Here is a 69,540-nt window from a genome sequence, read left to right as displayed (position 1 = left end):
CTGGCTGCTGTTGAACCTGTTGCGCAACAATAAAGGCTCTGAGGCTACTGACTGCTGTTTTGCTCCAAATTGCTTGCTTGCTGGAATTTCCTTCTTTTACTGACCACATGGACCTGCGGGGGGACCTGTACCCCAACAAGCTGGGCTGTTGAGTAGTCTCTCAACCCGGAATTTTCCTTAACAGTGTGGAATCTCTAATGGAGCTGTCTCCCCCACCCCCACCTCCTTTGTTCTTGTTATTTAGTCGTTTAATCGTGTCCGACTCTTCGTGACCCCATGGACCAGAGCACACCAGGCACCTCTGTCCTCCACTACCTCCCGCAGTTTGGTCAAACTCATGCTGGTAACCTCGAAAACACTATCCAACCATCTCGTCCTCTGTCGCCCCCTTCTCCTTGTGCCCTCCATCTTTCCCAGCATCAGTGTCTTCTCCAGGGAGTCTTCTCTTCTCATGAGGTGGCCAAAGTACTGGAGCCTCAGCTTCACGATCTGTCCTTCCAGTGAGCACTCAGGGCTGATTTCCTTGAGAATGGAGACGTTTGATCTTCTTGCAGTCCATGGGACTCTCAAGAGTCTCCCAGGGACGCGGACTTATAAAAAATATTGGGGGGGCCCGGGAAAGCTCATGAATAATAAATAAGCTCATGAATATGCAAATAAAGTGGCGCCGCCTCCTCGTGAGCGAATAGGGGAGAGCGTGCTGTGCCTATTAATCAGCTCCAAAGGAAATTGGGTGGAGCTTTTGCTCGGGAGGGAGGGCAGGAGGCATGCAGCCCGCCCCTCCCTGTGCATTTTGGGCTGGGGGAGGGGCGGCGATGGCGCTCTGCTGGAGGGGCGCCGGAGATTATTGGGGGGGCGGAGCCCCCCCAAACGAATTTTTGAGGGGGCTCGGGCCCCCTCAAGCCCCATGGAGTCGGCGCCTATGGAGTCTCCTCCAGCAACATAATTCAAAAGCATCAATTCTTCGGCGATCAGCCTTCTTTATGGTCCAGCTCTCACTTCCATACATCACTACTGGGAAAACCATGGCTTTAACTATACGGACCTTTGTTGGCAAGGTGACCCCACCCCAAAATATTGTTCCTTAGACTGTCCCTGTGGCTGGCTTTTTGTTTTTTTAAGAAAAGCACATTTCACATCAAATTTAGCTGCAGATTAAGCTGGAGGAAGGGAGGGGTCACTCTTTCTCTCCTAAACCTCTCCTGTCCATCACCACCCTTTTCTGGGCACAATTATTTTAGACAGCTCACCCCTGTTTCCTTTCTATGCAGAGTTAAGGTCCAATACGCTGCTATGACTGTTATTATTGTGAGCTTTGCAATGGTCATGGGGGATAATTTGCAGGAAATGTGTGGCATACTGTGTTTCTTTTTTTAAAAAAAGATCTGTTTGCAAAAGGTATGTATAGAAAATCAATCAATCAATTACTAATAGGTCCTCAAAACACCTGGGGAGGTACTGCTGCTAGAAACTATTCCCCCTCCCCGCCCGACCCACTTCTAATTCAAACCCCCTTCCTCAATTAGGATGGGATTTCAGCTAAAAGAGAGTTGGACAACTTGGGGGTTTCAGCAGGAAATTCAAGGGAGCCCCCTGCCTGAATGAGACTGGATTCCCCTGCTAAAATAAAAAAGGGGGACTGTTTAGGAGATAGATCCAGACAAACCCATTTCTGAATCAGGAAGGGGTTTGCTAGGAATCCCGCCCAACTGAGCAGAATTTAAGCCCTGCTCATCGGCTGACGTTGAAAACCAGACATCGCCTGGCCCTGGGCAGGATGGCACACCGAGCCTCCTCACATCTGTTCAAAGGAGGCTGCAAAGCGGGGGTCATGTTTGTATCATTTCGCGGTCTTCTTTATTTCTATGCACTTTTAGATGTGGCTTCATAGCCGAGTGGGGGATTTGAGCCCCGGTGCCTCCCAGGTCCTAGTTTGGCAGTCTAACCACTAGGCCGCACTGCCTCTCTACCTTCCTGCTTGAAGCAGCCCTTAATTGGGGACCTATATTCCTGCTTAAACCAGCTTTCTTTTTAGGACTGTGAACTTTTAGGGCGACCCCACCAAGAATCCTGGGAACTGTAGTTTGTTAAAGGTGCTGGGAACTGCAGCTTTCTCAGGGTTCTGGAAACCATATTGAGCTCTTTAGAATTATCAGAGATTGGGGGGGGGGGCTGTTAACAGATGCTGCGGAAATGAATTCTTCTTGTGGTTTTCCGTGTACGAGATCCATCCCAGTATATAAGCACTACGGTTTGGGAGGAGGCCACTTGTTTGGAAAGCACAAGGACAACAGGAAAAGACACCCAGACTTTTGTGGACTGTGGCAGATGAGGTCAGAGGGAGACTGCGATTTGGGGACAATGTATCTTATTCTAAGGAAAGCTTAATTCCACAGAAACAGAAAAGATGTTTGACTTTCTAGGAAATGGCACTGCTGTTCAGATCGCAAGTTACCCAACCTCACAAATACTTAGGGTCATGCAAACAGACCGATAGCCCATTCTAGTCCAATGCACTGATGTCCCCGAAAACCGGACGGATGATTCAAGGAAGCTTCCAGGCAGGGCATGAAGGCACTTAGCTCTTCCCCCCTCCCAGAACTGATATTCCAGGACAAACCTTTTTTATATCAGAACTTTAATGCGCTATTAGAATTAAAAGAGGGGAAAACCCAGCTGGATGGGCGGGGTCTAACTAAATTATTATTACGGTATTTTTCGCTCTATAGGGCGCACCTGACCATAGGGCGCACCTAGTTTTCAGAGGGGGAAATCAAGGGGAAAAATATGACACCCCCCCATCTCTGGGAGTAGCCAAGTTACAGGGAACCAGGCAGAGGCCTTCTCAGTGGTGGCGCCTTCTTCATGGTGATCCACTACTGCTTTAAGGGAGGTCTTGGAATAAGTAGATTTGTTGCTGATCCAAAACACCCACCCACCCCACTCACACATGAAAACAAAGACCACCACAGCCAACTACAAATGAATAACCACACCCTAGGCCACCCGACCCCACCCATCTTTTCCCCCCTCCACCTCTTTCCCCTTTCCTTCCCAATGTCTCAACAAATGAAAGTGATTTGTAAAAATGTTACATGGGGGGGAAACATGAGAGAGAGAGACATTGCACACTTTTGTAAATCAACAAAATCTTTAATGAATAAATAAATACTAAAAAAAAAATCACAAAAAAGAGGCCTCCTCACCTGAAGTACATCAAAGCCCACCTGAAGTCCCAAAATCCCTGAAGTACTGATCCACACAGATCTATGTGTGTATGGAGAGATCTGCGTGGATCTGCATCTGATAGTTTACGACTCCCTGTTCTAGGGAATCACATGTATAATTGTATGTTTGGGGACATCAGGTGGCCTTTGATGTCCTTCAGGTAACCTTTGGGTGTAGGGCTTTCCTCCATCTCCACTGCGCAGGATTCCTCTGGAATGACAAGATCACTCGAACAGCTTTCCTCCATCTCAACTATGCAGGATTCCTCGGGAATGACAAGATCACTTGCACAGCTTTCCTCCATCTCAACTATGCAGGATTCCTCTGGAATGACAAGATCACTTGCACAGCTTTCCTCAATCTCAACTGTGCAGGATTCCTCTGGAATGACAAGATCACTTGCACAGCCTTCCTCCACCTCAACTGCGCCGGATTTGACAAGATCTTCCGCATGGGTTTCCTCCATCTCCACTGCGGAGGATTTCTCTTGAATTACCAGGTCTAGCAGAGAACCACACTTTGAACAAATAGTTAGACTCTCGCTTTTCACCGCACTTCCTGGGGTAATCACCACTATAGTTTCTATTTGAGATGTATCTGTTGCGGTGGTCCTGGTGCAACATCTCTCCATCCCAACAAATGCTGCACTCAGCAGCTGGAAACCTGCAGCGATATAGCCTAGATAAATAGAAGGTCCAATATGCTGCTCGCTGGGAATTTGAGGCAATTCAAAAGTTTCAGGGAAGTCAATCCCCCCATTTTGTAAGACAGCAGACATGTTCCATATCACGGAAATCAGGATGAGTATTCCTGCTGGTAAGTTCAGCAGAGCTCCAAGCCCAAAAAAGGTTGAGAGAAAATCCTTATGTTTTCTGGCCTCCAACACATTGCAGAGGGCAAATAACTGCAATCCAAGGGCCGCTGAATTCATAATGGCAGCTAAGGCCATTAGGTCCTGAGCAATAAAAATTTCCCTCGGGAGGTTTGGATGTTGTTCATGGAGCTCTTCACAATGGTAATAATAGTTTCCGTCGTTCGAAGGGTCTTTCAAAAAACAGACCTTCCAGATTCCGATCCAGATGTTTCCAGATCCAATTCCCTTTATGTTTTCTACACGCCACACTCGCCAGTTGACAATGGCTATTGAGGCAATGCACATCATCCAGGCCATAATATCCATCAGGAATGCACACAATGGGAAGCAGGGCACTAATCTCAGCCATCTGACTACCAGGGAGCCTTCTTTCACCCGCAGGGGGGGTTTGGAGAGGAGGGGAGCAGGGGAGACCTTGGAAGACATCCTGGAAACAAAAGAGAAGACAAGATGCAGTGAGAGAGGGAATAACAAGCAGGTCTAGTCATTGAAGGACATCCTTCCATGCGCAGAAAGAAGCAGCAAAAGAAAGAGTTTCCCTGTTCTCTCCCCCCCCCCCCCCGGTTAGGTATAGACATCTGATCCACACATACTTTCTTCCAGCAAACTGCTACTGATTTAATATACTCTTGCACTGTTGCTGTGAAAATGGCCAGAACCTCAGCAACCTGTTGTGAATGATGGGAGCCGCTCATGTTTCGCTGTCCTGCTATCTGCTACTGCAGCTATCCTGCTCCACCGAGCATAAACTCAGCTATGGCATAGTGAGGAATGTTTAATCCATAAACTTACGTGAAATGCCTTCCTCAGCTAGAGTCTAGCGTGCCAGGAACAGAGCAGGTATTTGCTAGGTGTCCCTGAGCCTCAAGAAGACTGAGCTGTTGGCCACTGAGCTGACGTTCGCCTGAGCAGCCGGCCAGCCACAGCAGCAACTGCTCTGCAGAATTCTTAAGTCAGTTACAGGCCAGTTAGAATCCTGACAACAACACAAATCATAACTCCAAGGTACTGGTCATTTGGAACATCAGGAAAGTGGAAAATGGGAGGGAACTCAGTTCCCTTCTTTCCCAATGCAGAGTGTCTATTCCAGGACACTGTGCAGTTAAAACACGTTCTTCCTGAAGTCAGATTCAGAGCAGTTCCAGCAGTAAAAATGGTGATGTGTGTATCTCAGTACAGATTTGTTTGATGGTCCTGAATGCATTTCATAAAGGATCTCCATGTACAAGAAAGGCTAATAGCATGAGGCCCTGAACAATAAGAATTGCCTTGGCAAAATTACTGAAGACTCCTTACAAACCTATCCTTCTTCCCCATCCCATCCTGTTTGGACATTATAGTAAGGGAGAAGATCTTAGCTCTTTTCCTTTGCACTGGGATTACATGAAATTTGTGCCATGGGACCCCATCACTCACACCAATACGGGCAACATCATTTTCAGAACCTAGGTGCCCATGATTTAAAATCGCTTTCCTAAGACACTTCAGTCAAAATATTTGTGTTGCTTCCTTCCTGTTCCTTTCTGTGTTGATGCTCCGAATGTGAGCTGCTCAGCTGCATGCAGTTTCCACTGAAGTGTGTGTGTGTGTGATTAACATTCGGCCAAGCAATGGGCCTAAATCCATCTATTTCACCTGAAATAACTTTGGGAGCCAGCCTTTAAAAATCTAAAGTAGATATCAAATTCAGAGGAATTAAAAGCTGTCATCTTTTTGACTATTTGAAACATCTTAGAACATACACAAATGTTAATGTTTGAAGGAAGGCAGCAAATGGAGCATTGGAGCCATCCATTCATTTCAGGAGTTGTGACCATTGATAAGATGAAGCACTTTCACATCGCATGGCAGTGTGCAGTGCTTTTAAAAAGGTAAAGGACCCCTGACAGTTAAGTCCAGTCACGGCTCTGGGGTTGCGCCACTCATTGGCTTTACTGGCCGAGGGAGCTGACGTTGGTCCACAGACAATTTTTCCGGGTCAATCAATCAAACCTTTATTGCATTAGCATACAGCCATAGCAGGATAAGACAAAAATGCTAGAGACAAGCAACCAAACAAAATTCAAAGCGATAATACTGGCGTGATGACATTTAAAATTACCCTAAGACAATAATGTAAAAATTTAGTTGCCAACGCCAGGAGTCTAAAATGGAGCTGTATAAAAGCATATATTGGCCCAAAATAGGCTCGGCACATTAGGTTAAAAAGTTATAAAAGAATTAAAACAGGTCCAGGTCTAGAACACACTACCCAGTCAGAGAAGCCCTGAGTTTCCAAGCCTGCACTATAAAGATTGCCACCCCACGTGTAATTTGGGGATTTGCGTCCACAAGAAGCGATTTCAAACAGTCTTCCTTAGATGTGATGGTGGACGGGATCAAGAGGAGGAGCTTAGTTCTTATTAGCTCATATATAGGGCAGTAGAAAAAGAAATGTATGAAGTCCTCTACTTCATTCATTGTGCATGGGCATAGACGCTGAGTAATAGGGGTCTTAGTGTAAATCCCCTGCAAGAAGGCCGTGGGTATAGAATGGAAACGGGCCATGGTAAACGCTCTTCTCAAATTGGGCTCCGTCAGGTCTATCAAGTAGTTGGCAAGTGAGCATATCCGTCAGGTCGTGGCGGATATGCTCCTGGAGACACCTAGCTTGGTTGTCCTGGGGGATTTTAACATCCATGCCGACACGACCTTACAAGGGGCCGCTCGGGACTTCGTGGAAAGCATGGCCTCCATGGGGCTGTCCCTGAATAAGTTTGGCCCAACTCATAGCCATGGACATGCCTTAGACTTGGTGTTCACCTCTATGGATGTTGGTGATCTGACACTAACTAAAAGCGAAACAAAAGAAGTGCCATGGTCAGATCACTTCCTGGTGCAACTGGACTTCTCCGCAACCCTTCCCCTCTGTAGGGAGGTGGGACCGATTCGGATGGTCCGCCCCCGCCACTTAATGGATCCAATTGGCTTCCAGAGAGTGGTAGGGGATGCTTTATCCCAAGTTGATGGCCTTTCAGCTGATTCCCTGGTGGCACGCTGGAATGCGGAGTTAACCAGGGCTATTGACTGTCTGGCTCCGAAGCGCCCTCTCCGATTGCATGGAGCCCGGACAGCCCTGTGGTTTTCCCCGGAGCTGAGGGTGATGAAACAATCGTTGAGACGGCTAGAGCGCCGGTGGCGGAAAACTCATTCTGAATCAGACCGGACACGGGTTAGAGCTCAATGTCGAGCCTACCAAGTGGCAATGACGACGGCGAAGAGGGCCTTCTTCGCCGCCTCCATTGCATCTGCAGAAAACAGCAGCAGGAGACTTTTTCAGGTGGTTCGCAATCTATCGGAACCACCTGTACCACCGGGGCCTGGTAGGGACCCCAAGATCTCCTGCAATGCTTTTGCAAAGTTTTTTGCAGATAAAATCGCTCAGATTCAGAAGGAGGTAGACTCCACCGTGGGAGCAGGGCCAGGGCGGGAGAGTGCTAGAGTTCTGTCTGGTCCTGTTACATGGGATCAATTCCAGTCTGTTACCTCCGAGGATGTGGACAGGCTGCTTGGAAAAGTGAAACCGACCACCTGTCTCCTTGATCCTTGCCCATCCTGGCTGATAAAAGCGAGCCGGGAAGGGCTGGGCGATGGGCTCTGCGGGGTGGTGAATGCTTCCCTCTGTGAGGGAGCCTTCCCAGACCCGCTGAAAGAGGCGGTCATTAAACCGCTTCTTAAAAAAACATCTTTAGACCCGGCCAATTTGGCCACCTATCGCCCAGTCTCAAATCTGCCATTCTTGGGCAAGGTGATTGAGCGGGTGGTTGCTGAACAACTCCAAGCACGCCTGGAGCAAACGGACCATTTGGATCCCTTCCAATCGGGATTCAGGTCTCACCATGGGATTGAAACTGCCTTGGTCGCGCTGGTTGATGATCTCCGGCGGGCTAGGGACAAAGGTGAGAGCTGTTTCCTAGTTCTGCTGGATCTCTCAGCGGCCTTTGACACCATCGACCATAACATCCTTCTGGACCGTCTAGAGGGGCTGGGAGCTGGGGGCACTGTCATACAGTGGTTCCGCTCCTTCCTCCTGGGCCGTGTCCAGAAAGTGGTGGTGGGGGATGAGTGTTCAGACCCCTGGGCTCTCACTTGTGGGGTGCCTCAGGGTTCTGTCCTCTCCCCCATGCTTTTTAATATCTATATGAAGCCGCTGGGAGAGATCATCAGGGGGTTTGGACTGGGTGTTCATCAGTATGCAGATGACACCCAGCTCTACCTCTCCTTTAAATCAGAACCAGTGAAGGCGGTGAAGGTCCTGTGTGAGTGCCTGGAGGCGGTTGGAGGATGGATGGCGGCTAACAGACTGAGGTTGAATCCTGACAAGACAGAAGTACTGTTTTGGGGGGGCAGGGAGCGGGTTGGTGTGGGGGATTCCCTGGTCTTGAATGGGGTAACTGTGCCCCTAAAGGACCAGGTGCGTAGCCTGGGAGTCATTTTGGACTCACAGCTGTCCATGGAGGCGCAGGTTAACTCTGTGTCCAGGGCAGCTGTCTACCAGCTCCACCTGGTACGCAGGCTAAGACCCTACCTGCCCGCGAACTGTCTCGCCAGAGTGGTGCATGCTCTAGTTATCTCACGCTTGGACTACTGCAACGCGCTCTACGTGGGGCTACCTTTGAAGGTGACCCGGAAACTGCAATTAATCCAGAATGCGGCAGCTAGACTGGTGACTGGGAGTGGCCGCCGGGACCATATAACACCGGTTCTGAGAGACCTGCATAGGCTCCCAGTACGTTTCCGAGCACGATTCAAAGTGTTGGTGCTGACCTTTAAAGCCCTAAACGGCCTCGGTCCTGTATACCTGAAGGAGCGTCTCCACCCCCATCATTCAGCCCGGACACTGAGATCCAGCGCCGAGGGCCTTCTGGCGGTTCCCTCATTGCGAGAAGTGAGGCTACAGGGAACCAGGCAGAGGGCCTTCTCGGTAGTGGCGCCCGCCCTGTGGAACGCCCTCCCATTAGATGTCAAAGAGATAAATAATTACCTGATATTCAGAAGACATCTTAAGGCAGCCCTGTTCAGGGAAGTTTTTAATATGTAACGCTGTACTGTTTTTAACACTGATTGGGAGCTGCCCAGAGTGGCTGGGGAAACTCAGCCAGATGGGCGGGGTATAAATAATAAATTATTATTATTATTATTATTATTATTATTATTATTATTATCTTACCACTTTCACTTTAGGGAGCCACGTGGAGAGGCGAGCTGAGGTGGACTGTGCCCGGTCCATGGCCTCGTCTCTTGTAAGAATCCAGGCCCGGATTTTATGTTGGTCCCAAGATGACAGCGTGTTAAGATCTGGGAGGGAGTAGCGTGCAGTAATAGTCTCCATGGCCTTGGACCATTTGTTGCTATAAGAACAAGTTAAAAAGGCTTGTCTGGCTAGTAGGGAACCTGGGGCTTTAATTAATTTACAAGAAAAACTAATAATTCTAATGTGGGCTCTCGCAACAATGGAGGGGAGGCCCAGTTCTGTTCTTAACTGTGCAGCAACCGAGCCCTTGGGGAGACCCAGTGACTTTCGTGCAAAAAGTTTTGTAGGATCTCGAGCCGTTGTAGTGTTTTTAAATTCCACCCCCAGATTTCAACCCCATACAGTAACATCGGGAGGACTTTACTGATAAATGCTTTTCTGATTGGTGGAACCAACTGGCTGCCTTTTGCATAGAAGAATTTCTCCAGGGCAGCCAGGATTTTTTCCAGGTCTTGTGGCCAGCAAGACTAAGCCGCTTCTGGCGAAACCAGAGCAGCGCACAGAAACGCCATTTACCGTCCCGCCGGAGTGGTACCTATTTATCTACTTGCACTTTGACGTGGTTTGGAACTGCTAGGTTGGCAGGAGCAGGGACCGAGCAACGGGAGTTCACCCCGTCAAATACGCAAGTCCAGTTCTGTATCTGCATGACATCCTCCACACCCAAATGCTCTCCCGTTCTGTTTCCCCCAATTAATCCGGATACACCATCTCCATTGAAAACTCTGCTCAGTGACACCCATCCAATAGAAAAGTGCTGACCGTCTTCCTGCAGATACACTTCCGTGCAGGGGTTTGGCCGACAAGTTCTTCCCGAGTGGGGGGATGTTTTCAGGGGCTCTTTGCTTTTCCCTGCCTCCCCTTTCATCCTCACCTGAGGAGATCTTGGCCATTCTCTTGACAGGGACCTCCCTTCTCAGGCCAGATTTCTGTTTTCCTTCATTCCTCCTTCTCCCAGTCTGGTTCCCTGAGCAAATAAGAGAGAGGAGGTTTCATGCAAGTCAAGGTGTGCAATGGATCTTCAGGGCATTGGGAAGGAAGAAAAGGTTCAGGAACAAGCGACGCAGCCGCCCCCCAAGCGGAAAAACACATTTGAACATATCGCTCATGAGATTCGCCCCCCCCCCCTTTTAGGATATATATGCAGAACATCCTGTGCTCCTATTAATATACAAAGTGGGGTATTTCATAGGATAAGAACAGAGGAAGCTGCCTTAGACGGAGCCAGACCAATTTTGGGAAAGTGCTACATGGGCCAGTCCACCAATTGGCTACCAATGAGAACATAGCAAAACACAAAATGGCTGCCATATGGTGTGGTATGAAATAAAATTGCCTGGCTGTGGGGCGTGAAGGCCGCTCCCCACAAGGCCCTTTCCACCTGGCCTAGGAGGGCGAGGCCCACTCTCACCAGCCCCACTGAAGAGGCTCCTCATGAGGCTGGAGGAACATCACCCCACTGTGAGGCGTGAAGGCCGCTCCCTGCATGTAGGTTAATTCACAAGCAAGGGCAGTGAGCTCCTTCAAGGTGTTTTGTTTTTATGTAACAGTTCAGATTTTGCAGCACTTATTCTGATTGCTAATGCTTTTGCTTGGGAAATCTCAGTCATGAAAGAAATAAGAGTGAAGACAAGCTCCTGAAGTCATTGGCGTAAGCCAAAAGCAGGAGGGAAAAAGTGATAAGTTTTCAATCACGATTGGCAGGCCAATTCTGAGAGGAAGGGACTGTGGTCAGTGTTTTGCAGGAGCGATTCAGTTGCGTGCTGACTATGTCACTTTGCCCAATTAAAGCAGAATTAAAGCACTCTGGTGCAACAAATCCACTTTTTAAAGGACTTATTTGCAGTTAGAGGAGTGACAGGGCAATGCACTAAAAAGTATAGTGTAAATTACTGATGGTGGAACCCAGAAGCAAATCAGGATGAATGCTAAATAGAATTGGCATCATCTAAACTCCACATAAATTTTGTGCAAGCAAATCAGGTTGAGTGTTTAATTTATTTTATTTTAATTTTTTTAAGGTTCTGCACGAGCCCCTTTACTGACTTGTGAATTCTACCTTCACATACAATGGTCATTACGCTTTCACCCAGTTTCCAGTAGATGGCGCCATCTACTGGAAGATAGCAATAAAAAGCCTTTACAATGTTAACTGTATGAGCTGCTACTTAAAAGTAGGTTTACAGTTCATTTCTTCGTACTTCAATTTTGTAAGTGATGATTTAAAAACACCTGGAATGTGCTTCAAAAGTCAGATCAGTTTTAGGGATGGAATGGGTTGTGCTCGTATACATGTCAGTGATAAATGACATGTTTAGAAAGGGGAATATGCTGGTTGGAAGTAATTTCTAACTCTGTCCCTATTGCTCAGGAATTGAAAAAGCTGCTAAATCCAACCTAATAACTGTATCTTGAGCGAAACTGACTTCACTGTTTTCTCCTAACACATCTTGTTTACCTCCCCTCGATGTCCTGCTGTCACTCTTGTCCTCTGAAACGTACCATAGAGTTTGTTATGTTTCCTGGCAGTACGCAAGTTGCTGATCGCATTTTGTGTTTTGCTGTTCAATTGTGTTGACTGCACTAATAAATTGCCTTTTTCCTGACTCCTTTACAAGCTTCCTTCCGACTCAGGTGTGTTGCACCCTGCATGAAAACTTTGCAAAGCTGCTTGGTTCCTTTTTTGCATTAACCTCTCAGAAAGCTGCTTGGTTCCTTAGTAATGTACTCAGGTATGACATGGGCGTAGAAAAATGCATGACTGCTGCCATGTCACAGCCAGCCAGCTCTTGTTTATCACCACTTCCTTCCTTAACCCACAAGACACTGTAAGGGATTCAGAGCTATTTTAAATGGGGGTGAGAGATGGGCAGCCCGGGAGGTACCCCTTTATCACGGCAAATCCAGTTTTAACCCATGCATACTATTTTGTATGCACGGGACACGGGTGGCGCTGGGACACAGGTGGCGCTGTGGGTTAAACCACAGAGCCTAGGACTTGCCGATCAGAAGGTTAGCGGTTCGAATCCCCGCAACAGGGTGAGCTGCCATTGCTCAGTCCCTGCTCCCGCCAACCTAGCAGTTCAGAAGCACATCAAAGTGCAAGTAGATAAATAGGTATAGCTCCGGCGGGAACGTAAACGGCGTTTCCCTGTGCTGCTCTGGTTCACCAGAAGCGGCTTAGTCCTGCTGGCCACATGACCCGGAAGCTGTATGCCGGCTCCCTCGGCCAATAAAGCGAGAAGAGCGCCGCAACCCCAGAGTCGGCCATGACTGGACCTAATGGTCAGGGGTCCCTTTACCATTACCTTAGCATAAACTGACAGCTTGTAGCATAAGCTGACAACTTGGTTTGTGGGGAGAAATGTTACTTGGCTTTTAATCGACAATCAACCCCAGGTAATTGCTGTTAAAAGCAAGGAAACCCTTATTTAAAGCAAAGGAACCTATGAAGCTGCCTTAAACTGAGTAAGACAGTACTGGGTTATTTTACCCAGTGTAGTCACCACTGACTGAAAGCATCTCTCCAGGATCATAGAATTGTAGAGTTGGAAGGGACCCCAAGGGTCATCTAGACCAACCCCCTGCAATGCAGGATATCAGTAGTGTTTGCCAACCGAACCTGGAGATGCTGGAGAACCTGGGTCCTTTTGCACGAACCTTGTCCGGCCATTGAGCCACAGCCCAGAGGAATTATATGGGGAGAGAGCAAAAATAGCTAGTATAGATTTACTCTGTAAGCTAAGCAATTGTAAGAAGAAAAGTCGGGCGAGAAGCAGTGGTCACCCCTGATGTTGACAAGGCGACAGCTTCCATTTTGAACCCTGTGGATGCAGAAGGAGGGGGTTGCTGGGAAAGTTGGATCCCCCAAATCTGGTATAAGGGGTTGGGAAGGATTTTTAACCCTTGCCGAGTTTTGACCATTGGGTTATATCGTGTTCACACAGGTGTGCCTGCAAACTCTGGGAAGTAGTGGACAAATGATCTTGTTTTGATATGAGCAACTATGGGGTTTGTAGCAGGTGCTTGGAATGTGTTAGGTAGGTAGATGGAGAATGGTGAAACTAAGCCATCTGCCGAGGCTTAAAAAACTGGGAGGCCCTGGAAGAGACTTTCTTCCCCAGTAGGTTTGCCAGAACTGACCTCTACGGAAAGGGAACAACAGCTCCTGCCAAACTCAAGCCAACTTCTTCAACACAGTTTTAGTTATTAGCTGCCATGCCTGTTGACATGTTGCCCGGTTTGCGTTACTTTAGCACGTTAATGCCAAATGGATTCTAGCTAAACAAAACCATTGCTTTCTGCTATAAGGGTTTGATCTGTTTTTCTGCCACAGCTGCCTTTGGGTTCTGTCAATTAAACTGCTGACAAAGACTAGCTGCGGTCAAGGTTAAAAAGAAGAAAGTGTCAGTGGGTACCTTGATCATTTGAAACAATGTGTGTGAAACAGGTTTTCTCTCTTCCCTTATGTATATATATTTCCCTTTATATCTGGTACAGCCTAAATTTGTTTTCTGCCATTTCAATGGAAAAGGTAATTTTCATTCTTTCCCTGCTTAGAAACTGGGTCTGTCTCTCCCTGGATGTGTGAAATAATAGTGGGTTAAGATGAATACATTCTTAGAAGATCCTTGCTGTAGCTCCTAACAGCTCTACTTTCCCATCTCTTAGCAAATGGATACCTTATCATGATTTCTCAAATTGAGGCCATATGCAGCCACCTGGGAGCTTAGTACAGGCATAAAAGCATGGAGACAGAATTGAGGACAGAGTAGAAAATAAGGCAGAGGTGAGGCCACAGGACCAATGGATGTAGCCACCCGGTGCCTTTTAGTTTCTCACGAGGAAGCTGGTGTGGAACTTGAGGCTTCTGAACGATGTCTTGGCAGTTCTGCCTTTTAACTTCATGCTTTTGGGTTTTCAGATGATCAGGAATTGGTATCTCGACTCCAGAAGTACATACAAATGATACCTCTCTTCTTTTGCATCCAGTACCTTCCAAGTGACAGCATGGGAATGGGGGAAGGCCTCCCCCAAATAAAAAAGTCCTGCCTTATGACTCCTACAAATATTCAGTTGAAAGCTACAAGCTGCTGTGCCTGAGTTTAGTGTTGCGATCAAGCACTGCAGAGAGACTGTGCCTGTTGCCTTCCTACAACTGCCATCACCCTGACCATTGGCCACGTGGGCTGGGTGGGGTTGGGAACACAGCAACATCTGCGCTGTTAGGTGCTCCCAACTATTTAAAGGGCACCCCTATAAATAAATAAATAAATCGGTTTTTTCCCTCTTGGCCAACACATGAGAAGTGTCGTAGCAACAAGGCTGGAGATGCAGCTGTGTTTGGATTCTCTGATGCTGCTCTCAGTGCCATGGAGTTCACGAAACATTGCCTGGACCACCCAGTCCTGTCCTTGAGCCCTGCCTGATCATTGGAAGCAGCTATCCCAGAACTGGGGAAAAATCAAGTATTTCAATTGGGGGGGAGGGGGCTGATGGGAGAACACTTGTGATGTATCATGCAACTTAACACATCGGATTAGGCCTAATTCACAGTCTTTCAACCCTCCAGTAAGCGTAGCATGAGGAAGGTTCAGTAGTGCAATGTACGCTTTTGAAGACCAAAAAAAAAAAAAAAAAAAAGCTTTAATAATCAGCGTTTGTGTAATGCTTTCTAAAAGGTTCCAAAATGTTTCAGGTGCGCCCTTGATAGCACTTGAGATTCACTCTTAACTCTTGTAGGCTATGAGTAAATCTTTAGTAGCATATCCATCCTTCTGAAAATGGCTCTACAGTGGTACCTCGGGTTACATACGCTTCAGGTTACAGACTCTGCTAACCCAGAAATAATACCTCGGGTTAAGAACTTTGCTTCAGGATGAGAACAGAAATCGGCAGCAGCAGGAGACCCCATTAGCTAAAGTGGTACCTCAGGTTAAGAACAGTTTCAGGTTAAGAACGGACCTCCGGAACGAATTAAGTACTTAACCCGAGGTACCACTGTACTTGTTTGTATATTTTTCATCATAAAAAACTTACATGAATAGGAAGGACTCATGAGGCCAGGGATGTGACAACTTCAGTTGTTATGTACTGCTGCCCTCTACTGGGAATACTGTTAAGTACACCTCAATTTTTATTTAAAACATTTCAAAGGCACTTGTTGATAAAAAGTCCCAAGGAGCAACTAACAAAATACCATATTTTTCAGTGATCAAATCTAAAGAGTGGATTACACAATAGCCTGAACCATTAGAAAGCATGAGAATCCTCCACAGGGGTGTAAGCAATAAGACATTATACATTAAACAACAACAACCAGAAAATTACACATAAAAATTCTTTTCCTTTCCGTGGAAATGACACACTGTCAAACATATTCCAACATTCCTACATAAATAACACTTAATACACGACAAACTAATTAGACATCAGTTGCATATCTTGAGGCAATTGTGATCTTCTTGTCAATCCTGGAGCACAGTCTTGAGGTTCAAAAGTGACAAAAATGCCCTTACAATTCAACTCCTCCCCCCTTCGTTAGCCCCACTCCATCTCAGTCATTATCCTTTGAAAGGAAAGAGTTGTGGCCAGGCTCCTGTGTCTTTGTTGTTGCTGCTGCTGCTGCTGTAGGTAATAAATAGTCTCGTAGTCAGGAGGAGTTGGGCTTAGGGTTCTCCATCATTGCGTCTGCAACAACATCTATAGAAGTGTTATGCTGTAGGGGGCAGGGCCTTTTAGGGACTTAAAAGACAGAATTAGAAAAGAAGGAAGGGGTAAAAAGCCCCTCCCTAAAAAATCTCCTGGAGTTATCTTGGTTAGCTGCAAATAATAAAATTGTAGCCTGTTAAGCATGCTAATCATTTTAACATTATTATCACATTTCCACATACCGTATTTTTCACCCTATAGGACGCACCTTTTCCCCTCCAAAAATGAAGGGGAAATGTGTGTGCGTCCTATGGGGCGAATGCAGGCTTTCGCTGAAGCCTGGAGAGCGAGAGGCATCGGTGCGCACCGACCCCTCTCGCTCTCCAGGCTTCAGGAGAGCTGCAGCGCCAGCCCCACAATGTCGGGGGGCAGCGGGGAGGCGGAACGGCGCCATCCCGCTGTCCCCGGACCTGGTCTGCAGGCGGGCGGCGGGGAGGAGAGCGCTTCTCCCCGCTGCCGGCCCCACAAGCGCCTGGGGGGAAAATAATTTTTTTCTTTATTTCCCCCCCAAAAAACTTGGTGCGTCCTATGGGCCGGTGCGTCCTATGGGGCGAAAAATACTGTAATTATTGTAATTATCTTCTAATTTTGTTTGATTTCCTTCAGTTAGTTACTCCACATGTACAGGAAGACCAGGGTTATAATATAAACAACAAAAATAAAGAAATTAGATTTCCAGTTAAAAATTACATTTTCAGATGAAAACGGACTTGACACAAAGACATCATATTTTGAAAAGAATTATTATTAAAGAATACAAAAATATTATCAAAGCCACACATATTCCCAAAATGAACGGAACTTGATCTATGAGGAACCAAACATAAATAAATGTTTAAAAACACAGTCTTTAAGTAACCTGAAGCTTCTCTGTTTTGGCATTCTAACAATAAACATCCTAAATGAAAATCAAAGAATGTTTCTTGATGTAATAGCAAAATATGGAAAAACGAATTCATACCAAGAAAAAAATGAATGACAATTCAAAGTTGTGGTGCAGGTACCTTGAACTAGGCACAATAACAAAATTAATAAGAAGTAAAGTAAAAAAGGTAAACAAATACCACTCCCCAAACAATGTTGGTTGTGCCGCGATCCATTTCATAAACAACATGGAAAAACTGATTAGTAAATGAAAACAGAATATTTATAACTTAGGATAAGTGTAAAAAACACACACAAAAAACCCACCTGTGAAAAGCACTTGGTATGTTAGAAAAGAACTTGGCAATGAGCAAAGGATACATAAAGCTGATCTCCCTCAATGGTTTCGAATTGTACACAATCCCTGCAGTCCACTCTCTCCAAACCTCCTTTCTCCCCCCTTTTCTCTTTTTGTTTTTAAGCTGACATAGCCTCTGTGCATGTGCAGAGTTCACGTTTCAGCAGACATTTTATACCATTGAAAGTGTTGCATATTTTGGCTAAGTTACCGTTAGTGAAAGGAAGGGTAAGGAGTAGATTTGAAAAATAAGGTTAGATTCAAAACACAAAGAGAAACTCAGCAATTCAAGTTCTCACCAACGCCACTACACCCCTAATCCGCTGCCTTTCATCCTGGAAACTGTTTCTTCCAATCTCCCCGCCTTCCCCTTCCAAGCTATCCTCCCCTACTCCCAGCCAGCTTTGCCCTCGCTGGTGTGCTTCTGCCTGAAGTTCCCACCTACGGCATTTCCCCATGTCTCCCTTAGCCTCTCCACTCTGCCATCCTGCCAGTCTGGCTCCACAATATCATCCAGACACTTCCCCCTCAGTCTTTGATCCTCATGGTCTTGGAAACCCTCCTTCGTCATCCTGACATTCCAGCCTCGTGCTCTCCATAGCTGCCTCTGCTCATCTTGTGTAACCCTCCCCTTTTGTGACATGTTAGTGATGTAGCAAGGATGTATTGATGATGCTGTGCAAACTGTATTCTGACATATGGTGGGAAAGTTTTCAAAGTCAATGTGGCCCCATGCTCTGGGTTCACTGGCTGCTGTTGAACCTGTTGCGCAACAATAAAGGCTCTGAGGCTACTGACTGCTGTTTTGCTCCAAATTGCTTGCTTGCTGGAATTTCCTTCTTTTACTGACCACATGGACTGGGGGGGGGGGGGACCTGTACCCCGACAAGCTGGGCTGTTGAGTAGTCTCTCAACCCGGAAATTTCCTTACCAGTGTGGAACCTCTAATGCAGCTATCGCCCCACCCCCCAAAATATTGTTCCTTAGACTGTCCCTGTGGCTGGCTTTTTGGTTTTTTAAGAAAAGCACATTTTACATCAAATGTAAGCTGCAGATTAAGCTGGAGGAAGGGAGGGGTCACTCTTTCTCTCCTAAACCTCTCCTGTCCACCACCACCCTTTTCTGGGCACATTTATTTTAGACAGCCCGCCCCTGTTTCCTTCCTATGCAGAGTTAAGGTCCAATACGCTGCTATTGGGGGACTCGGGTGGCGCTGTGGGTAAAAACCTCAGCGCTTAGGGCTTGCCGATCAAAAGGTCGGCGGTTCGAATCCCCGCGGCGGGGTGCGCTCCAGTTGCTCGGTCCCAGCGCCTGCCAACCTAGCAGTTCGAAAGCACCCCCGGGTGCAAGTAGATAAATAGGGACCGCTTACTAGCGGGAAGGTAAACGGCGTTTCCGTGTGTGGCTCTGGCTCGCCAGAGCAGTGATGTCATGCTGGCCACGTGACCCAGAAGTGTCTGCGGACAGCGCTGGCCCCCGGCCTATAGAGTGAGATGGGCGCACAACCCTAGAGTCTGTCAAGACTGGCCCGTACGGGCAGGGGTACCTTTACCTTTTACCTTTACGCTGCTATTACTGTTATTATTGTGAGCTTTGCAATGGTCATGGGGGATAATTTGCAGGAAATGTGTGGCATACCGTGTTTCTTTTTTAAAAAAAGATCTGTTTGCAAAAGGTATGTATAGAAAATCAATCAATCAATTACTAATAGGTCCTCAAAACACCTGGGGAGGTACTGCTGCTAGAAACTATTCCCCCTCCCCTCCCGTCCCACTTCTAATGCAAACCTCCTTCCTCAATGAGGATGGGATTTCAGCTAAAAGAGAGTTGGACAACTTGGGGGTTTCAGCAGGAAATTCAAGGCAGCCCCCTGCCTGAATGAGACTGGATTCCCCTGCTAAAACAAAAAAGGGGGACTGTTTAGGAGATAGAGCCAGACAAACCTGTTTCTGAATCAGGAAGGGGTTTGCTTGGAATCCCGCCCAACTGAGCAGAATTTAAGCCCCGCTCATCGGCTGACGTTGAAAACCAGATATCGCCTGGCCCTGGGCAGGATGGTACACCGAGCCTCCTCACATCTGTTCAAAGGAGGCTGCAAAGCGGGGGTCATGTTTGTATCATTTCACGGTCTTCTTTATTTCTATGCTATTTTAGATGTGGCTTCATAGCCGAGTGGGGGGTTTGAGTCCCGGTGCCTCCCAGGTCCTATTTTGGCAGTCTAACCACTAGGCCGCACTGCCTCTCCACCTTCCTGCTTGAAGCAGCCCTTAATTGGGGACCTATATTCCTGCTTAAACCAGCTTTCTTTTTAGGACTGTGAACTTTGCTTTGCAACACTGGTAGCTGCACTGTACATTTAAGGCGCCCCCACCAAGAATCTGGGAACTGTAGTTTGTTAAAGGTGCTGGGAACTGCAGCTTTCTCAGGGTTCTGGAAACCATATTGAGCTCTTTAGAATTATCAGAGATTGGGGGGAGGCCGTTAACAGATGCTGTGGAAATGAATTCTTCTTGTGGTTTTCCGTGTACGAGATCCATCCCAGTATATAAGCACTACGGTTTGGGAGGAGGCCAATTGTTTGGAAAGCACAAGGACAACAGGAAAAGACACCCAGTCTTTTGTGGACTGTGGCAGATGAGGACAGAGGGAGACGGCGATTTGGGGAGAATGTATCTTATTCTAAGTAAAGCTTAATTCCACAGAAACAGAAAAGATGTTTGACTTTCTAGGAAATGGCACTGCTGTTCAGATCGCAAGTTACCCAACCTCACAATTACTTAGGGTCTTGCAAACAGACCGATCGCCCATTCTAGTCCAATGCACTGATGTCCCCAAAAACCGGACGGGTGATTAAGGAAGCTTCCAGGCAGGGCATGAAGGCACTTAGCTCTTCCCCCCTCCCAGAACTGATATTCCAGGACAAACCTTTTTTATATCAGAACTCTAATGCGCTATTAGAATTAAAAGAGGGGAAAACCCAGCTGGACGGGGTCTAACTAAATTACTATTACGGTGTTTTTCACTCTATAGGGCTCACCTGACCATAGGGCGCACCTAGTTTTCAGAGGGGGAAATCAAGGGAAAAAATATGACACCCCGCCCCCCCATCTCTGGGAGCAGCCAAGTTACAAGGAACCAGGCAGAGGCCTTCTCAGTGGTGGCGCCTTCTTCATGGTGATCCACTACTGCTTTAAGGGAGGTCTTGGAATAAGTAGATTTGTTGCTGATCTAAAACACCCACCCACCCCACTCACACATGAAAACAAAGACCACCACAGCCAACTACAAATGAATAACCACACCCTAGGCCACCCGACCCCACCCATCTTCCCCCCCCTCCACCTCTTTCCCCTTTCCTTCCCAATGTCTCAACAAATGAAAGTGATTTGTAAAAATGTTACATGGGGGGGGGGGGGGAAACATGAGAGAGAGAGACATTGCACACTTTTGTAAATCAACAAAATCTTTAATGAATAAATAAATACTAAAAAAAAAGATCATAAAAAAGAGGCCTCCTCACCTGAAGGACATCAAAGCCCACCTGAAGTCCCAAAATCACTGAAGTCCTGATCCACGCAGATCTATGTGTGTATGGAGAGATCTGCGTGGATCTGCATCTGATAGTTTACGACTCCCTGTTCTAGGGAATCACATGTATAATTGTATGTTTGGGGACATCAGGTGGCCTTTGATGTCCTTCAGGTAACCTTTGGGTGTAGGGCTTTCCTCCATCTCCACTGCACAGGATTCCTCTGGAATGACAAGATCACTCGAACAGCTTTCCTCCATCTCCACTGCGCAGGATTCCTCTGGAATGACAAGATCACTCGAACAGCTTTCCTCCATCTCAACTATGCAGGATTCCTCGGGAATGACAAGATCACTTGCACAGCTTTCCTCCATCTCAACTATGCAGGATTCCTCTGGAATGACAAGATCACTTGCACAGCTTTCCTCAATCTCAACTATGCAGGATTCCTTTCGAATGACAAGATCACTTGCACAGCCTTCCTCCACCTCAACTGCGCCGGATTTGACAAGATCTTCCGCATGGGTTTCCTCCATCTCCACTGCGGAGGATTTCTCTTGAATTACCAGGTCTAGCAGAGAACCACACTTTGAACAAGTACTAAGACTCTTGCTTTTCACCGCACTTCCTGGGGTAATCACCACTACAGTTTCTATTTGAGATGTATCTGTTGCGGTGGTCCTGATGCAACATCTCTCCATCCCAACAAATGCTGCACTCAGCAGCTGGAAACCTGCAGCAATATAGCCTAGATAAATAGAAGGTCCAATATGCTGCTCGCTGGGAATTTGAGGCAATTCAAAAGTTTCAGGGAAGTCAATTCCCCCATTTTGTAAGACAGCAGACATGTTCCATATCACGGAAATCAGGATGAGTATCCCTGCTGGTAAGTTCAGCAGAGCTCCAAGCCCAAAAAAGGTTGAGAGAAAATCCTTATGTTTTCTGGCCTCCAACACATTGCAGAGGGCAAATGACTGTATTCCAAGGGCCGCTGAATTCATAATGGCAGCTAAGGCCATTAGGTCCTGAGCAATAAAAATTTCCCTCGGGAGGTTTGGATGTTGTTCATGGAGCTCTTCACAATGGTAATAATAGTTTCCGTCGTTCGAAGGGTCTTTCAAAAAACAGACCTTCCAGATTCCGATCCAGATGTTTCCAGATCCAATTCCCTTTGTGTTTTCTACATGCCACACTCGCCAGTTGACAATGGCTATTGAGGCAATGCACATCATCCAGGCCATAATATCCATCAGGAATGCACACAATTGGAAGCAGGACACTAATCTCAGCCACCTGACTACCAGGGAGCCTTCTTTCACCCGCAGGGGGGGTTTGGAGAGGAGGGGAGCAGGGGAGACCTTGGAAGACATCCTGGAAACAAAAGAGAAGACAAGATGCAGTGAGAGAGGGAATAACAAGCAGGTCTAGTCATTGAAGGACATCCTTCCATGCACAGAAAGAAGCAGCAAAAGAAAGAGTTCCCCTGCTCTCCCCCCCCCCCCCCCCCCGGTTAGGTATAGACATCTGATCCACACATACTTTCTTCCAGCAAACTGCTACTGATTTAATATACTCTTGCACTGTTGCTGTGAAAATGGCCAGAACCTCAGCAACCTGTTGTGAATGATGGGAGCTGCTCATGTTTCGCTGTCCTGCTATCTGCTACTGCAGCTATCCTGTTCCACCGAGCATAAACTCAGCTATGGCATAGTGAGGAATGTTTATTCCATAAACTTACGTGAAATGCCTTCCTCAGCTAGAGTCTAGCGTGCCAGGAACAGGGCAGGTATTTGCTAGGTGCTCCTGAGCCTCAAGAAGACTGAGCTGTTGGCCACTGAGCTGACGTTCGCCTGAGCAGCCGGCCAGCCACAGCAGCAACTGCTCTGCAGAATTCTCAGGTCAGTTACAGGCCAGTTAGAATCCTGACAACAACACAAATCATAACTCCAAGGTACTGGTCATTTGGAACATCAGGAAAGTGGAAAATGGGAGGGAACTCAGTTCCCTTCTTTCCCAATGCAGAGTGTCTATTCCAGGACACTGTGCAGTTAAAACACGTTCTTCCTGAAGTCAGATTCAGAGCAGTTCCAGCAGTAAAAATGGTGATGTGTGTATCTCAGTACAGATTTGTTTGATGGTCCTGAATGCATTTCATAAAGGATCTCCATATACAAGAAAGGCTAATAGCATGAGGCCCTGAAACATAAGAATTGCCTTGGCAAAATTATTGAAGACTCCTTACAAACCTATCCTTCTTCCCCATCCCATCCTGTTTGGACATTATAGTAAGGGAGAAGATCTTAGCTCTTTTCCTTTGCACTGGGATTACATGAAATTTGTGCCACGGGACCCCATCACTCACACCAATACGGGCAACACCATTTTCAGAACCTAGGTGCCCATGATTTAAAATCGCTTTCCTAAGACACTTCAGTCAAAATATTTGTGTTGCTTCCTTCCTGTTCCTTTCTGTGTTGATGCTCCGAATGTGAGCTGCTCAGCTGCATGCAGTTTCCACTGAAGTGTGTGTGTGTGTGTGTGAATAACATTCGGCCAAGCAATGGGCCTAAATCCATCTGTTTCACCTGAAATAACTTTGGGAGCCAGCCTTTAAAAATCTAAAGTAGATATCAAATTCAGAGGAATTAAAAGCTGTCATCTTTTTGACTATTTGAAACATCTTAGAACATACACCAATGTTAATGTTTGAAGGAAGGCAGCAAATGGAGCATTGGAGCCATCCATTCATTTCAGGAGTTGTGACCATTGATAAGATGAAGCACTTTCACATCGCATGGCAGTGTGAAGTGCTTTTGAAAAGGTAAAGGTAAAGGACCCCTGAGGGACGCGGGTGGCGCTGTGGGTAAAAGCCTCAGTGCCTAGGGCTTGCCGATCGAAAGGTCGGCGGTTCGAATCCCCGCGGCGGGGTGCGCTCCCGTCGCTCGGTCCCAGCACCTGCCAACCTAGCAGTTTGAAAGCACCCCCGGGTGCAAGTAGATAAATAGGGACCGCTTACTGGCGGGAAGGTAAACGGCGTTCCGTGTGCTGCACTGGCTCGCCAGATACAGCTTTATCACGCTGGCCACGTGACACGGAAGTGTCTCCGGACAGCGCTGGCCCTCGGCCTCTTGAGTGAGATGGGCGCACAACCCTAGAGTCTGTCAAGACTGGCCCATACGGGCAGGGGTACCTTTACCTTTACCTTTAAAGGACCCCTGACAGTTAAGTCCAGTCACGGCCAGCGGCGTAGCGTGGGTTGTCAGCATCCGGGGCAAGGCAAATAATTTGCGCCCCCTAACCCGTGGATTTGCGCCCCCTAACCTGTGGATTTGCGCCCCCTAACCCATGGATTTCCCCTAACCCCAGATGTTGCGGCCGGTACGGCCGGCCCCCCCTGCACCCCCACGCTACGCCACTGGTCACGGCTCTGGGGTTGCGCCACTCATTGGCTTTACTGGCCGAGGGAGCTGACGTTGGTCCACAGACAATTTTTCCGGGTCATGTGGCCAGCAAGACTAAGCCGCTTCTGGCGAAAGCAGAGCAGCGCACAGAAACGCCGTTTACCGTCCCGCCGGAGTGGTACCTATTTATCTACTTGCACTTTGACGTGGTTTGGAACTGCTAGGTTGGCAGGAGCAGGGACCGAGCAACGGGAGTTCACCCCGTCAAATACGCAAGTCCAGTTCTGTATCTGCATGACATCCTCCACACCCAAATGCTCTCCCGTTCTGTTTCCCCCACTTAATCCGGATACACCATCTCCATTGAAAACTCTGCTCAGTGACACCCATCCAATAGAAAAGTGCTGACCGTCTTCCTGCAGATAAACTTCCATGCAGGGGTTTGGCCGACAAGTTCTTCCCGAGTGGGGGGATGTTTTCAGGGGCTCTTTGCTTTTCCCTGCCTCCCCTTTCATCCTCACCTGAGGAGATCTTGGCCATTCTCTTGACAGGGACCTCCCTTCTCAGGCCGGATTTCTGTTTTCCTTCATTCCTCCTTCTCCCCGCCTGGTTCACTGAGCAAATAAGAGAGAGGAGGTTTCATGCAAGTCAAGGTGTGCAATGGATCTTCAGGGCATTGGGAAGGAAGAAAAGGTTCAGGAACAAGCGACGCAGCAGCCCCCCAAGCGGAAAAACACATTTGACATATCGCTCATGAGATTCGCCCCCCCCCCTTTAGGATATATATGCAGAACATCCCGTGCTCCTATTAATATACAAAGTGGGGTATTTCATAGGATAAGAACAGAGGAAGCTGCCTTAGACGGAGCCAGACCAATTTTGGGAAAGTGCTACATGGGCCAGTCCACCAATTGGCTACCAATGAGAACCTAGCAAAACACAAAATGGCTGCCGTATGGTGTGGTATGAAATAAAATTGCCTGGCTGTGGGCGTGAAGGCCGCACCCTGCTAGACCCTTTCCACGTGGCCTAGGCCCCGACTCGCTAGCCCCACAAAAGAGGCTCCTCCTGAGGCCAGAGGAACATGGCCTGGCTGTGGGGCATGATTCGAAACATCCAGTCCCAGTCCAGTGCTCTAACCACTAAACCACACTGCCCCCCATTGCAGTCTATAACATGCCCCATATTCTCTGGCTCTGAGATTGGCCAAAGTTTCCTTTCTCTCCCTTGTTGTGCAAAAAGAAAAATGCCCATGAGAAAATGTGACCTTTTTGGTTCTTTGGAGACAGATCTGCTTCTCTCTCTCTCTCTCTCTCTCTCTCTCTCTCTCTCTCTCTCTCTCTCTCTCTCCATTTAAAGGAGCCTCATCCCTTTTCCCACCCAACTTCCTCCTGCACCCAGCTTCAAGATTTCCATGAAGAACTAACTAACCAATCACCCATAATTGGAATTTACGAGATTAAGCAGATAATTTATTTTTATATAATGAAAATAGATGGGAGGATAAGTTAATTGCGCAAGTCAAGAATATATAGGATGGCAAAAATCAAAAGAAACAAAGATTATGAGTTGGTTTCTTAAAATAACAACAACACGTGTCTCCTCAGTGGATTTCAGAACAAATATGTCTCTGTCTTTTTTTTAAAAAAAAAGTTTTTCCGCAACTTCAGACGTCGAGGGCTAATTCTGTTTCCGAGGAGAGAAACCCTTCTGGTTCCGCCGAAAAACCTTTCAGGGGAGCATTTGCAACAGTTTGACACCATTTTTTAGTGAATTGCAGAAAGTCAGATTTTTGCTGAAATTGTGACCACGCGGCTTAGGGATTTTTTCAAAAAAAAGTTGTTCAGACGTCGAGGGTAATTCTGTTTCCGATGATAAAAACCCATCTGTTTCCACCAAAAAACCTTTCAGGGGATCCTTTGCAAGAGTTTGGCACCATTTTTGAGTGAATTGCAGAACGTCAGATTTTTGCTGAAATTGTGACCGCGCGGCTTAGGAAAATTTTCAAAAAAAAGTTTTTCCGCAAGTTCAGACGTCGACGGCTAATTCTTTTCCCGATGATAGAAACACTTCTGTTTCCACCGAAAGACCTTTCAGGGGAGCATTTGCAACAGTTTGACACCATTTTTTAGTAAATTGCAGAATGTCAGATTTTTCCTGAAATTGTGACTGCGCGGCTTAGGGATTTTTTTAAAAAGATGTTTTTCCGCAGGTTCAGACGTCGACGGCTAATTCTGTTTCCGATGATAAAAACCCACCTGTTTCCACCGAAAAAGCTTTCAGGGGAGCAATTGCAACATTTTGGCACCATTTTTGAGTGAATTGCAAAAAGTCAGATTTTTGCTGAAATTGTGACCGCACGGCTTAGGGATTTCTTTTTTAAAAAGTTGTTCAGACCTCGAGGGCTAATTCTGTTTTAATGATAAAAATCCATCTGTTTCCACCGAAACACCTGTCAGGGGATCGTGTGCAACACTTTGGCACCATTTTTGAGTGAATTGCAGAACGTCAGATTTTTGCTGAAATTGTGACCGCGCGGCTTAGGGGTTTTTTCCAAAAAAAGTTGTTCAGACGTCGAGGGCTAATTTTGTTTCAATGATAAAAACCAATCTGTTTCCACCGAAAAACCTTTCAGGGGATCGTTTGCAACACTTTGGCACCATTTTTGAGTGAATTGCAGAATGTCACATTTTTGCTGAAATCGTGACCGTTTGTTCAGACAAAAAAAGTTGTTCAGACCTCGAGGGCTAATTCTGTTTGAATGATAAAAACCCATCTGTTTCCACCGAAAAACCTTTCAGGGGATCGTTTGCAACAGTTTGGCACCATTTTTGAGTGAATTGCAGAACGTCAGATTTTTGCTGGAATTCTGACCGCGCGTGTAATGCGTATGGGGTTGCTCGTGCGTAAGCTGCCGCCTCTCCAGGCTAAATTGCCTTGTTAAACCTTTCTGACTGGACAGCCCTTCTCACCAAGGCTGCCTCAGTCGCTAGCAGAGCATTTGCAACCGTTTGGAACCATTTTTGAGTGAATTGCTGAAAGTCAATTTTTTTCTGAAACGGGGCTTGGGGGTTTTTTCAAAAAAATATTTTTCCGCCGGTTAAGGTGTCGAGGTCTGATTTCTCGTCCTGTGATAAAAAGCCTTCTGTTCCGACCGCCAAACCTTTCAGGGGAGCATTTGCATCCGTTGGGCACCATTTCTCAGTGAATTGCCAAAAGTCAGATTTTTTCTGAAATTGTGACCCCGTGGCTTAGGGATTTTTCCAAAAAAATATTTTTCCGCCGGTTAAGTTGTCGAGGGCTGATTTCTTGTCCTGTGATAAAAAGCCTTCTGTTTCGACCGCCAAACCTTTCAGGGGAGCATTTGCATCCGTTGGGCACCATTTTTGAGTGAATTGCCGAAAGTCAGATTTTTTCGAAATTGTTACCCCTTTCAATCCTTAAAAATGTTCAAACGTCCTGTGATAAAAATTCATCTGTTTCGACCGCCAAACCTTTCAGGGGAGCATCTGCAACCGTTGGGCACCATTTTTGAGTGAAATGCCGAAAGTCAGATTTTTTTGAAATTGTTACCCCTTTCAATCCTTAAAAATGTTCAAAAGTACCTACACTCAATCCCACAGATAATTCCCATCACCACCCACCACCCCTCATCCCACCTTTGTGTTAGACTTCCAATCTAAGGTAAAGGTAAAGGTACCCCTGCCCGTACGGGCCAGTCTTGACAGACTCTAGGGTTGTGCGCCCATCTCACTTAAGAGGCCGGGGGCCAGCGCTGTCCGGAGACACTTCCGGGTCACGTGGCCAGCGTGACAAAGCTGCATCTGGCAAGCCAGCGCAGCACACGGAACGCCGTTTACCTTCCCGCTAGTAAGCGGTCCCTATTTATCTACTTGCACCTGGGGGTGCTTTCAAACTGCTAGGTTGGCAGGCGCTGGGACTGAGCAACAGGAGCGCACCCCGCCGCGGGGATTCGAACCGCCGACCTTTCGATTGGCAAGCCCTAGGCGCTGAGGCTTTTACCCACAGCGCCACCCGCGTCCAATCTACTCAATTGCAATTTCTTTCCACTTCTATTACTTTCTTTCACACACCTTTAACCTAATTTCATGCTCCTTTTTCTATTATACATTGTTATCCATCTTATTTAGTATTTCAGTATTTAAAACAGAACTTGTTTATTCTAATAGGAGTTCTGATTTTTCAATATGGTCTCAAAAGTGAAGATAGAAAGGCACTGGAAGGTGTTGAAAGGATACTTGCAAAACCATATCAATTTCAGTTTCCATTCTGGACCTGAGCATGTGCCCCTTCCCCTCCTGTGGTTTCCAGCAACTGAGATTCAGAAGCATTCCTGCCGCCTCCAACCGTGGAGGCAGAACGCAACCATCAAAACTAGTAGCAGTTGAGACTATAGCCTTCCTCTCCATCAATTTGCCCAAGTCTCTTTGAAAGCCATCCAAGTTGGTGGCCGTCGCTGCCTCCTGCAGGAGAGACTTTGGTAGTGCACTGAAGTCGTTTCTTTTGTCTGTTCTGAATCTTTCAACATTCAGGTTCCTAGGATGTCGGTGAATTCTAGAGAGAGGGGGGGAGAAGCTTCTCTCCATCCACTTTCTCCAGGCCACGCGTAGTTGTAGCACAAGGGAATTTGCAGGGTGCCTTCCGGACTCCTGCTACTTTGCAAGAGGGATTCCTGTGCATCCTTGAAAAGTTTTGCACATTGAAAGTGATTTAAAAATGCTATTTTGCCCTAGGACCACAAATCTCCTCCTCCTTTTTTTAAAAAGAAAAAAATTGACTTTTGGTAGTTTGGAAAGTGATGGAGGAAAGCATGGAATGAATGAATGGTTAAAGGGAAATTGTAAAAACAACCCAAAAGCAAACCAGAGAATGCTCCTTGTCATATAGCAAAAGTAAAGGGACCCCTGACCATTACTTCCAGTCGTGACCGACTCTGGGGTTGCAGCGCTCATCTCGCTTTATTGGCCGAGGGAGCCGGCGTACAGCTTCTGGGTCATGTGGCCAGCATGACTAAGCCGCTTCTGGTAAACCAGAGCAGCGCACGGAAACACCGTTTACCTTCCTGCCGGAGTGGTACCTATTTATCTACTTGCAGTTTGATGTGCTCTTGAACTGCTAGGTTGGCAGGAGCAGGGACCAAGCAACGGGAGCTCACCCCGTTGAGGGGATTCGAACCGCCAACCTTCTGATCGGCAAGTCCTAGGCTCTGTGGTTTAACCCACAGCGCCACCCACGTCCCCCTTATCATATAACCACCCCGTAAATATATCTGAAAGAATGTTAAATATAGACTGATTGTATGCTGTAGTCTAATCTCTGCATAAACTGGCTATGTTCTCTTTAGGCTCAGTGTTGAACTCAGCAGGGGGGGGGAGGAAAATGGGGACAAAGCTAGAACTCATTGGTTTTACTCACCATTGGCTCTAGCGCCTCCAGCCGTTCGCTCTGGCGCCCCCTACTGTTGGCCTCCCTGACCTCTGCCATATCAGTTCCAGCGGGCACCAGCCTCCACTGCTGGAAGAGGCAGTGTGTACAGACTGGGGGTGGGGGGCGCTAAGAACCTTCCAAATGCTGCTGAGCCGACATGGGTGGTCTGTGGCACTAGTAAGCCAGTCGTCTCCTTCCACACAGCCTTGGTGAAGCTAAGGGGCTGGGACAACGTGGAGGATGAAATCGAAGAGCTCCACGAGGAGGACCTCTCTGAGGAATTGGGAAAGGATATGGACATCTTTACGATGTATCACTTCGATGACATATGGAACCACCTCGTCTCTGCCGTCGTCTTGATGGGCGGGCAGCAGCTCACGGGCATTAACGCGGTAGGGCAATCTCCCCGAGGAGAACGGGCCTTTTCGGTGGTGGCTCCTGCGTGTGGGATGCTTTCCGCAGGGAAGCCTGCCTGGTGCCCTCGCTGGCTGATTTGAGGTGCCAGGCAAAAATGTTTTCAGCCAGGCGTTTGGCCTTTAGCCTGGAGAACTGTAGATATTGTGGCCTCCTCTAGTGGGTGGGATATTGAGCAGTGAAAAATCCCCCTCCTCACTGGCTCTCTGTGGAGAACCGAAATTTAGACTGAAAAAACGACAGAAACTGAAATGGACAGATTTGTCTGTATCCTGATAGGGGGTCATCATTCAGCTAAGAATGTCTGTTTCTCCTTTCAGGCCAGCTATTATATGGAGATACTCTACATGGCTATGGGGTTAGAAAAGAAAATTGTCGGGTATATCAGCATAACGATATACATTTTGCTTATGTTCATAACTCTCCTGGTGGTAAGATTCTCTCCCATTTCTACATCAACGCCGACGTGATGAGCTCCAGATGTTGTGGCCTACAACTCCATAATCCCTAATCATTGGTCACACAGGCTGGGGCTGATGGGAATTGTAGTCCAAAAATGTCTAGAAGGCATCACGTTCGTCTCCCCTGATATGAATGTTTAGCTCCTCCTTGTAATGCTTCTACCCTTGGCCTACTCCAAAGGCCAGCACTTTGATAGTGTGTGTCTGTGTTAAACTGGCTGAGTTGTTCCAGTTTCCTACAGACAAACTACAAGTCCAGGTTCAGATGGCATGCAAAGACAAACCAAAGTTTCGAAAAATTTATTGGATTTGCCATAGCTCACCATCGCCATCTAGTGTCACATTTGTATAATGCACTTTGCAACCCAGTTTAAACGTTTTATTTGCAGCTGTATAGCTGAGTGCCTGGTTTGGCTTAGGGTTAAGTAAAAACAGAGCTTCCACCTCTGGGCCCATCCAGGCTGTTGCTAATTTCAGGTGGGATTCAGATGGGCTCAATCCCCAGTTGCATCTCCAGGTAGGGATGGGAATGTACTCTGCCAGAAACTCTGGAGAGCTGCTGCCAGCCAGTGTAGTCAATACTGAGTTCGATTGGCTAATGGGCTTCACTCAATATAAGGTAGTTTTTTATATTCCTACGTCTGTAGGGCTATAGTTCAATGGTAGAACATCTGCTTTGCAGTTAGAAGGTCCTAGGTTCAATCCTCAGTATCTCAAGGCTAGGGAAGACACCCTGGCTGAAACCCTGCAAAACTACTGCCAGTCAGTGCAGACATTGCTGAGCTAGAGGGATGCAATGGTCTGACTTGGCACAAGGGAGCTTCTTAGGTTCCTAATCACATACTAGCCAATAAGCGGCGAGAGCTGATTGGGAGGTTTAGCGCAACAAACCCTCTTCCCAAAAATGCGGGAAGCAACAAGGAAATGCACTGGAATGATCTAATCTCCCTGTAAGGTAATGAATATGGTCACCCATTAAATAGCTGACATCTCCCTGCAAATAAATCAGAATGTATGCTCAATAGGCAGGCCATCTTGAAGCACCCTTCCTCTCTCTTTCTAACTTCCCTGTTTTTTGTATCCGTTAGATCCGTTTTGCTGATTCTTCGGGGCACAGAAATCTCCTACTCAGTGGCTTGGGGATCAGTAGCATCACCTGCGTCCTCTTAGCCATGGCGATTGAATTACAGGTCTGTATTGCAAGTCCGCAAACTCTTGATGTCTGACGCTAAGCACCCACCAATGCTGCACCCTCAGTTCTTGGGATAATGATAAATAATAATTTATCTGTTGCATTTGTTAGTCTTTTTTGTTTGCAGAAAGTAAAGTCCCCAAGGGACTTGCAATGTAAGACAAGAATGAAAACCAAAACTGAAATAAAATAAAAGCTGAAAGCATTCTTATGCATAAAACAAAGGAGGCCACAATATCCCAAACTCCCCGAGCCTGGCTGAAAAGAAACATGTTTGCCTGGTGCCCCCAAGTAGTTAGTGATGGTGAACCTCCCTGGGAAGAGAGCATTTCATAAGCAGGTGCCACCACTGAAAAGACCGTTCTCCTGTTGCCACTCTATGGAGATGGCACATGGAGAAGAGCATCACATGATGAATGATGCTGATTTTGTGTAGTGGATGCTGCTTTAATGGAAATTATGGGTTGCAGTCAACTGAATCCTACTCAGAGGGAACCCATCATAATTATGTGGTGTGGTGGTCAGCTGGTGTGGTGCAGTGATTAGATCAGGGGTCCGCAAACTTTTTCAGCAGGGGGCTGGTCCACTGTTCCTCAGACCTTGTGGGGGACCGGACTATATTTTTTTTTTGGGGGGGGGAATGAACAAATTCCTATGCCCCACAAATAACCCAGAGATGCATTTAAAATAAAAGGACACATTCTACTCATGTAAAAACACGCTGATTCCTGGACCATCCGCGGGCTGGATTTAGAAGGTGATTCGGCCGGATCTGGGCCCCCAGGCCTTAGTTTGCCTACCCATAGATTAAATTGTCGGATTAGGGTGTGGGGAGAACAAGGTTCGAATCCCCACTTGGGTCAAAAAGCTCACTGGGTGTGACCTTGAGGCCAGCCCCTGCCTCTCCGCCTAACCTACCTCACAGGGTTATTTTGGGAGAGGGAGAATCACGTGTGTGCCACCTGGACATTCTCAGAGCAAAAGGTGGGATAGAAATGCAATAGATAATTAAATAATAAATGAAGAAATCCATTAACTTCAGTGCTGCATACCAGCCGAGATGAGCTAAAGTCCATTAACTTCAGCGAGTCTGCCCTGAGTTGGACTGGCATTGGATAAAACCCTATAATTTTATTTATTTGTTCATTTATTTCTACAGTCACGGAACATGAACATTTACACATTGACAGGGTTCAGCCAGCCTGCTTATATAGAGCTCCACTAGAATTCAACAGTAACCATTTTCTGTAACCATCCAATCACTGAACGTCACTTTCAATCCCTTATTTGCATATGTGGACCTGAGTGAAAACTATCTACAGTATCCCCCGGCTGGCCCAGGGTGAGAACTTCAGTACATAACAAAGGGTGCTTCAGAGAGCAGTTTGCCAAACCGCTCTGAGAAGTGCCTCCGATCTCTGCCCCGCTAAACAGCTTGCATGGGCTGCCTGCTTGCTCGCTTGCCTGCCATTATGATGGAGTTGGTGTGGCTGCTACTATCTGTAGCTTGATGACATTCTCTTACACACATTCCATTTCGTGCTCCTTCTCTCTATCCTTTTCTCTCTTTTCTCTCTCCAGATAGCCTTACAGCTTTCTCCTCTTTTGGCCTCTCTGCGTAGCCATCTTAATTTATGCCTTCAAGCAGATCCCGGAAACCAGCGGCCAGAACTTCCTGGATATCAGGAGGACCGAGGCAATCCGAATGACCGGGACCCTCCTGCTCATGCAAATCTCAGAGGACTAGAAACTTGGGAGACAGTCCATGCAGATATTCTGTTCGGTTGGCCCATTGGTGATCGCAGCAATTTCCCTTCTGGTCTGACTGAACAGCCTGGACTTTATTCCTTCTTTTTCCTACACTGGACTCCAACTGCCACCACCTCTCACTATTGGCTTATGTACCTACCTGAAGGGTCATAGGCTACCCATCCGTGCTTTAATCAGCCTTAATAAAAGCTGGATCAGCCACTCATGCAGAGACACAGCAGGGAACTTCATTTCTGGATGATGCGTCCAGCTCTCAGGCACCTATAATCCACATATGGGGGACCAGATGTCTCCAGATGTTGCTGAACTGTGACTCCCATCACTACTGGCCATGGTGGCTGGGGCTTATAGGGGTTGGACTCCCACATCAGGAGTCCCCCATCCCTCCCACAACATCACAAGTTCCCCATCCCTCATCTAGAGTTATGCCCAATGGCCATCCTACTCAGAGTAGACCCATTGAAACTAATGAACTTGGCTTCCTCAATATCTTTTTTTTTAAAGAAAAAACTGTCTAACAGGCTATTTTTCTATTGGTGCTTATTGCTCAGCCTTCATTATCATTATTACATTTTTGTTGAAAATAGCACATGCTGTATAAACTGAAGTATAATAATAATAAATCCACGTGTGATGTATATCCCTGTCTCCAGGAAGTCTGTGTGTTTCTTTTCATAGAATCATAGAAATGTAGAGTTGGAAGGGAGCCTGAGGATCATCTAGTCCACCCCCCTGCAATGCAGGAATATGCAGCTGTCGCAGACAGGGATCAAACTCGCAACCTTGGTGTTATCAGCACCACACTCTAACCAAGTGAGCTATCCAGGCTCTAACAACCACAAAATTACAATCCTGCCTGTTTCTCCAAGGAGCTGAAGGCAGCATCCATGGTTCTCTCCTCCATTTTGCCCTCACGCCAACCCTGTGAAGTAGGTTAGGCTGGGAGATGGTCCCAAGGCCATCCCAATGAGCTCTCAGATACTCTTTGCTGTGAGAAGCCACACTGACGCCTTTGCCTCAAAGGCCTGAGGTAAAAGTGTCCCTAAGGTTTCTTAAACTCAGTCATCAGGCCCGTGGAGGAGATGCCATGGAGGCGACAGGTGGATTCCAACGAGATGGGGGCAGCAAAGATGGAGGTGGAGTTAGATGGCCCAGGAGAAGGCCTGTGTGAGGTGAGGGAGGCGGAATTGGGGCGTCAGGGAATGTTGGAGCTTGCGGAAGTGACCAGGGACCAAAAGGCTCAGGAGCTGGATTCTGGGGTGGGTTGTCAGTGAGCTTGCCGATCAGAAGGTTGGCGGTTCGAATCCCCGCAACAGAGTGAGCTCCTGTTGCTCTGTCCCAGCTCCCGCCAACCTAGCAGTTCGAAAGCACACCAGTGCAAGTAGATAAATAGGCATCGCTGTGGTGGGATGGTAAACGGCGTTTCCATGTGCTCTGGTCTCTGTCACGGTGTTATGTTGCGCCAGAAGCGGTTTAGTCATGCTGGCCACATGACCCGGAGAGCTGTCTGTGGACAAACGCCCGCTCCCTTGGCCTGAAAGTGAGATGAGCGCCGCAACCCCAGAGTCGCCTTTGACTGGGATTAACCGTCCAGGGGTCCTTTACCTTTTTACCTTGCTAACAGCAACCTGCTAGATCAGGCCAATGGCCCCTCTAGTTCAGCATCCTGTTCCCCAAAATTCCTTTGAGAAACCGGAAAGTAGGACCCAAGCACAAGAGCACCCTTCTGTGGCATCACAGCCTCCAACTATGGAAGGACAGTACAACCATCTTGGCTAGTAGGCATTGATAGCCTTGTCGTCCATGAATTTGCCTAGACCTCTTATAAAGCCATCCAGTTTTGTGGCCATCACTGCCTTTAGTGGGAGGGAGTTCCACAGGTTAACTGCACACTGCATGAAGCAGTCCTTTCTTTTCTCTGTTCTGAATCTTCCAACACTCAGCTTTGTTGGGTGGACCTGGGTTCTAGTGTTATGTGAGGGGGAGGGGGAAGAAAACCTTTTCTATATCCTCTTTCTCCATAGCACAATGCGTAATTCTATACATCTCTTGTCAGGTCACCTCTTTTTTTATTCTCTAAAGTAAACCCACAAATGTAATGTTTCCTCCCATAGGCGCTACATGAATGCTGAACACTTGAAAGCCCCATACTAATTATTATATTAACCTTTAAAATCCTCTGGGATTTAATGTGAACTTGGGAAATTCTAGCAAAAGAAGAGGAGCTCCAGGCAATGAAAGCAGCGCCGTTCCATCCCTACCGGGATGAACTTCTTATATCTTCAACCATCATGTAAAGTAGATCAATATATTTAATATTGTATTTAATTGTTGTGGGGCGAAGGTCATGTTGTTGTTGTATAAATATTTCAAGCTCCTGATTTGCAATTTGGAGGGGAGGAGGTGCTAAACTGAGAGTGTGTGGCTTTCCTAAGGCCTTTTAGTGTGCTTGTGTTAAAGGTGGTTTTAAGTCAGGATTTGCTGATGGTCCCTTAGCCTGGTTTCTTCCAGAGAGGATACACAATCCTGTTAATACTCTGCAGGCAACCTCTGAGCAGCTATGCTACACCAGCTGTATTACTCAGATCTGATACGCTCCAACATGGACGTCCTTTATTGGGCCTTCCAACTGTCAACAGCTTCCCCTGGAATCTTCCAGCCACCATCCCCTGATTGGCTCTTGCAACGCTGTGAACCTTCCGAATGACTTGTTTCAATGGGAAATAGAGCCTGGCTGCCTGTTCCGCCATTCGCCAGTTCCGAAAGCTTGGGCTAGTCCAGGGGTCTGCAACCTTTAAGACAAAAAGAGCCACTTGGACCCGTTTCCGAAGAAAAAAAAAAACTGGGAGCCGCAAAACCATTGCGGCATTTAAAACAAATATAACACTGCATATATTGTTTCTTACCTTAATGCTATATATACAGGATCGTAATGCACACACCGCCCCCATGCGACGTCACAGCCAGTACAGCGCCTGCCACAGTGGGGAGTGTCGGGGTGCACAATGCGCCTCCTCCCCTCGCCAGTATCCGCCCCGGAGCCGCGGCAAAGGTGTAAAAGAGCCACATGTGGCTCCGGAGCCGCAGGTTGCAGACCCCTGTCCTAGTCCAACTTCCCAACCACTACGCCACGCTGGCTCTTTCGATGGGTCTACTCTGAGTAGGGCTCGGCTAGCGACAACCCAATAATAACAATCTTGCATGTGGCTGAGTTAAGGCCGCCTGGCATGCTCACTGCTCAGCTGCTCAGCCACGATGGGATCCTGGTATACCTAATTCAATCACCTGGCCTTCCAACTGCCAACAGCTCCCCCAAATGGAATCTTTCAGCATCCTTCCTCTGATTGGCTCTTGCAATACTGCCTGCCCTTTGATGTCTTTCTTTCAAGAGAAAACAGGGCGGGGCTGATTTCACCCCTCTACTTCCAAGAACAGAAAGCTGCGGTAAGTTTCTGTGCCTTGCATAGCTGTCAACCTTCCCTTTTTGGGCGGGAAATTCCCTTATTCCAGCGCCATTTCCCGCTGCTTCCCGCTGCTTTCCCGGATTGTGAGATATCCTGTAGACTGTCCCCAGGATAGGTGAGGCTGCTGATCCCTTATTTTCAAGGCTGCTGATCCCTTATTTTCAAAATTGAAAGTTGACAGCTATGGTGCTATGAGGGGGTGGGTTGGCTCCCTACAGACAGACTTCACCGCTACCCACTTCTGGGACTGTTGACCCAATGGATTACCTTGGAGGACAACTGCTTCGGTTTTCCCTCCATCGTTTCTGACTTGGTTTAAATCTGGGAGTAGGAAACTTGTTGCCCCCCCCCCCAGGTGTGGTTGGACCACGACTCCCACCCCTGCTTCCTGTTGGCCATGCTGGCTGGGCCTGATGGGAGTTGAAGTCCAAGAACAGATGGAGCCCACGGGCTCCCTATCCCTGCCTTAATCAGTTGTAATAACAAGCCAGAACAGGCACTCATGCAGAGACTGAGCAGGAAGCCTCCTTGTCTGGGTGGTGCTCCCAGCTCTCAGGAGTCTGCCTCTCTGTCTTCCTAACTTCTTTAAACATTCAGGAGGCAAGTCACAGGCTTTAAGTATGTCCCTGCCACAAGCATTCACTACCACAAGACGTGCTTTTTAGACTTTTTTTGTTTCCCACCCTGGGACTGAAAATATTCAGTGAAAGGTGAGCTATAAACACCACTAGTAAGTAAGTAAGTAAGTAAGTAAGTAAGTAAGTAAGTAAATGCATTTTGCAGGAGGGTTTCCAGCACATAGCAGAAATTTAGGTTTGTGCAATTGAAGTGGATTAAAAGGCAATATCACCCCAGCGCAATAAGCACATTTTTGAAAAGAAAAAAAGGAACAGACTTTTTGCAGTTTGGAAAATGACGTGGAAATGCCTAGAAAAGTGTAGAAGGAAGGAATGCCTGACAAGCAAATCAGGCTGAGTGCTGAGCTCAGCGTCATATAATCACCCTGCGAACAATGTGGTATAGTGGTTAGAGTGTCGGACTAAGACCCAGATGGCTAGGATTCAAATGCCTACTTGGCTATGAAGCTCACTAGGTGACCTTGGGCTGGTCACTGTCCTCTCAGCCTAACCTGCCTCCCAGGGCTGTCATGGGGAGGTGGAGAAACATATATGTCACTTTGAGCTCCTTGGAGATAAAGGGGGGATGTAGACTGGATAACTTGCTGTATTTTTTGCTCTATAAGACTCACTTTTTGCCTCCTAAAAAGTAAGGGGAAATGTGTGTGTGCGTCTTATGGAGCGAATGCAGGCTGCGCAGCTATCCCAGAAGCCAGAACACAAGCAAGAGGGATTGCTGGTTTCACTGCACAGCAATCCCTCTTACTGTTCTGGCTTCTGAGATTCAGAATATTTTTTCCCTTGTTTTCCTCCTCCAAAAAATAGGTGCGTCTTGTGGTCTGGTGCGTCTTATAGAGCGAAAAATACGGTATTTAAAAAATAATAAGTGAGGAGGGTGGTGAAATTAAGTTTAAAAAGTTTGAAGAACTGCCAAGTATGTTAATAAACTGGTTGCAATATTATCATCTAAATGAATTGTTTAAAACAGATAAAAAGTTAGGTTTTGGGAACCAATCATTCCAGTTGGAGAGAGACCTGCTGGATATTAGTCATATTAAGGTAATTTGGAGAGAGACCTGCTAGATATTAGTAATATTAAGGTAATTTCAGAAACGTATAAGATATGCAAACAAAAGATGAGCAAGTGAAATCTTCTATGATACACTGGGCAATGGATAGCAAAAATGTATAAATCTGAATCGAATATTTGCTGGAAGTGCAAAGAAAAAGAAGGTACCTTTTTCCATATGTAGTGGGAAATAATATACAATGAGCTGAAAAAAAATGTTTAAGGCAACTTTTTATAAGAAACCGTCTTTTAGAGATTAGAGATACCTAAACAATATAAAAACTTGTTTATATATGTGACCACAGCTGCTCGTATGATATTTGTCCAAAGATTGAAAGAAGACAACGTCCCAACCAAAGAAGAATGGCAGCAAAAAACTATTGGAATATATAGAAATGGCAAAACTCACCGGAAGAATAAGAATTCAATACGACAGTGTCTTTGATTTAGAGTGGAAAACGTTTATTGAATATTTTATAAACTATTGCAAACAGATACAATCATTAGCAGGTTTAACTTAAAGACGTGCAGCGTGATAAAACTAATTTTGAATATATGGGTTAACTAATAATTAGGCTTAAACTGGGAGCTGCAGTAAAGATACTATAAATATAAGAAACCGCAGAAAGGGAGGAGGGAGGCAGAAACGGGGTTTTGAAATTTGATGTAAAATAATATCTTTTTTGTTTGATGGAAACTGGAAAATGAAACACACACACACACACACAAATATATATATATATATATATATATATATATATATATATATATATATATGAGAAAGGTGGTATATAAATGCAATATAAAAAAATCGATAAATCAAAGTGAACTCTCAGCAAAGACTGGTGATTGGCATACATTTAAAGGGGACTGTAGCTTGTAAAGGGTTCAGGGAACTGTAGGTCCATAAGGGGCAAACTATAGTTCCCATTATCCTTTGGTGGAAGCCATAGGGTTTAAATGCGTGCGTGTACATAGCCATAATCAAACCTCTGCAAAAACAAATCAGGAGGGGTGCCCAATAAACAGGCTGTCAGGAGGAGCTGTCCATGGACCATTTAGTCAGGCATAGGCAAACTCCGGCCCTCCAGATGTCCCTAGCTAACAGGACCAGTGGTCAGGGATGATGGGAATTGTAGTCTCAAAACATCTGGAGGGCTGGAGTTTGCCTATGCCAGGTTTAGCTATTCTTATGTTCTTAAAGAAGTTGCAAGAGACAATAACCGCCTGACAAAATGTCCCTCTTCTTCCCCCCACAGCTGAGACTCAATTATGAAAACTACCGGAAGAAGCATTGATAGCAAGGCAGTGCCGGAACCAAAGCCCATAGTTCACAAATGGGTGAGTTTGGACATGGCCAACTCCCTGCAATGCAGGAATATGCAGCTGTCCCACATGGGGATTGAACTTGCAACCTTGGCATTATCCCCACCATGCACTAACCGTCCAATTTGACCTAAGAGGCCATTTTTAAAATTCAACCCTCCCACATCAAACAAGTGACATCACACAACCAGAATACTGGGGAGCGTTCTGCTGTTGCACTCAGGCCCTGCTACGTTCTTTTCTAAAGGATGCTGCTGGCTCCCAGAAGCCTTTGGTCCAGAAATAGGGGGAACTGTGGGTCTTCTAGATACTGCTGAACCGCAGCTCCCACTAGCCCTGACTACTGACCATGCTGGCTTGGGGCTGATGGGAAATGGAGTCCAGCAATACCTGGAGGGCCACAGGTTATATCACCTTGCACCATAAACACTCCTCCTATGAGCAGAACTCTGCCCACACTGCCTTAAGATCCAAGCCATTTGTCTTTCATTAATTATGTCCTATGCATTGATGGGGACACGGGTGGTGCTGTGGGTTAAACCACAGAGTCTAGGGCTTGCTGATCAGAAGGTGGGTGGTTCGAATCCCCGTGACGGGGTGAGCTCCCGTTGCTCGGTCCCTGCTCCTGCCAACTTAGCAGTTCGAAAGCACGTCAAAGTCCAAGTAGATAAATAGGTACCACTCCGGCGGGAAGCTAAACAGCATTTCCGTGCACTGCTCTTGTTCGTCAGAAGCAGCTTAGTCATGCTGGCCACATAACCCGGAAGCTGTACGCCGGCTCCCTCGGCCAGTAAAATGGGCTGAGCGTTGCAACCCCAGAGTCGGTCACAACTGGACCTAATGGTCAGGGGTCCCTTTACCTTTACCTTATGCACTGATGAACGCTTTGCCTGACAGCTGCTCTTATCTGCTGCTTTGATTTCCTGTAGGAGGTGACAAATTCGCTTCTCCGAACAGTGCTGGTCACCAGCTTGGGATCTATCCAATATGGTTACATCCTCTGGGTAGTCTATTCCCCAGTGCTGGTAAGAGGACCCTGCGGCACAGGCGGTTTCTTACAACAGGGGCTTCTGACTAAGCTTCTGGGAGTTAGCAAATCACGGAACAGTAGAGTAGGAAGAGACCCCCAGCGGTCATCTAGTTCAGTGTTTCCCAACCTTGTGCCTCCAGCTGTTTTTGAACTACAACTCCCATCATCCCTGACTAGCAAGACCAGTGGCAAGGGATGATGGGAATTGTAGTCCAAAAACAGCTGGAGGCACAAGGTTGGGAAACACTGATAGTTGAAACCCTTGCGATCCAGGAATCACAGCTAAAGTCATCAGAGATATTTTCAGGTTGTATCTAGGGGTGGAGAGAAATTTGAAATAGTTTGTGTTTTAAGGGCACAACTACCTAAAATACACTTTCCAAAACAAGTTGCCAACTGGAACACCCTTCAAAATTCACACTTCTCAGAATTTTGTGGTGCAGTGTTTCAGCTAGTGTATACAAAAAATAAAATGTGTATATTATTAGTGCAGATAAATGCATGTATATTAGTTAAAATAAGATAGGCTTCCCACCAAGTTTTACTCAGCGTAGTGCCATAGGGGTCTCCTAACAACTCTCAGCACCCTTAACAAATGAAATAATTTGGTGACGATGGAGCCTTGGTCTCTTGCAGCAAAAACTCGAAAGTGTCTAGTGGGACTTTAAAACAGGTGTAGAGGATCTTTCTTCAGCCCAAGGCTCACATTCTCTTCTGAGCAACCATTGGTAGATGCTGTTGGTGGACAAGGCTGGAGGAAGAACCATTTACAGAAAGAAGAAAACAATGAAATGCTTAGGGTTTTATTTTACAAAGTTGAAATCAACTATTTAAAACCTTTTTAAAAAATGAAAATTAAAATCAAGGGTAAGCCGAAAACCGGATTCAAACAGACACCAACGCTCTATGTGTCTGTATAGGCTTTCTCAAAAGAAAACGTTTTTAGCAGTCACCGAAAAGAATACAGTGAAGGCGCCTGCTTGATATCAAGAGGCAGGGAGTTCCAAAGTGCAAATGCTGCCACTCTAATAGAGAGAAGTTCTACATATGAGTATTATGTGGCACCTGCAAGGGTGCCAGTTCCTTCTGATTAGGATGTGTTGTGGATACACTAACCCTGCCCATGATATGATTTCCTCTCTTAGCTCATGGAAGACATGGGTGATGCTGCGAAGACTCCAGGAGAGCAGCAGTATCTGTCCTTCATGCTAGGCCTTGCCATCAGTTTGTTCCCTATTGGAGGCCTTACTGGAGCACTCATCGCAGGAGTCATGGTGGATGAATATGGAAGGTATATATAGATGACCTGGTGATTAGTGAACTTCCAGTCCTAACTTTGGACGTGGGGCAGGTGGGCAGGGGAGTGGGGCTTCTGCTGAGCCCTGTCTCCCCAGCCGAGGCTCGATGTAACTTCTGGCTGAGGAGGTTCACCCTGTAAAAAGGCATCCTGGATTTTAACAAGAGATATTCAGCCAGCCGAAGTAATGCTCTCGTTTGGGTGGCATTCGACAAAGCAGACCCATTCAAATGAATGAGCCAGCCTGAGCGAGCCCCCCCCCCCTCTATTTCATTGTGGACTTTCTCCATGCTAATAGGGCTGCGTACATACCATGTATTCGAAGCACAAGGCTTTCCCCAAAGAAACCCGAAGGCTCCAGTGTACCTTTCACAGTGCTACACTTCCTGGCACCCTTAACAAGCTACCATTCCCAGGATTCTTTGGATTACAGGAACCACTGATTAGAAAGTGCCCAAGTTTTTATGTTGATTTTCCTATTCCCTCCATACCCCTTTTCCTTCCGTGACTTTTGTTGTTGTTGTGGGAGGGGTCTTTTTAGATTGTAAGCCTGCAGATAGGGACTGGCTGCCTTGCTTTGGTTTTACTAAGCCTCCCTGGGATCCCTTTTGGTATAAAATTAAGCTAAACATATGACCAGAATTAAATAAGTCTTGAAAATAAGTAGCCGGGTTGCCAGGTTATACGGCTTTATGATCCCAACTAATTCCCCTTCCCTCTCTGGTCCTGCGCCCACCATGTCCTTGGATGAACAAGTTACGCAGGTGTATCTTTGACTGAGCCGGGATTAGAGATTTAATGCCGGCAAAGCCAGAAATCAGCCCGCTGAGGCGCATGACCTCCCAAACTGCTCCTCCTGGCAGATCTTGCTTCCCCCAAAGGATGCGGGGGAACTCTTCCAATCATTCCACATGTTCATTGGCCCAGTCATTCCCTTCCTTTCCCCACTCTTTCCAGGAAAGGTGCCTTACTGATCAATTGCTTCTCCTCCATGGTGTCCTCTATGTTGATGGTTTGCGCCACTGTGGTGCAAGCCTTCCTGTTCACGATGCTTTCACGCTTCATCGTTGGAATAACCATAGGTGAGTTGGGCTACTTCCTGGATTTAGTGAGGGTGTGGGGTTAAGAGAAAATTCCCTGTTCTGAAATCTGAGTTGGGAAGGAACCAGTGCTTGCAATTCAAAGACGTATCAAAAGAAGAACCTCCCCACCACCACCACCTCCATACACTGCTTCGGGGAGCCTCCAGCTCATGGGCCAAACCTGGCCCACCAGCAGGGATGTAGCTAACAATAATGATAGCAATTATAAATATTTTTAAAAAGACCGCTTAGCAACAGCACACACATCGGCCAGATTTGGATCCAAGACAGATACCAGCTGCTGAAATAGCAGGTGCCAAAAAGGCAATAGAGAAGGTGCCTGCCTGATACGCAGTGGGAGGGAGTTCCAGAGGCTACGTGCCACCAAACTAAAGGCCTGATTCTGGCCATCATGTGGAATGGACCTCCTGGTAGGATGGCATCTGCAGGATGCCCTCTCTTGCAGAACACAATGACTAGTTGGGTAAGTGGGAGATGTTTGTATGCTTCTATGGCTGTCACATGCCTACTGTGAATAATGCCTTGATTTATCCCCTAACCAGGCATCTTCTCCATCGTGGTCCCATTGTACCTCATAGAGATCTCCCCACTGAACATGAGGGGAGCCATTGGCATGCTGCCTCACTTCTTTCTAGCTGTAGGTGTCCTCCTGGCTCAGACACTCTCTTTTCCTGAAATGCTGGGGAACGAAGAAGGTAAATCAGAGAGGAGCACCTCTTAGCCCAAAGGTCATGGTAGAATTGTAGAGATGGAAGGTATTGCCAGGGGTCATTTAGTCCAACATGCTGCAATGCTGGAAAGAGTCCCCAACAGATGACTCAACTCCCAATGAAGAAGAGCTCGCCACCTTCTGAGGGAGACAGTTCCACGACCCCTCCAGTTCCATGTGGTGCTCACAAGCACCAGTGAACCCCCACCAGTACCACCTATGGTGCCCACAAAAAGTCTTACCCAGGATCGGACAGCCAGCGACCCATCAGTTCTGAACAGAGGAGAAGTACAGTGGTAGCTTGGTTCTCAAACTTAATCTATTCCGGAAGTGCGTTCCAAAACCAAAGCGTTCCAAAACCAAGGCGTGCTTTCCCATAGAAAGTAATGCAAAACGAATTGATCCGTTCCAGACTTTTAAAAACAACCCCTAAAACAGCAATTTAACATGAATTTTACTATCTAACGAGACCATTGATCCATAAAACGAAAGCAATAAACAATGTACTGCAGGCACACAGTCAATCAGTAGCTGAACTGGGTTCCACACAGTCACAAAAACAAAAAAGGAGCCACAAAAACGCAAAATAAATAGCAAAAACAAACAGACCTCAGCGTACCACTCAGAACGGAAGTGTGGCACTCAAACCAGTGTAAGACTTAAAACAGAGGACATTCGGCTTCCGAAAAGAGTTCGCCAACTGGAACACTTACTTCTGGGTTTGCAGTGTTTGGGTTCTAAGTTGTTTTGAGTACCAAGGCGTTTGAGAACCAAGGTACCACTGTACAGAGACCTTCACTCTGTGAGCAAGCATAGTGATGGCTGATCTAGGTGCCTCCCCCTGCCTGTTGATGTGGGGCACACCCATGGTTATGTCTCTTTTCTTTGCTTCCCCCCCTTTTAAACGTGGCCACCATAACACCATGCCCCCACAACAGCCATTTCCCCACATCCCCGCGGCAGCCATTTTGTATTATACCCCCATGGCAGCCATTTTGTGTCATGCCACACTTTCCCTCATGACAGCCAATGGCTAGCACCAATGGCACTTCCCCAAAGGTGCCCCCTGACCCAGGAAGGCCATTGATTCCCTCCCTTAGCGTTGGGCAATTCTGTTGTGCCATCTGAGTTGATACCTTTCAAGAGCCAGGGTGGCGTGGTAGTTAGATTGTTGGGCTAGGACCTGGGAGGCCAGGGTTCGAATCCTGACTCAGACCTTGAGCCATTCCCAGTCTCTCAGCCTAACCCCCCTCACAGGGTTGTTGTGAGGATAAGATGGGGAGGAAGAGAACCACGTACGCCTCCTTGGACGAAAGGTGGGGTGTAAATGTAATAAATCAAATTAATTGCTCCTTCTTGCGCAGATTGGCCAATACTGACAAGTGTCCCTGGAATACTGGCATTATTTCAGACCGTTGTCGTTCCTTCCTTCCCCGAAAGCCCCAGGTATCTCCTGATTCAGAAAAATGATGAAGAAAAGGCCAGGCTAGGTAACCACATCCATGAACCACTTACATCTTGGAGGGTGAGGGATTCAAAGTCTGATTAGCGTTTACCTGAGAAGACAGTCTTAATACAACTGATAGCGCCTAACGCTTTTTCTGAATGAAACATGGTGTTGTATGTTTGGTGGGGTTGAGTCTGGATGGCCTCTTAGGCAATACTCCAAAGACGTCATTCTTGGTTCTCAGAGAGAGAACAGCTGAAATCATTATACCGAATCAAACCATTGGTCCATCTAGCTCAGTAATGCTTACACTGACTGGCAGCAGCTCTCTGGGGTTTCAGACCGGGATCTCGCCTAACCCTTCCCGGCCAGCCTTTTCAGTGGTGGCTCCCCTCTTGTGGAGGGCTCCCGTTTCTTCTTTCGAGGTGACCTCAGTTGTGTTTGTGGGATGTAATCCATTGGTGCAGTCAAATGCAACATTCCTGGTTTCCCTAGAGTGGCACAGGCAGGGGACACCCAGTGTCACTTCCTGTTCCACTGCTCTGGAGCATGTGACCTGGGAGATGGGCGTGGCTCTGGCGGACTCCATAAAAGAGCCGAGTCATGCAGCTCTTTTCTCAGTCTGAATTACTTGCTTCACTTGCTCTCTTGCTGCCATGCTGCTCTCCTGCAGCCATTTTGTTCTCTTATTAATGTATCGTGTTTTTCCGCCTATAAGACGCCCCCATGTATTTTGGGGGACTCTGATTTAAGAAAATGGGAAAGATCTATCCGTGTATAAGACACCCCCAAATTTTGGACATTATTTTTTAGGGAAGAAACCTAGTCTTATACACGGAAAAATACGGTAATTTTTGCTGTCTACTGGCACTCAGCCAGCTCTGAACAACAACAAGCAACACCTTGGCTAATAATATACTGACAATATTTTTTATAACACTATAAACAGAAGACATACAATATGTGCATGGAGTCACAAACTAATAAGAATCGGATAAATGTTCCATAACCAGGAATGGTAGGATTGGTAAGTCACTGTCAAGGATCACTGACAGTGGCAGAATGCCTTTCCACATCAATATCCTATCCAAAATATAGTTGGAAGTGAGTTGGTGCACGGTGGTGCTACGGGCACAACACTACAAACGTGAGGTGGTGGGTGCTCCAAATGTCGCAATAGGGTGCTCCGAGCACAGCAGCAGACAGAACAGTTCTTCCAGGATAATGAACTGTTTCAATGATGGATCTTCACCAGCAAATTAATAATCCCCAAAGGTACATCAAATGGCCGTGGATCAGCTATCACTCAAAAGTAAGCTCTCAGCCAGCAGCACACGAGTTCAGTCTCCATATGAGATGAACTCACAGTTTGTTGTGTAACCGCTAAGTAAAGCTGCCTTTCTGGGATCAAATTGTGAACTGAAATGTGAGTAAACTTTTTGTTACTTTACTCAGAAAGACCCTTGTGTCTTTATTCTTTGAAGAGGGACAAAAGGGGACACCAGGAATAAACTTAACTAAGAGATTCAAATGAATCTGCAAACTAGCTTCCAGCTATATTGAGGGGAATTTGCTCTGCTACATCACTTCACTAGCCTGAGTGAAGGAAGGATAATATTTATTCAATATATCCTTTCCTACTATCTTTAACATTCCCACAGTGTTTCTGTGAAGCTTCATTGAATGTAGCAGAACACCCATCAATCAATCGATTGATTGACAGGTAATAGAACTAGAACACCATTCTCTTGAAACGGAAGCAGCTTATGTTTGCAGTGCTCCCAAACGCTTAGCTTTGGCGCATGCAGAACAGCTCCTCCTTGGTGTCTTTCTCCAGAGTGACCCTAGGAGCCAGTCCTCAGTGGCCGACTCACCTGTCTTCACTTAGATTGGCTCCAGGCATCACAACGGGTGAGGCGGAACATCTTCTCAGTGGCCAAAAAGCTGGCTGGGTGTCTCTGGGATGCTGGAGACCAGGAACCCGCTGCAGAATTTGTAACTGGTCTTTGCCCCCCTTCCACTACACCTCTTGTGTTTGGTACTGCAAGAAACTCTCCCCACCAGCCTCCGTCCCCTGCTATTCAAAGGCTTTTTCCATTGCTGCTTCTTTCCAGCCTTGCAGAAGCTGAGGCACAATGAGGACGTGCAGGAGGAGATAGAAGAGCTGCAGCAGGAGAAGATGGCTGAGAAGACGGAGAAGAGCATGAACTCACTTAAGCTGCTGTGCTTCCCAAGCCTGCGGTGGCAAGTCATCTCAGTCATTATCTTGATGGGTGGCCAACAGCTCTCTGGAGTCAACGCAGTAAGGAAGGCAATATCCACAAGCGGTTAGAACAAGGGAGGGGAAGTGGGACCTTTGGCCATCCAGGTGTGGCTGGACTACAACTCCCATCAACCCCAGCAAGGACGGCCAATGGCTGCGGGTGTTGAGAGTTGGCGTTCCAGGGCACTTCCAATGAAGCTGAGCGTTGGAAGATTCAGGGCGGAGGAAAGGAAGGACTTCTTCATAGTTAAACTATGGAACTATGGCCCCACACAGGAGGCCGCGATGGCCACCAGCTCAGGTGGCTTTAAAAGAGGACTGGGCAAATTCGTGGCACAGGCAGCGCTGCATTTAGGGTCACAAGCAGTATGGGTGGAGCTTGTTTTGCACCCAAGCTCCGTCAGCCTTTTGGGGGCCCAGTGGCCATGTTTGGAATGTTGAGGGAGTGCCGTGGGCACCAGTCACAAAATGGCTGCTGGGTGGGGAGGAGACATGAAACAAAATGGCTGCCACATCCAAAAGAGCAGATGGTGTGCGGATGCTGTTACAACAGCTGCCCCACCAACGGCGAGGAAGGCACCTACATCAGCAGCTCTCTCCGAGAGAGACAGAAGCTCTTTGATGCTTGTGCTTGGCTTGTGGGTTTCCTGTAGGCATCTGGATGGCCACTGTGGGAACAGGGGTGTTTTTATGAGCACAAAGAGCAAACAATCTCAAGCAGATTGTAGATTTTTGAGACGATATTTACCAAGAGCGTTCACAGGCACCACAAGGGGTACTGGTAGGTACACCCACCCCTTGTGGGCACGACTGCAGTGACCTTTGATTCCCATATAGCCAGAGATTCAGAGGATTGCCTGCCTATGTATGTTGGCAACTGCAAACAGTTCTTGTCTGTGCAGAAGAAATGTGAAGAGCTGGATTTAAGGCTGGAAAAGAAACAAAAACGGACCAATTTTCCCATCCCTAGTTTGGAGTTGGAGAGAAAGGATCTTAGGCTTCATTTTGTAGACAGTGCCTCCAAACCCTGAGTCAGCCACAGGACCATCGCCCAGTAAGCTAAAAGTCTCAGTTGTTTTGGTCTCATTTCAGGTATACTTTTATACAGAGAGACTCTACCTGTCTACAGGAACTGACCTAAATAATCTCCCATACATCCGTTTAGCATCAAGCGTTGCCATCATCATTTCAGTCTTTGTCGGGGTAAGCCTGCCTTACTTTCGCCTTTTTTCCTGCCCCTTAAAGTCTCAAAGCTCAGTCTGCTCCAAAGGATGTTCCTGCACTGCAAACTTTAGCAGCAGTTTTGTGCCGGCACTTAGGAATACAGTGTACCTCGGGTTACATACGCTTCAGGTTACAGACTCCGCTAACCCAGAAATAGTGCTTCAGGTTAAGAACTTTGCTTCAGGATGAGAACAGAAATTGTGCTCCAGTGGCACAGCAGCAGCAGGAGGCCCCATTAGCTAAAGTGGTGCTTCAGGAACGAATTAAGTACTTAACCCGAGGTACCACTGCACAGGAAGGCACCTTATACCAAGTCAGATCCTTTGTACATCTAACTTTGTATTGTCCACACTGACTGGCAGCAGCTCTCCAGGCTTTCAGCCTTTCCTGGCCCTACCTGGCCTGAGCCTTGGAGGGAGGGGCTCACAGCATTGACACTCCAACAGATCTTGCCTCCTCGTGAGGTTCCCGGGGAGATCACCAAGGCTAGTATAGAGCAGTATGTTCTTCTGTATGTCCAGCTTCCAGCACCAGCCAAAGTTCATACATACGCTCACTACACACAGCCCCACTTGGCTCCCTGTTCTCTATCAAGGTGAGGTGGTAAAAGACCCACCTGTTTGTTTCTGAGCCCTCTCTCTCACCCCCATTTTAAACTTACTAAGAACCCTGCAAGGTTGGTTAAGCTGAGACCGAGTGCTGCGTCCTTCCTTTTTCACATGCTTTCTTTCCCTTGCTGTTACATTCTCTAGATAGTTTACATTGACTCAATGGGGCGAAAGTTCCTGTTGCTCCTTGGCTTTGGCATGTGCACCATCCTCTGCGTCGTATTAACCATGAACCTTGAACTTCAGGTTGGTTGGTTTTTTCTGAACTCTTCAAGCACCAATGTCCCCGAAAGCCAAGCGTTACTCCGTCGGTTGCTCCTTGGCTATGTGCACGCTAGCAACTGAAAGAGCATCACTCCTTTGGGTGGCTCTCTCGCTGTGTACGCATTAACCCTTTGAAATGCAGCGACGTCGCTTCTCTTCTGCTGCGTTTCAAGTTGTGTTTTCACATTGCTGTGCACACCAGAAAGGAGGCACCTGGTGCATATTGCATGTTGGGTTTCCCCACCTCTGCAATCCATCTGCCCCCAGACAGATGAAGCTGTCATCTGCGTATTTATTTCACAAAATTTATATACCACTTGTTCATTAAATTAAAAAAGCCCTCCGAGTTACACAATAGGAATAAAACAATGAAATTATTTAAAACAGTTTATAACCACTACAGTCGTACCTTGCATCCCGGACACCCTGGAACTTGAACGTTTTGGCTCCTGAATGCCACAAACCTGGAAGTGAGTGTTCCGGTTTGCGAACATTCTTTTGGAACCTGAACGTCTGATGGGGCTTCCACCAGTGGCGTAGCGTGGGGGCTGCAGGGAGGGCCGGCCGCACCGGGCGCAACATCTGGGGTTAGGGCAAATCCACGGGTTAGGGGGCGCAAATCCACAGGTTAGGGGGCGCAAATCCATGGGTTAGGGGGCGCAAATTACTTGCCTTGCCCCGGGTGCTGACAGCCCACACTACGCCGCTGGCTTCCACGGCTTCTGTTTGACTGCAGGAGATTCCTGCAGCCAATCAGAAGCTGCAATTTGGTTTTCGACTTCCAAGGTACGACTGCATCTTTAAACCTTTATTTAAAAAATTAAATATGTGCTGGCATTCTACATGTCACCTAAACAGTTGAGCTAAGTCTGGGACCTTTTGCAGACCAAGAACTGCAGTGGTGGGTGGGGCTGGAAGCAAAAGTAGGCTGAGCAATGAACTCACATCATTTGCCTTGGTAGAGTAGGCTGGTTTCTGCATGCACCTTCCCAAACCCCTTCTCTCACCTACGTCCAGGCATGCAAGAGGCATGATCAGAGTTCAAAGAGCACATTTCCAGCTGGGCTAAAACACAGTGAAGGAGGGTGTGTGGAGCAAGGCTGATATGGCCTTGGAATAGGTCGCAGCTCTCTATAAATGAGTGTGAGTGATCGAGCCTCGAATTAGCATCGCTCCTATTTACACAGTTGATACGTGGGGACCATACCTTATCAAAATGGTCATATTTGGTTTGGATAATAATAATAATAATAATAATAATAATAATAATAATAATAATTTATACCCCACCCATCTGGCTGAGTTTCCCCAGCCACTCTGGGCGGCTCCCAATCAAGTGTTAAAAACAGAACAGCATTAAATATTAAAAACTTCCCTGAACAGGGCTGCCTTCAGATGTCTTTTAAAGATAGGATAGCTGCTTATTTCCTTCACATCTGAAGGGAGGGTGTTCCACAGGGTGGGCGCCACTACCAAGAAGGCCCTCTGTCTGGTTCCCTGTAACCTCACTTCTTGCAATGAGGGAACCGCCCGAAGGCCCTCGGTGCTGGATCTCAGTGTCCGGGCTAAACGATGGGGGTGGAGATGCTCCTTCGGGTATACAGGACCTTCAGGTATACAGGACCGAAGATTCTAACAACCCTTCTGTGCAGCACAAGGTGCTTTAAAAAGGACCAGATCTTTCCCTTGCTATCCCATCAGAGATGCTCCTCTGGCACTGGCACATTTTCAAGAAGGGGGCCAGGCCTCCCCCAAACCCTGCAGCAATCCTCAAGAGGACGCGCCAGGACGAAGATGCTTGGCTGTCCCGCGTCCTTTTGAGAATCGCCAGGAATGTGGCAGGGTGAAGCATGTTCGCAGGCCAAGTTGACCTGGCCACTTTGGGGCGGGGGGCATCGTGCGTGTGACATCATGCACATGCGGTGCCCCCGCCCCAATTTTGGACGCAACTCAGTGTCGCTGTCCTCTGGAGTCTTCCCAATGGGAAGTGATCTCTCCTGAGTAAACAGTGTCTGTTTGACCAATAATATCAGCGATTACGGCAGATGAAGATGATGGATTTTTCGGAGCTAGCTGACCTGACTGGGAGAATCCGCAATCAGAAAGAAGAGGAGTTTCAAGAGGACTGGAGGAAATTTAAGGACTATTTGAACAAATATTGTAATATAAAAAATTAGAAATTACTTGAAAGAAACAAATAGGCCTAGGATTAAACTAAGTTATAATTAAATAAATGGGATTTAGAATATTAAGAAAAGTGAATAAGACGGACTAGAATTGGAAATTGTTTTAGGTTAATAATGATATTGGAAAGCTGTTACTTTTAACTACAAGGAAACTCAGAAGGGAGGGACTAGAGGAAGTCAACCAAGATGTTTAAAAGGTTGGATTTGTAAAGAATTAAGTTTGATGTTATTGTTTATCTGTTTATTGTTCTTTTTTTCTTCTTTCGTTCATTGATGTATTTTTCTTCCCCCCCCCCCCTGTTTTTGTGTGTCATTCTGCTTTGTGGTTTTTGTTATGATTGTGGAAAATCTAATAATTTTTTTATAATAATAATAATATCAGTGATTACATCAAAAGCGCTTTGCCCAAACCTAGCAAGCTTGACACGCTCTCACAACTCTCTCCAACAGGGAGATGCCTTGTGGATGTCTTACGTCGATGCGCTCCTCATCAATATTTTCCTCATGGTACATGCCGTCGGACCCAGTAAGTGCTCAGGTGATACGCAGAGTTCCTTGGAGGAGGTGCAGGATGTGAAGAGCAAAAGGTTTCAAGGGTCGAGGGTGGTCAGGCATCCAAAGCCTTTATTTATCCTCAGCCCCTTCCACTACAGTGTGTCAGGAGCCAGAGTCAGGTGTAGATCAGCAATATAAAAAACGCAGCGCCAGCAAAAACTCTTCCAAAACAGAGCAGCCCTAATGATCCCAGCAACTCTTCCCTTTCCAGTGAGGTCAGGCCGACTCTCTCCTTGTCCTTCCACTGGCAAGTGACGACTGTTTTATTCTGGCAGGCCTTTGGGAACTGACTGTTTTGTTGTTTTTAAGGAAAGGGTCGTCGTGTTTTTCGTGTTTTTATTATCTGCATTTTAACAGATTTTGGGCTTGTTTGTTTTTTCACTGTTTTAATCCCATTACAGTTTAATGCAGAAGTCAGCAAACTTTTTCAGCAGGGGGCCGATCCACTGTCCCTCAGACCTAGTGGGGGGCCGGACTATATTTTGAAAAATATGTATGAACTAATTCCTATGCCCCACAAATAACCCAGAGATGCATTTTAAATAAAAGCACACATTCTACTCATGTAAAAACATGCTGATTCCCGGACCGTCCGCGGGCCAAATTTAGAAGGCGATTGGGCCGGATCCAGCCCCCGAGCCTTAGTTTGCCTACCCATGGTTTAACGTAATGGGATTAAATATGAGATTACAGTTCGTAAGATCCCTTGAGTCCCAGGTTCTGTAGAAAGAGCAGGGTACAAAAGAATAATGAAAATAATAGTAGATGGGTTTCCAAGACTGAAGAACACTGATCTACTGGGCTTTGTAGTGAACCGCAGAAGTCCCACGATCCTGTTTTCTGTTGATGTTTGTTAATGGTATGTTCAGAAAATCTCCAAATAAAAGTAGTTTGTAGCACTTTACATGCAAAACCCATTTAAAAAATGGAATGCCATTTTGAGGCCAATTGTTTTATAGTATTAAAGACTGTTTGAAAGGTTTCTAATCTGCTTTTCAAGGGGGGAGACTTCACAAAGTGGTGTAGAAAATAAGCATCAAAGTATGGCCCAACTTTACAAGGGACGCGGGTGGCGCTGTGCGTTAAACCGCAGAGCCTAGGACTTGCCAATCAGAAGGTCGGCGGTTCAAATTCCCGCAACGGGGTGAGCTCCCGTTGCTCGGTCCCTGCTCCTGCCAACCTAACAGTTCAAAAGCACCTCAAAGTGCAAGTAGATAAATAGATACCGCTCCGGCGGGAAGGTAAATGGTGTTTCCGTGCGCTGCTCTGGTTCGCCAGAAGCGGCTTAGTCATGTTGGCCACATGACCCGGAAAAACTGTCTGTGGATAAACATCGGCTCCCTCGGCCAATAAAGCAAGATGAGCGCCGCAACCCCAGAGTCGGTCACGACTGGACCTAATGGTCAGGGGTCCCTTTACCTTTATGGCCCAACTTTAAAACTTTTAAAAAATCTTCTTTGTGGTTAAAAATATATATATAACAACAAATGGCCCCAACAAAATACCTCAATGCATGGCATGTGTGTGTGTGTTATTTTGTTGTTTTTGTTTTAACTATTTACTTGCGTTTTTACCTTGTATTTTATCCTGTGAACCGCCCTGAGATCTTGTCATGAAGGGCAGTATATAAAGCCAATAAATAATGACAACAATGAGAAAATAAAGTATATAAACAGTTAAGCAGTTACTAAACAGAGGCAAGATTAAACCACTTTAAAAATAGTTCTCTTTTTTAAAAATAAAAATAAAAAAATCTCCTCCCAACGAGCAGTGAACTCTTTTCTCTACACAGGTGCTCTTCCCAACCTGATAATAGCAGAGCTTTTCCTTCAGTCCTCGCGGTCCTCAGCCTATGTGGTCGGGGGATTTGTGCATTGGTTCCTAAACTTCTTCAGCATTGTGACCTTCCTCAATATCCAAGTGAGTGATTCTGGTGGTGTTCTGAACCTTCTACAGCGAAGGGCTGTAGCTCACCATTAGAGCATCTGCTTGGCATGCAGACGGATGTTGAGGACCTAGGAAGCTGCCTTGTCCCTCACTAGTCCATCTAGCTAAGCACTGTCTACACTGACTACCAGAGGCTCTCTAGGGTTTCAGACAGGGAGTCTTTCTCAGTCCTGCTTGGAGCCGTCGGGGGTTGAACTGAGCATCTTCTACATGCAAGGCAGATGCTCTGACACTGAGCTATGGTATTTCCTGTAAAAAAAAACAAACAAAACGTAAGATTCTAGTCCTCCTAATTCTAGGTAAAGGGTTGAATAAGGGTTGAATACAAACATAAGAAGCTGCCTTATATCAAGGCAGTAGTGTCTACACGGACTGGCAGTGGGTCTCCAAGGTTTCAGAGAAGGGGCCGCTCCCAGTTTCACCTGGACTTGCCAGGGATTGAATTTGAGGCCTCCTATCCCTGAGCCACGAAAGGGACGCGGGTGGCGCTGTGGGTAAAAGCCTCAGCGCCTAGGGCTTGCCGATCAAAAGGTCGGCGGTTTGAATCCCCGCGGCGGGGTGCGCTCCCGTTGCTCGGTCCCAGCGCCTGCCAACCTAGCAGTTCGAAAGCACCTCCGGGTGCAAGTAGATAAATAGGGACCGCTTACTAGCGGGAAGGCAAACAGCGTTTCCGTGTGCGGCTCTGGCTCGCCAGAGCAGCGATGTCACGCTGGCCACGTGACCCAGAAGTGTCTCCGGACAGCGCTCGCCCCCGGCCTCTTGAGTGAGATGGGCGCACAACCCTAGAGTCTGTCAAGACTGGCCCGTACGGGCAGGGGTACCTTTACCTTTTTATCCCTGAGCCACAGCCATGGGCATAGCCGGGGGGGGGGGGCAGCTCTCCTCCCCTCCCCCCAAAATCAAGTAATTAAATAAAAATACTTAAGTAAAAGTATAAATTGTAGAAAGATATTGGCAGATTTTTTTCCCCGAGCACTTGGGGTCAAAAGAAAGGAATTTAAAACAACTGCTGTTGAGACATTTCATTCTGAATCTGCTAGACAGAGCCAGACAGAGGATGATGACAGGTAGGTGTTCTCCCTGCCCCCTAAATCCTGGCTACGCCTATGGCCATAGACCTTTCCCACCTTAGGTAGGATGGAGAAAGCACATTCCACGCCTACCCTCACCTGGTCCCAAAACTTCCCTTCTGGGGTGTTACTAGAGAGAGAGATGGAAACCAAGCCTTATGAGCAACAGTTGAAGGAGTTGGGTATGTTTCGCCTGGATAAAAGAAGACAGAGCACTGATAGAGAATTGTAGAGTTGGACTCAAGTGTCATCTGGTAGCTATCTTCAAATATCTGAAGGGCTGCCACATAGAATACAGAGCAAGCTCTCCCCCCCCCCCCCCATTGCTCCAGAGGGCAGGGCCCAAACTAATGTATTCAAATGGCAAGAAAGAATTTCCCAGGTAAACATCAGGCAGAACTGTCAACAGTGGAACCAACTATCTCAGAGGATTCTCTGGCTGTGACTTCTGCATTGTAGGAGGGGGTGAGACCAGAACACCCTTGCCAGGGGGTCTCTTCCAACTTTACAATTCTATGATTCTACGAGATAACCCAGCCTTGAGTTCCTTGAAGGAAAAAAGCACTGGGAAATATAATGCGCTAAATTAATAAGCTTATGCCTTTCTGTGGGTGGATCTACACACAGGGGGAAACCCCCCACTATAGATAAGTCATAAAAATTAAATCTTTATAACAAAAGAAAAAAAACCTCTATGTAAAAATGTAAAATCGCATAGAAAAGTTTCGTGCTCTACATCGCCATCTGTTGTTGCAAGTTTATAACACATTTAAAACTCAGTTTTTTGACTCATGTTGCTGAGCCCTGTTTCTCTCTCTGTGTGTGTTGCTGCTCCTGTTCCTTTCCAGAAATACATCGGATTCTTCAGCTTCCTCATCTGCTGTCCGATATGTGCTGCCACCTTCTTTTTCATCTTAAAGATGATCCCAGAAACCACGAACCAGACTTTTCTGGAAATCAGGAAGCAACTGCCCATCTACGTGGCTCAAAGGCAGATCACGAAGATGGAGCGAATGCCGAGGAGAAACACCAGGCGGGCGTTGGGGGAGGGGCAAAACCCCGTGTAAAATTTGATTATAAACATTTATAATCGAGCCATGATCCCAAGGGAATCTCTACGGTTGTCCTTCAACTGTCTCAGCACCGTTGACACGCCAGTATTGAGGTTTTGCCTCGATTCATTCATTGCCCACCCTCCACCCTAAAGTGTGGGCTCCAAACTTAGGTGGGGTCCGAGAAGTAGTCACCTCAAGGGTCAAAAGCCCAAGTAGAGAGCTGCGTCTTCCACATTTGATAGAAACTTCATAATGCCAAGCACACCACTGTGGGGAGGGAATTTCACATCTTGCAGATCACACACCAAAAAGGGGCATAGCGTGGGGTGGGTGGGGGGCCATGGATCCCGGCACAGATTTCTGGGGGGACATGAGGTGAGGCAACCAGGTGCGTCCACAACAGATATTGCGAATATACAAGCATACAAACATGGATTTTCTATGCTTTTGTATGGATTTTTTTCAAAAAAATCTTTTTCCGCCGGTTAAGTTGTCGAGGTCTGATTTCTTGTCCTGTGATAAAAAGCCTTCTGTTTCGACCGCCAAACCTTTCAGGGGAGCATTTGCAACCGTTTGGAACCATTTCTGAGTGAATTGCTGAAAGTCAAATTTTTTCTTAAATTGTGACCCCAGGATTTAGGGATTTTTTCAAAAAAATATTTTTCCGCCGGTTAAGGTGTCGAGGTGTCGAGGTCTGATTTCTTGTCCTGTGATAAAAAGCCTTCTGTTTCGACCGCCAAACCTTTCAGGGGAGCATTTGCATCCGTTGGGCACCATTTCTGAGTGAATTGCCGAACGTCAGATTTTTTCCCTGCCCCCTAAATCCTGGCTACGCCTATGGCCATAGAACTTTCCCACCTTAGGTAGGATGGAGAAAGCACATTTCACGCCTACCCTCTCCTGGTCCCAAAACTTCCCTTCTGGGGTGTTACTAGAGAAAGAGATGGAAACCAAGCCTTATGAGCAACAGTTGAAGGAGTTGGGTATGTTTAGCCTGGATAAAAGAAGACAGAGCACTGATAGAGAATTGTAGAGTTGGACTCAAGTGTCATCTAGTAGCTATCTTCAAATATCTGAAGGGCTGCCACATAGAATACAGAGCAAGCTCTCTCCCCCCCCCCCCATTGCTCCAGAGGGCAGGGCCCAAACTAATGTATTCAAATGGCAAGAAAGAATTTCCCAGGTAAACATCAGGCAGAACTGTCAACAGTGGAACCAACTATCTCAGAGGATTCTCTGGCTGTGACTTCTGCATTGAGACCAGAACACCCTTGCCAGGGGGTCTCTTCCAACTTTACAATTCTATGATTCTACGAGATAACCCAGCCTTGAGTTCCTTGAAGGAAAAAAGCACTGGGAAATATAATGCGCTAAATTAATAAGCTTATGCCTTTCTGTGGGTGGATCTACACACAGGGGGAAACCCCCCACTATAGATAAGTCATAAAAATTAAATCTTTATAACAAAAGGAAAAAAACCTCTATGTAAAATCGCATAGAAAGTTTCCTGCTCTACAGCGCCATCTGGTGTTGCAACACATTTATAACACATTTAAAACTCAGTTTTTGGACTCATGTTGCTGAGCCCTGTTTCTCTCTCTGTGTGTGTTGCTGCTCCTGTTCCTTTCCAGAAATACATCGGATTCTTCAGCTTCCTCATCTGCTGTCCAATATGTGCTGCCACCTTCTTTTTCATCTTAAAGATGATCCCAGAAACCACGAACCAGACTTTTCTGGAAATCAGGAAGCAACTGCCCATCTACGTGGCCCAAAGGCAGATCACCAAGATGGAGCGAATGCCGAGGAGAAACACCAGGCGGGCGTTGGGGGAGGGGCAAACCCCGTGTAAAATTTGATTATAAACATTTATAATCGAGCCATGATCCCAAGGGAATCTCTACGGTTGTCCTTCAACTGTCTCAGCACCGTTGACACGCCAGTATTGAGGTTTTGCCTCGATTCATTCATTGCCCACCCTCCACCCTAAAGTGTGGGCTCCAAACTTAGGTGGGGTCCGAGAAATACTCACCTCAAGGGTCAAAAGCCCAAGTAGAGAGGTGCGTCTTCCACATTTGATAGAAACTGCATAATGCCAAGCACAAGCACTGTGGGGAGGGAATTTCACATCTTAGCAGATCACACACCAAAAAGGGGCATAGCGTGGGGTGGGTGGGGGGCCATGGGTCCCGGCACAGATTTCTGGGGGGACATGAGGTGAGGCAACCAGGTGCGTCCACAACAGATATTGCGAATATACAAGCATACAAACATGGATTTTCTATGCTTTTGTATGGATTTTTTCAAAAAAATCTTTTTCCGCCGGTTAAGTTGTCGAGGTCTGATTTCTTGTCCTGTGATAAAAAGCCTTCTGTTTCGACCGCCAAACCTTTCAGGGGAGCATTTGCAACCGTTGGGTACCATTTTTGAGTGAATTTTTGAAAGGCAATTTTTTTCTGAAATTGTGACCCCGGGACTTTGGGATTTTTTTCAAAAAAATATTTTTCCGCCGGTTAAGTTGTCAAGGGCTGATTTCTTGTCCTGTGATAAAAAGCCTTCTGTTTCGACCGCCAAACCTTTCAGGGGAGCATTTGCAACCGTTGGGCACCATTTTTTAGTGAATTTTTGAAAGTCATTTTTTTTCTGAAATTGCGACCCCGGGGCTTAGGGATTTTTTAAAAAAAATATTTTTCCGTCCGTTAAGTTGTCGAGGTCTGATTACTTGTCCTGTGATAAAAAGCCTTCTGTTTCGACCGCCAAACCTTTCAGGGGAGCATTTGCAACCGTTGGGCACCATTTTTGAGTGAATTGCCGAAAGTCACATTTTTTCTGAAATTGTGATCCCGGAGCTTAGGGGTTTTTTCAAAAAAATATTTTTCCGACGCTTAAATTGTCGAGGGCTGATTTCTTATCCTGAGATAAAAAGCCTTCATTTTCGACCGCCAAACCTTTCAGGGGAGCATTTGCAACCGTTGGGCACCATTTTTGAGTGAATTGCAGAACGTCAGATTTATGCTGAAATTGTGACCCCGGGGCTTAGGGATTTTTTCAAAAAAAAAACTTGTTCAGACCTTGAGGGCTATTTCTGTTTCAATGATAAAAAGCCATCTGTTTCCACTGAAAAACGTTTCAGGGGATCGTTTGCAACAGTTTGGCACCATTTTTGAGTGAATTGCAGAACGTCAGATTTTTGCTGAAATTATGTCCGCGCGTCTTAGGGATGTTTTTTTAAAAAGTTGTTCAGACGTCGAGGGCTAACTCTGTTTCCGATAATAAAAACCCATCTGCTTCCACCGAAAAGCCTTTCAGGGGATCGTTTGCAACAGTTTGGCACCATTTTTGAGTGAATTGCAGAACGTCAGATTTTTGCTGAAATTGTGACCGCGCGGCTTAGCGATTTTTTTTTTTTTTAAAAAAAAACTTATTCAGACCTTGTGGGCTAATTCTGTTTCAATAAGAAAAACCCATCCGTTTCCACCGAAAAACTTTCAGGGGGTCGTTTGCAAAAGATTGGCACCATTTTTGAGTGAATTGCAGAACGTCAGATTTTTGCTGAAATTGTGACCGCGCGGCTTAGGGATTTTTTTAAAAAAAAAAGTTGTTCAGACCTTGCGGGCTAATTCTGTTTCAATGATAAAAACCAATCTGTTTCCACCGAAAAACCTGTCAGGGGATCGTTTGCAACAGTTTGGCACCATTTTTGAGTGAATTGCAGAAACTCAGATTTTTGCTGAAATTGTGACCGCGGGGCTTGGGGATTTTTACAAAAAAAAGTTTTTCAGATCTTGCGGGCTAATTCTGTTTCAATGATAAAAACCCATCTGTTTACACCGAAAAACCTGTCAGGGGGTCGTTTGCAACAGTTTGGCATCATTTTTGAGTGAGATTTTTGCTGAAATTCTTAGGCTTAGGGATTTTTTCCCAAAAAAGTTGTTCAGACCTCAAGGGCTAATTCTGTTTCAATGTTAAAGACCCATCTGTTTCCACCGAAAAACCTGTCAGGGGGTCGTTTGCAACACTTTGGCACCCTTTTTGAGTGAATTGCAGAAACTCAGATTTTTGCTGAAATTGTGACCGAGCGGCTTAGGGATTTTTTTCCAAAAAAAGTTGTTCAGACGTCGAGGGCTAACTCTGTTTCCGATAAAAAAAAACCATCTGCTTCCACCAAAAAACATTTCAGGGGATTGTTTGTAACAGTTTGGCACCATTTTTGAGTGAATTGCAGAACGTCAGATTTTTGCTGAAATTATGTCCGCGCGTCTTAGGGATGTTTTTTTAAAAAGTTGTTCAGACGTCGAGGGCTAACTCTGTTTCCGAAAATAAAAACCCATCTGCTTCCACCGAAAAACCTTTCAGGGGATCGTTTGCAACAGTTTGGCACCATTTTTGAGTGAATTGCAGAACGTCAGATTTTTGCTGAAATTGTGACCGCGCGGCTTAGGGATTTTCCCCCAAAAAAGTTGTTCAGACCTCAAGCGCTAATTCTGTTTCAATTATAAAAACCCATCTGTTTCCACCGAAAAACCTGTCAGGGGATCGTTTGCAACAGTTTGGCACCATTTTTGAGTGAATTGCAGAACGTCAGATTTTTGCTGAAATTGTGACCGCGCGGCTTAGGGATTTTTACAAAAAAAAGTTGTTCAGAACTCAAGGGCTAATTCTGTTTCAATGATAAAAACCCATCTGTTTCCACCGAAAAACCTGTCAGGGGATCGTTTGCAACAGTTTGGCACCATTTTTGAGTGAATTGCAAAAGGTCAGATTTTTGCTGAAATTGTGACCGCGCGGCTTAGGGATTTTTTCAAAAAAAAGTTGTTCAGACCTTGCGGGCTAATTTTGTTTCAATGATAAAAACCCATCTGTTTCCACTGATAAACCTGTCAGGGAATCGTTTGCAACAGTTTGGCACCATTTTTGAGTGAATTGCAGAACGTCAGATTTTTGCTGAAATTGTGACCGCGCGGCTTAGGGATTTTTACAAAAAAAAGTTTTTCAGATCTTGCGGGCTAATTCTGTTTCAATGATAAAAACCCATCTGTTTACACCGAAAAACCTGTCAGGGGATCGTTTGCAACAGTTTGGCACCATTTTTGAGTGAGATTTTTGCTGAAATTCTTAGGCTTAGGGATTTTTTCCAAAAAAAGTTGTTCAGACCTCAAGGGCTAATTCTGTTTCAATGATAAAAACCCATCTGTTTCCACCGAAAACCTGCCAGGGGATCGTTTGCAACAGTTTGGCACCATTTTTGGGTGAATTGCAGAAACTCAGATTTTTGCTGAAATTGTGACCGCGCGGCTTAGGGATTTTTACAAAAAAAAGTTGTTCAGACCTCAAGGGCTAATTCTGTTTCAATGATAAAAACCCATCTGTTTCCACCGAGAAACCTGTCAGGGGATCGTTTGCAACAGTTTGGCACCATTTTTGAGTGAATTGCAGAACGTCAGATTTCTGCTGAAATTGTGACCGCGCGGCTTAGGGATTTTTTCAAAAAAAAGTTGTTCAGACCTTGCGGGCTAATTCTGTTTCAATGAGAAAAACCCATCTGTTTCCACCGAAAAACCTGTCGGGGGATCGTTTGCAACAGTTTGGCACCATTTTTGAGTGAATTGCAGAACGTCAGATTTTTGCTGAAATTGTGACCGCGCGGCTTAGGGATTTTTACAAAAAAAAGTTTTTCAGATCTTGCGGGCTAATTCTGTTTCAATGATAAAAACCCATCTGTTTACACCGAAAAACCTGTCAGTGGATCGTTTGCAACAGTTTGGCACCATTTTTGAGTGAGATTTTTGCTGAAATTCTTAGGCTTAGGGATTTTTTCCAAAAAAAGTTTTTCAGACCTCAAGGGCTAATTCTGTTTCAATGATAAAAACCCATCTGTTTCCACCGAAAACCTGCCAGGGGATCGTTTGCAACAGTTTGGCACCATTTTTGGGTGAATTGCAGAAACTCAGATTTTTGCTGAAATTGTGACCGCGCGGCTTAGGGATTTTTACAAAAAAAAGTTGTTCAGACCTCAAGGGCTAATTCTGTTTCAATGATAAAAACCCATCTGTTTCCACCGAGAAACCTGTCAGGGGATCGTTTGCAACAGTTTGGCACCATTTTTGAGTGAATTGCAGAACGTCAGATTTTTGCTGAAATTGTGACCGCGCGGCTTAGGGATTTTTTCAAAAAAAAGTTGTTCAGACCTTGCGGGCTAATTCTGTTTCAATGATAAAAACCCATCTGTTTCCACCGAAAAACCTGTCAGGGGATCGTTTGCAACAGTTTGGCACCATTTTTGAGTGAATTGCAGAACGTCAGATTTTTGCTGAAATTGTGACCGCGCGGCTTAGGGATTTTTTTTTTAAAAAAAATTCCGCCGGTTAAGGTGTCGAGGTCTGATCTACTGTCCTGTGATAAAAAGCCTTCTGTTTCGACCGCCAAACCTTTCAGGGGAGCATTTGCAACCGTTGGGCACCATTTTTTAGTGAATTTTTGAAAGTCATTTTTTTTCTGAAATTGTGACCCCGGGGCTTAGGGATTTTTTCAAAAAAATATTTTTCCGTCCGTTAAGTTGTCGAGGTCTGATTACTTGTCCTGTGATAAAAAGCCTTCTGTTTCGACTGCCAAAGCTTTCAGGGGAGCATTTGCAACCGTTGGGCACCATTTTTGAGTGAATTGCCGAAAGTCACATTTTTTCTGAAATTGTGATCCCGGAGCTTAGGGGTTTTTTCAAAAAAATATTTTTCCGACGCTTAAATTGTCGAGGGCTGATTTCTCATCCTGAGATAAAAAGCCTTCATTTTCGACCGCCAAACCTTTCAGGGGAGCATTTGCAACCGTTGGGCACCATTTTTGAGTGAATTGCAGAACGTCAGATTTTTGCTGAAATTGTGACTCCAGGGCTTAGGGATTTTTTCAAAAAAAAAAACTTGTTCAGACCTTGAGGGCTATTTCTGTTTCAATGATAAAAAGCCATCTGTTTCCACTGAAAAACCTGTCAGGGGATCGTTTGCAACAGTTTGGCACCATTTTTGAGTGAATTGCAGAACCTCAGATTTTTGCTGAAATTGTGACCGCGCGAGTTAGGGATTTTTTTAAAAAAAAGTTCTTCAGACTTCGAGGGCTAATTCTGTTTCCGATAATAAAAACCCATCTGTTTCCACCGAAAAACCTGTCAGGGGATCGTTTGCAACAGTTTGGCACCATTTTTGAGTGAATTGCAGAAACTCAGATTTTTGCTGAAATTGTGACCGCGCGGCTTAGGGATTTTTTCCAAAAAAAGTTGTTCAGACCTTGCGGGCTAATTCTGTTTCAATGATAAAAACCCATCTGTTTCCACCGAAAAAGCTGTCAGGGGATCGTTTGCAACAGTTTGGCACCATTTTTGAGTGAATTGCAGAACGTCAGATTTTTGCTGAAATTGTGACCGCGCGGCTTAGGGATTTTCCCCAAAAAAAGTTGTTCAGACCTCAAGGGCTAATTCTTTTTCAATGATAAAAACCCATCTGTTTCCACCGAAAAACCTGTCAGGGGATCGTTTGCAACAGTTTGGCACCATTTTTGAGTGAATTGCAGAAACTCAGATTTTTGCTGAAATTGTGACCGCGCGGCTTAGGGATTTTTTCCAAAAAAAGTTGTTCAGACCTTGCGGGCTAATTGTGCTGGTCCCGGGGGTAAGGTACCTTGGGTGTAGCAGAGTCCACACGAAGAGGGGCGAGGTCCGAGGCAGAGGGCCGGGCGGGGAACAGGAACGCTGGAACAAGAGGCTGTGCAGGGAACAGGAACACCGGATGGTCGGGAACAGGAGGCCGAGCAGGGAACAGGAGTACCGGATAGTCAGGAACAGGAAGCCGAGCAGGGAACAGGAGTACCGGATAGTCAGGAACAGGAGGCCGAGCAGGGATCAGGAACACAGGAAGGTCCGAAGCCAACAACGACGTTGCTCCCGCAACCTGGGGCCGGGCTGACTGGGCTTTTATCCTCTTCTAAGGCCAGGGGCGGTCCCGGCCCCCAGGAGCCCCGCCTCCTCTGGCCTTAAGGTGAGCACTCCTCCTGGGGGCAACCAGTTCCCTTCGCCTCTCTGCTCTAAGCCTCTGCAGATCAGGAGAGGCCGAAGGGTTACTGGGCCCTGGAGGAGGCTCACCTGTGGTCACTGAGTCGTCAAGCCTCTCTGGGGCCAGAAGGGCTTCACCTGGAGCCAGCTCCTGATGCACTGCCACAGGTGCAGGCTCTTCAGCATCTAGGCCTTGCCCCAGTTCAGCCGGCCCTGGAGGCGGGGACTCCTGTGCAGGCTGGGATTCCTCTGTTTCATCCTCCGAATCGGAATCCCAGGCCATCACACCATCCCCCCTCCCAGGCCCCCCCCTCAACCGAGGGTCCGGACCCGGCTTGCTGGGGTACGTCGCATGGAACTCTCGGAGGCAGGCAGGTGCGTGGACGTTGGCCGCTGGTTCCCAGGAACGGTCCTCCGGTCCGTACCCCTTCCAGTCAATGAGATACTGCAGCTTTCCCCTGCGGTATCGGGAGTCCAGGATGCGTTCCACCTCGTACTCAGGCTCTCCCCGAACCAACACTGGCTGCGGTCGGGGACGGTTCGGGTGGAACTCGTCGGGTGGGGCCACCGGACTCAAAAGGGACCTGTGGAAGACCGGGTGAACCTTCAGGGTTGCGGGTAACCGGAGACGAAATGCCACAGGAGAGACTTGGTCTACGATAGGGAACGGGCCGGTGAAGCGGGCGTCCAACTTCCGCGAAGGTCGAGAGGGGTGGAGGTGGCGAGTGGAGAGCCAAACCAGGTCACCGACGCGAAGTTCCGGCCCCACCTGGCGGTGGCGGTCGGCCTGGGCTTTGTACGCTTCCTTGGCCTGGTGCAGTTGCTCCACCAAAAGCTGCTGCTGAGACTGGAGCTCTTGAAGCCACTCCGTCACCGCCGGGACCGCGGATGTCGGCAGCACCTCTGGAAACAGCCGTGGATGATAACCATAACTGGCCTGGAACGGGGTCTGCTGGGTGGACGCATTCACCGCGTTATTGTAGGCGAACTCCGCCAATGCCAGGTGGTCGACCCAGTCATCCTGCTGGTAGCTGCAGTAACACCGGAGGTACTGCTCCAGCACCGCGTTCGCCCGTTCCGTCTGGCCATCGGTCTGTGGGTGGTAGGCTGACGAGAGGCAGACCTCCGTCCCGAGGGTCTGGTGTAATGCTCGCCAGAACCGGGATGTGAACTGAACGCCCCGGTCGGACACCACGCGCTCCGGTAGGCCATGCAGGCGGAAGACATGCTGAAGGTACAGCTGAGCAGTTTCCTTGGCTGTGGGTACAGATGGACAGGGAGCGCAGTGCACCATCTTGGTGAAATGGTCGGAGAAAACCAGAAGGCATGTACAGCCACGAGACGAGGGTAAGTCCACTACAAAGTCCAACGAAACCGTGTGCCAAGGGCGCGGTGGAACTGGCAATGGCTGAAGTAGGCCGGGGGGTCGCCCGGTAGGTCCCTTGGCGCGCCGGCAGACATCACAACCAGCAACGTAGCGAGCCACGTCAGCCTTCAGGCGGGGCCACCAAAACTCACGACTGACCAGATGGGTGGTCCGATACCGTCCAAAGTGCCCCGCTGCTGGGGCATCATGGGCCATCCGGAGAACCTCCAGCCGTAGTGGCCCTGGCGGGATGTACAGACGACCGTGGTGCAGCAGAAGGCCCTGATGCAGGACCAGCCCCGGATACTGTGGGCTGGACCCTTCAGCCAGCTCCCGGAGTCGTTCCTGGGCCCAAGCGTCGACCCGCTGCTGTTCCCGCACCCGAACCTGCAGTGGCTGCGCCTCCTGGGTGGCCAGGAATGCAGCCGGAGGTAGGATCGTGGTGGGTTCTGCTTGCTGTACCGTGTCTGTGTTGTCTTCAGGTTTCCGGGACAGGGCATCCGCCTTCTGATTCTGAGAGCTAGGGATGTAGCGGATCCGGAACTGGAACCGGGAAAAGAACAACGCCCACCGGATCTGTCTTTGGTTCAGCTTGCGGGTGGTCTGGAGGTACTCCAGGTTCCGGTGGTCGGTTCTCACCTCCACCGGATGTCGTGCCCCCTCAAGATGGTGGCGCCAGACCTCAAAGGCTACCTTGATGGCCAGTAGTTCCCGCTCCCACACAGTATAGTTACGCTCCGCTGGTAGGAGCTGGCGGGAATAGAAGGCACAGGGTAAGAGTGGCGCTTCAGGACCAATCTGTTGAGACAAGACGGCACCGAGAGCCGTACTGGAAGCGTCGGTCTCCACCACAAAGGGTCGAGAGGGGTCAGGATGTTGTAAGATTGGAGCCCTCTGGAAACAGGCCTTCAACCCCTGAAACGCCTCCTCTGCCTCCTTGTCCCAGGAAAACGGCGTCTTTGGGCGCAGTAGCCGGGTCAACGGGGTGGTGCGATGAGCATAATCAGCGATGAAGGTCCGGTAGTAATTGGCGAACCCCAGGAAACGCTGTAGGTCCTTGCGGTTCCGGGGTGCCGCCCATTCTTGAACCGCTGTCACCTTCCCCGGGTCCATTTGCACCCCATCTGGAGAGAGCCGGTGACCAAGGAAGTCCACAGTCCGCTGATGGAACTCGCACTTGCTGAGCTTTGCGTACAAACGGTGCTCACGCAAGCGCTGCAGCACGGTCCGGACATGTCCCTCATGGCGAGCCGGGTCACGGGAGTAAATCAGTATGTCATCCAAATACACCACCACGTACTTGTCTAACAAGTCCTGAAACACGTGGTTGATGTAGCGTTGAAACACAGCAGGCGCGTTGCACAAACCGAAAGGCATAACCAAATATTCGAACTGCCCGTACCGGGTCCCAAACGCTGTCTTCCACTCATCCCCGGCTCGGATCCGAATCAAGTTGTAGGCCCCCCGGAGGTCCAGCTTGGTGAACACCTGTGCCCCTTGCACCCGCTCCAGCAGCTCCGAGATAAGGGGCAAGGGGTACCGGTCTGGGACGGTAATTTTGTTCAGGGCTCGGTAATCATGGCAAGGGCGGAGTTCCCCACATTTCTTCTTAACGAAAAGCACTGGTGCCGCGGTAGGCGAGGTGGAAGGCCTAATGAACCCACGCTCCAGGTTCTTGTGCAAGAAGTCCTGCAAAGCCTCACGCTCTGGCTCTGTTAGGGAATATAAGCGACTCACTGGTAAAGGCGCTCCGGGTTGGAGGTCTATGCCGCAGTCAAAAGGCCGATGCGGCGGCAGCTGGTCTGCCCCCCGTTCCTCGAACACGTCCTGGTAGTCCTGGTACACGGCTGGGAGCGTGGGTGCTGCCTCCTCTGAGGGCGCGGCCGCCAGCGTTCCGGATTGAGCATGGGAACATGGGTCTGGGAAGTGCACGGTCCGTTTGACCCAGTCAATCTGAACGTTGTGGGCTTCCAGCCAGTCCATCCCGAGCACCAGGGGGAAGCGGGGCATAGAGGCAATGTCCAAAGTTCGCAACTCCCGGTGCTGCTGGAGACACAGGACCAGGGGCTGGGTCTCCTGAGTAACGGCACCTGAACGCAGAAGTCGTCCGTCAATCGCTTCCACCTGGACCGGTACTGGCTTGTTCCGAAGTGGCACCTGATGATGGGCGGCAAAAGCAGCATCCATATAGGAGCGGGTTGCCCCTGAATCTACCAAAGCATGGGTGAGGATCCAGGGCCCACCTGGAGGGTATAAACGTACCGAAACCATAAGATGTTGCAAGTCCATTGGTGCGGGCCCATTCTGTACGGTTTGGGACCCCCGGTAGCTAGGGCCATCAGCTACTGGGGTTGGCGGTTTCCCTGCGGCTGGCGTTTCTCAGGGCAGGACCGAGCGAAGTGTCCACTTCCGCCACAGTAAAGACAGAGATTTCCCTCCCGACGCCGCGCCTTCTCTGCGGGGGATAGGCGTGGCCGCACTGCCCCGAGCTGCATAGGCTCCTCCGTTAAATCCGTTGTGACCGTGGGGCTGCCGGAAAAAGCTGGTGCCGTGAACTGGAAGTGTCGGCGACCCCGGGCCTGACGACGATCCTCCAACCGGTCGTCTATTTGTAGACTCCGTTGAATGAGAGTGTCCAGCGTGGTGGGGCGTTCCATTGTGGCCAACTGGTCCAGTACCTCGTCCGAAAGCCCTTCGAGATACTGGTCCCGCAGTGCCGAGTCATTCCAGGTCAAGTCCTGTGCCAACAGCCGAAACTCTGTGGTATATGCGGCCACCGTGGACTTGCCCTGTTTCAAACGCCGAATCGCCCGGTTGGCTTGACTCCCTTTCTGGGGGTTGCCGAACGCGGCCTCCAAACGATTGCAATACCCCGTATAGTCTGCCAGCAAGGGGGAGTCTTGCCTGAGTAGCGGCAACGCCCACTTGGCCGCCTGGTCCTTTAACAAACTAATCAAAAAGTGCACCTTGGTGCGGTCGTCAGGAAAGTTCCGGGCTCGCCCCTGAATATACAGCTTGGCCTGGGCCAGGAACATGGGAAAGCTGGCCGGGGCTCCATCAAATTTCTCAGGCAAAGCCACTGGGTACTTGCCCGGAGCCGGGGCGTCGGCCCCAGGAGCCGGTAGGGCTTCCAAGCGTTGCTGAAGTGCCACAACCGCGTCACTGAGCTGCTGCACGGTGTGAGTCAAGGCCTGGTTCTCCTGGGCCAAAGCCACCAGTGCAGCCGCCTGGTCAGCCATGGCCTCTGGCTCTTCCCGAACGCACCCCTACGAAGGGGGAGTGCGGGTGTGGCGGGAGCAAACTGTGCTGGTCCCGGGGGTAAGGTACCTTGGGTGTAGCAGAGTCCACACGAAGAGGGGCGA

General features: G+C 47.4%; 4 protein-coding genes and 2 long non-coding RNA genes across 8 annotated transcripts; 3 read left to right on the top strand and 3 right to left on the bottom strand.

Moving 5' to 3' along the window:
- Positions 1–3,190: 3,190 nt before the first annotated feature.
- LOC114590218 (uncharacterized) lies at positions 3,191–11,138 on the bottom strand. Of its 2 annotated transcripts, XM_077923883.1 has the most exons (4): positions 10,807–11,138; positions 10,270–10,362; positions 9,312–9,492; positions 3,191–4,529 (listed from the first exon to the last, which is right to left on the bottom strand). In XM_077923883.1, exon 4 carries the CDS (start codon positions 4,526–4,528, stop codon positions 3,335–3,337), a length of 1,194 nt encoding a protein of 397 aa, XP_077780009.1. In that variant the 5' UTR covers position 4,529; positions 9,312–9,492; positions 10,270–10,362; positions 10,807–11,138; the 3' UTR covers positions 3,191–3,334. The 2 variants fall into 2 exon arrangements, with proteins under 2 accessions (XP_077780009.1, XP_028572386.2); XM_028716553.2 differs by lacking the exons at positions 9,312–9,492; positions 10,807–11,138 and having other exon boundaries at positions 10,270–10,800.
- Positions 11,139–15,508: 4,370 nt separating this feature from the next.
- On the bottom strand, positions 15,509–17,933 carry LOC114590442 (uncharacterized). Its single transcript, XR_013391758.1, has 2 exons — positions 17,298–17,933; positions 15,509–16,217 (listed from the first exon to the last, which is right to left on the bottom strand). It is a non-coding gene; the product is annotated as an uncharacterized LOC114590442 (long non-coding RNA).
- Positions 17,934–20,860: 2,927 nt separating this feature from the next.
- Positions 20,861–25,978, bottom strand: LOC144326872 (uncharacterized). Its single transcript, XM_077923882.1, has 2 exons — positions 24,780–25,978; positions 20,861–22,228 (listed from the first exon to the last, which is right to left on the bottom strand). The coding sequence occupies exon 2, from the start codon at positions 22,225–22,227 to the stop codon at positions 20,977–20,979; it is 1,251 nt and encodes a 416-aa protein (XP_077780008.1). The 5' UTR covers position 22,228; positions 24,780–25,978; the 3' UTR covers positions 20,861–20,976.
- A 10,674-nt stretch (positions 25,979–36,652) lies between these two features.
- On the top strand, positions 36,653–42,569 carry LOC144326871 (uncharacterized). 2 transcript variants are annotated; one of them, XR_013391757.1, is made up of 4 exons: positions 36,653–36,987; positions 39,953–40,034; positions 40,949–41,044; positions 42,195–42,569. It is a non-coding gene; the product is annotated as an uncharacterized LOC144326871 (long non-coding RNA). The 2 variants fall into 2 exon arrangements; XR_013391756.1 differs by lacking the exon at positions 36,653–36,987 and having other exon boundaries at positions 39,497–40,034.
- Positions 42,570–42,659: 90 nt separating this feature from the next.
- Positions 42,660–48,159, top strand: LOC144326870 (solute carrier family 2, facilitated glucose transporter member 5-like). Its single transcript, XM_077923879.1, has 4 exons — positions 42,660–43,428; positions 43,992–44,144; positions 45,523–45,648; positions 47,720–48,159. The coding sequence occupies exons 1-4, from the start codon at positions 43,338–43,340 to the stop codon at positions 47,935–47,937; spliced, it is 588 nt and encodes a 195-aa protein (XP_077780005.1). The 5' UTR covers positions 42,660–43,337; the 3' UTR covers positions 47,938–48,159.
- A 422-nt stretch (positions 48,160–48,581) lies between these two features.
- On the top strand, positions 48,582–56,789 carry LOC144325779 (solute carrier family 2, facilitated glucose transporter member 5-like). The gene is made up of 5 exons (XM_077920066.1): positions 48,582–49,071; positions 49,845–49,946; positions 52,601–52,676; positions 54,498–54,625; positions 56,571–56,789. Exons 2-5 carry the CDS (start codon positions 49,863–49,865, stop codon positions 56,787–56,789), a joined length of 507 nt encoding a protein of 168 aa, XP_077776192.1. The 5' UTR covers positions 48,582–49,071; positions 49,845–49,862.
- The last annotated feature ends 12,751 nt before the right edge of the window (positions 56,790–69,540 follow it).

The sequence above is a fragment of the Podarcis muralis genome, chromosome 2 (genome assembly GCF_964188315.1).
Source record: "Podarcis muralis chromosome 2, rPodMur119.hap1.1, whole genome shotgun sequence".
Lineage (NCBI taxonomy): Eukaryota > Metazoa > Chordata > Lepidosauria > Squamata > Lacertidae > Podarcis > Podarcis muralis.
The sequence above is the reverse complement of the archived record's forward strand: the minus strand, read 5'-3'. Positions and strand labels throughout refer to the sequence as shown.

Coding starts and splice junctions, on each gene's coding strand:
- LOC144326872 (XM_077923882.1), bottom strand. CDS start 22,227: ATGTCTTCCAAGGTCTCCCCTGCTCCCCTCCTCTCCAAACCCCCCCTG.
- LOC144326870 (XM_077923879.1), top strand. CDS start 43,338: ATGGTGTCCTCTATGTTGATGGTTTGCGCCACTGTGGTGCAAGCCTTC. Junction 43,429..43,991: donor CATCGTTGGAATAACCATAG/GTGAGTTGGGCT, acceptor TCCCCTAACCAG/GCATCTTCTCCATCGTGGTC. Junction 45,649..47,719: donor TGAAGAAAAGGCCAGGCTAG/GTAACCACATCC, acceptor GCTTCTTTCCAG/CCTTGCAGAAGCTGAGGCAC.
- LOC144325779 (XM_077920066.1), top strand. CDS start 49,863: ATGGGGCGAAAGTTCCTGTTGCTCCTTGGCTTTGGCATGTGCACCATC. Junction 49,947..52,600: donor CCATGAACCTTGAACTTCAG/GTTGGTTGGTTT, acceptor TCTCTCCAACAG/GGAGATGCCTTGTGGATGTC. Junction 54,626..56,570: donor TGACCTTCCTCAATATCCAA/GTGAGTGATTCT, acceptor GTTCCTTTCCAG/AAATACATCGGATTCTTCAG.
- LOC114590218 (XM_077923883.1), bottom strand. CDS start 4,528: ATGTCTTCCAAGGTCTCCCCTGCTCCCCTCCTCTCCAAACCCCCCCTG.